The sequence below is a fragment of the Ostrea edulis genome, chromosome 8 (genome assembly GCF_947568905.1).
Source record: "Ostrea edulis chromosome 8, xbOstEdul1.1, whole genome shotgun sequence".
In the NCBI taxonomy this organism is placed as follows: domain Eukaryota; kingdom Metazoa; phylum Mollusca; class Bivalvia; order Ostreida; family Ostreidae; genus Ostrea; species Ostrea edulis.
The window spans coordinates 3,307,511-3,379,599 of record NC_079171.1 but is presented as its reverse complement, the minus strand read 5'-3'; the positions used below and the strand labels follow the sequence as shown (position 1 = coordinate 3,379,599).

The 72,089-nt window shown below is 33.8% G+C and overlaps 2 protein-coding genes across 8 annotated transcripts in view; one reads left to right on the top strand and one right to left on the bottom strand.

The window, feature by feature from the left end:
• LOC125660952 (uncharacterized) overlaps positions 1-4,831 on the top strand; it is a 10,815-nt gene extending 5,984 nt beyond the window's left edge. Inside the window, exon 3 of the mRNA XM_056147834.1 lies at positions 1,706-4,831. Coding sequence (XP_056003809.1) covers positions 1,706-3,537 — 1,832 coding nt within the window. The 3' untranslated portion in view covers positions 3,538-4,831. The remainder of the gene's footprint in view (positions 1-1,705) is intronic.
• A 13,431-nt stretch (positions 4,832-18,262) lies between these two features.
• LOC125667154 (uncharacterized) lies at positions 18,263-66,889 on the bottom strand. Of its 7 annotated transcripts, none has more exons than XM_056147868.1 (11): positions 61,265-61,573; positions 44,443-44,502; positions 43,280-43,348; positions 42,864-42,921; positions 41,068-41,116; positions 35,329-35,389; positions 31,257-31,411; positions 29,175-29,283; positions 25,783-27,472; positions 20,332-20,429; positions 18,263-19,123 (listed from the first exon to the last, which is right to left on the bottom strand). In XM_056147868.1, the coding sequence occupies exons 9-10, from the start codon at positions 27,437-27,439 to the stop codon at positions 20,359-20,361; spliced, it is 1,728 nt and encodes a 575-aa protein (XP_056003843.1). In that variant the 5' UTR covers positions 27,440-27,472; positions 29,175-29,283; positions 31,257-31,411; positions 35,329-35,389; positions 41,068-41,116; positions 42,864-42,921; positions 43,280-43,348; positions 44,443-44,502; positions 61,265-61,573; the 3' UTR covers positions 18,263-19,123; positions 20,332-20,358. The 7 variants fall into 7 exon arrangements, with proteins under 7 accessions (XP_056003843.1, XP_056003842.1, XP_056003847.1 ...); XM_056147867.1 differs by lacking the exon at positions 61,265-61,573 and adding an exon at positions 52,127-52,271; XM_056147872.1 differs by lacking the exon at positions 61,265-61,573 and adding an exon at positions 66,664-66,889 and having other exon boundaries at positions 43,280-44,502.
• Positions 66,890-72,089: the final 5,200 nt, after the last annotated feature.

Below are 72,089 nucleotides of genomic sequence, written 5' to 3'. Positions count from 1 at the left end.
CTGTGTTGTAATATTCAGTAAGTATGTCTGTGTTGTAATATTCAGTAAGTGTGTTTGTGTTGTAAAATTCAGTAAGTGTGTCTGTGTTGTAATATTCAGTAAGTGTGTCTGTGTTGTAATATTCAGTAAGTATGACTGTGTTGTAATATTCAGTAAGTGTGTCTGTGTTGTAATATTCAGTAAGTATGTCTGTGTTGTAATATTCAGTAAGTGTGTTTGTGTTGTAAAATTCAGTAAGTGTGTCTGTGTTGTAATATTCAGTAAGTGTGTCTGTGTTGTAAAATTCAGTAAGTATGACTGTGTTGTAATATTCAGTAAGTGTGTCTGTGTTGTAATATTCAGTAAGTATGTCTGTGTTGTAATATTCAGTAAGTATGTCTGTGTTGTAATATTCAGTAAGTGTGTTTGTGTTGTAAAATTCAGTAAGTGTGTCTGTGTTGTAATATTCAGTAAGTATGACTGTGTTGTAATATTCAGTAAGTGTGTCTGTGTTGTAATATTCAGTAAGTGTGTCTGTGTTGTAATATTCAGTAAGTGTGACTGTGTTGTAATATTCAGTAAGTGTGACTGTGTTGTTGTAATATTCAGTAAGTGTGTCTGTGTTGTAATATTCAGTAAGTGTGACTGTGTTGTAATATTCAGTAAGTGTGTCTGTGTTGTAATATTCAGTAAGTGTGTCTGTGTTGTTGTAATATTCGGTAAGTGTGACTGTGTTGTAATATTCAGTGTGTCTGTGTTGTTGTAACATTCACTAAGTGTGACTGTGTTTTAAAATTCAGTGTGTGTGTGTTGTAATCTTCAATGTGTCTGTTTTGTAATATTCAGTAAGTGTGTCTGTGTTGTTGCAATACTCACTAAGTGTGACTGTGTTGTGATATTCAGTAAATGTGTCTGTATTGTAATATTCAGGAAGTGTGTCTGTGTTGTAATATTCAGTAAGTGTGACTGTGTTGTAATATTCAGTAAGTGTGACTGTGTTGTTGTAATATTCAGTAAGTGTGTCTGTGTTGTAATATTCAGTGTGTCTGTGTTGTTGTAACATTCACTAAGTGTGACTGTGTTTTAAAATTCAGTGTGTTTGTGTTGTAATATTCAGTGTGTCTGTGTTGTAATATTCATTAAGTGTGTCTGTGTTGTTGCAATACTCACTAACTGTGACTGTGTTGTGATATTCAGTAAGTGTGTCTGTGTTGTAATATTAAGTGTGTCTGTGTTGTAAAATTCAGTAAGTGTGTCTGTGGTGTTATAATATTCAGTAAGTGTGTCTGTGGTGTTGTAATATTCAGTAAGTGTGACTGTGTTGTAATATTCAGTAAGTGTGTCTGTGTTGTTGTAATATTCAGTATGTGTGTCTGTGTTGTTGTAATATTCAGTAAGTGTGTCTGTGTTGTAAAATTCAGTAAGTGTGTCTGTGTTGTTGTAAAATTCACTAAGTGTGACTGTGTTGTAATATTCAGTAAGTGTGACTGTGCTGTTGTAATATTCAGTAAGTGTGTCTGTGTTGTAATATTCAGTGTGTCTGTGTTGTAATATTCAGTGTGTCTGTGTTGTAATATTCAGTGTGTTTGTGTTGTAATATTCAGTAAGTGTGACAGTGATAACTTACTTATAAACAACATGAATGCGTGTCGCTAACTTACTAGTAAACAACATGAATCTATATCAATAGTGTAAAATGAATTCCAATTTTGTTTACCTCTTCCAGACAATCCTGGTATTTCATTTCACCAGAATGCCGGCAGAAACGTAACTTTCCTTGACAAAGAGCGAAGATCAGCCAAGCTAGAGGTAGAATATCCAGCGGTCACGTGTTGTCTTTGGCGGAAGCTGCACATGAACGAGTACGTGACCTTCAGTGTTCTTCCACTCAAGGACAAAGAAAAGGATTTGTCAACATATCACGTGGTACTTGGTGTCAGCCAATTAGCGCCAGCACAGCTCCGAGGACGGGACCCGGAAAGTTTCAAGGCGGATTCCCGCGCACCTCTACCGTATCGTTGGAGAGTAATCAATCGATTTGACAAAGACGTGTGTTATGGAGAACTCCGTGTCGGGGTGAGCCCAAAGGGCCGGGTTCGTGCATTCCATTCAGGTGGATTTGAAACAGAAATGGATTTGGATACGGAAATGAGATCTTCGCAATATCTATTTGTTCTTAGTTTGTTTCGAACAGAGGTTAGAATAAAAGACTTGGTGGTGGAGGAGACGCATTATGACTACGCAGTACAGTCCTTTCGGAAGGCCTCTAAGAGGTACAACACTGATGCACTTTATGTAGACGTGATTGATGATGATGCCCCTGTTAACGGTGATCAACAGAACAAACAAGATTTAAGGCGAATGAAGAGCAGAAGTTTTCCAATGGCGCTTCCAACGCAAATGGAGAGGGATGATAGAAGTTCTTTGGCTCTTAATCAACCAGCCGAAAATTACTATGATGACATCGCATTAGGCAGTCCTCTGCACTCAAAGAGCATCGACTTCCCAAACGTTACACCGCATATTAACGCAGTGTATTGTGACGTCATAGGAGATGGCGTTGCAGAGAGTAGCGAATTTAATAGAGACACGACGTCAGAAAAAGCTGACTGTCATTACGACGAAGTAGATTTTGAGAAAAATGCAAATTCAAAGCAAACGAAAAAGAATAACAAATCACCTCACATGATTAAAAAACCTGTCTCAAAGCTTCTGGGTAAAGTGCAAGGAATTAAGAATGTATTTGTGAAGAGAGCAGAACATCCGTATGATGAGATCGGTGATGACGAAATCAAAAATCGTAAAACTAAGAACAACTTTGGAAATACGCTCATATCAGTTCTCTCCAAGGACGAGGACGTCGTTGAAAACACGTATTGGGAAGTGAAAGAGATACCAAGAAGCGAGAAAGAAAACCAAGCGGAAGTAACATCATCCTCTGAAAAAAATGTTATTGGATCTATAAAATCAACCTCAAATTCCAGTGAAAGTGCCGTACCGTTCATAAAAGTATCAGATATGGAGCAAATAACCGCCTCAGGAATTACTAGAATACGCGAGCAACTGGGGACACACCAAAAACAGGGAACTCAACAATGCACTGGTAAAAGTGAAAGTGAAACCAAACTTAAAAGTGATGATTCATCCATGAAAGAAGAGCATTCGGGAAACAAAGTAAATGTTAAGCTATTGATTCAAAAATTTGCGGGAAACGAAAATGAGGCTGGGAAAATCCACAGCTGTGCAATACGTGAGAAAAAGACGAGAGCCCCATTACTTCACATCAGTCCATCAGCACCACTTCTCGTCATGAGATCAAAATCTGACGAGAGTCTCGGACTTTCTCGCTCTATCTCGGATAATCCTGCTGTACTTCAAAACCAAAATGACGCCCAGTTAGCAAAAAAACCAAACAGTGAGAGTACTTCAGATATACCGCATGCCAAGGAGGAATCGGGAGTGCTGAACGAAACTTTTGACTCAATAAATCTGTTGTTGAATATAGGGAAGGAAAAAAAACCAGGGAAGAAAAATAAAACAAAGGAAAAGAAAAAGTGATCGAGCTCGAAGTTCAATTAATTGATTATACTTTGATGCCAGTGCCATATGAATGCAATATTACAAGTAACTTCTTTACTCCATTCTGTCCATGGATCTAGTTCCTGAATGAGATGATATGATGACATTATATTTACGATTCGATTGTTTGTTAATTCTCATCACAATTCTATGGAGCGCCAAATTAACATAAACTCAAATAATTGAAGATATCTTCAATTATTTGAAGATATCATCAATTCAATTATTGCTCTCTTTAATTGAATTAATGCGCGCATTAAATCCATTATTGCTCTCATCAAATGAATTAACGCGCGCTTCAATTCAATTATTGCTCTCATCAATTGAATTAATGCGCGCATCAATTGAATTAATGAGAGCAATAATTGATTTAATGCGCGCATTAATTCAATTATTGCTCTCTTCAATTCAATTGATGCGCGCATTAATTCAATTAATGAGAGCAATAATAGATTTGATGCGCGCATTAATTCAATTATTGCTCTCTTCAATTCATTTGATGAGAGCATCAATTTAGTAGAAATATTGCTCGCAATAATTAATTTAGAGCTCGGTTTAGATAATTTGATGATCTCTTTAATTCCGTTGAAGATATCTTCAAATCATTTACAATGCTTTTGTATAAGGAATTAATGCGCGCATCAATTCTTTTAAAAAGAGCAACAATTCAATTAAAGATATCATTAATTCAATTGTGGATATGTTGAATTGAAGATATCTTTAATTATATAGTTGCTCTCTCTTAAAGAATTATTGCTCTCTTCAAATGAATTAAAGATATCATTAATTCAATTGAAGAGAGCAATAATTTAATTAATGCGCGCATTAAATCAATTATTGCTCTCATCAAATGAATGAATGCGTGCATCAATTCAATTATTGCTCTCATCAATTGATTTAATGCGCGCATTATATCAATTATTGCTCTCTTCAATTGAATTGTAGTGCGCATCAATTCAATTGTTGATATCATTAATTCATTTGAAGAGATCATCAATTGAATTTAAGCGCTCATCAATTCAGTTGAAGAATTAATGCTGTCATCAATTCAATTAATGCGCGCAATAACTCAGAATTGAAGATATAATTAATTATTTGAAGAGATCTTTAATTCAAATTGTTGCGCGATTCAAATGAATTGATGATATCTTCAAATAATTGAAGATATCTTCAATTATTTGAGTTTATGTTAATTTGGCGCGCCATACAATTCTCATCACTATTATCTTTTCCTACTGTTGGTGTTTTATCAATAAATAGGTCTACTCTACAATTCTTCTTCCTTTAACAATCTCAAGGTTCCATAGATATAAGAGGGGTTTCTAATGTGTCTTTCCTGCAGTGACACATAGCGGGTACAGAGAATTGTTTCCTACCCCAGCACTGAAATTGGAACTCACGATTTACGATCATCAAATCCCACCAAGTCTCAAATTCGAAACCCATTTCTTAAGAAGTGACAAGGATCAGAGATCATTATCAACTTCTTTCTGCTAAGTTAACGCTGTTCTCAGAAATCAAGATCCCTGTGTCCTGACGCTCACCTGAATCCATTATGTCATTCACTGTAGGAAAATGAATTCTTAACCCTAAGAGCCGTGTTTGGGATGTTCAGACATAGTCGGGTACACAGGTAGAATTACACATCCCACTGCACCGCCCGCTTGTAGAATTAAACTCAAGATAAAGGTATGGTCACAGGCCTCAGTAGGTGTCTCAAATTTGTAGATACATTTATGTGCCATCAATGACTACTCAGGTGAACGTTTGGTGTACCTCAAGATCATCAGTTGAAAGAGACTGAAGTCAAAATTTCGATTACATATATCTTTTAAAGATTAATCTATCACAGATTTTTTTTAATGATAAAAAAAGTCAATTACAAACATATGCTTAAAATTTTAGTTATTAAAACGCAATTACCTCATGTATAGCTCTTATCCTTAGACGAATTTGACTTCACTTTTTGGCACTCTTTTCCCCCCTAAAATAGCTCTTACAAGTTTATTGTTTCCCCTAAAACAGCTCTTAAAGTTTATTGTTTTACCTAAAATAGCTCTTACAAGTTTATTGTTTTACCTAAAATAGCTCTTACAGGTTTATTGTTTTACCTAAAATAGCTCTTACAAGTTTATTGTTTTACCTAAAATAGCTCTTACAAGTTTATTGTTTTACCTAAAATAGCTCTTACAGATTTATTGTTTTCCCCTAAAACAGCTCTTAAAGTTTATTGTTTTACCTAAAATAGCTCTTACAAGTTTATTGTTTTACCTAAAATAGCTCTTACAGGTTTATTGTTTTACCTAAAATAGCTTACAAGTTTATTGTTTTACCTAAAATAGCTCTTACAAGTTTAATGTTTTACCTAAAATAGCTCTTACAAGTTTATTGTTTTACCTAAAATAGCTCTTACAGGTTTATTGTTTTACCTAAAATAGCTCTTACAGGTTTATTGTTTTACCTAAAATAGCTCTTACAAGTTTGTTGTTTTACCTAGAATAGCTCTTACAGGTTTATTGTTTTACCTAAAATAGCTTACAAGTTTATTGTTTTACCTAAAATAGCTCTTACAAGTTTATTGTTTTACCTAAAATAGCTCTTACAAGTTCATTGTTTTACCTAAAATAGCTCTTACAAGTTTATTGTTTTACCTAAAATAGCTCTTACAGGTTTATTGTTTTACCTAAAATAGCTTACAAGTTTATTGTTTTACCTAAAATAGCTCTTACAAGTTTATTGTTTTACCTAAAATAGCTCTTACAAGTTTATCGTTTTACCTAAAATAGCTCTTACAAGTTTGTTGTTTTACCTAAAATAGCTCTTACAGGTTTATTGTTTTACCTAAAATAGCTTACAAGTTTATTGTTTTACCTAAAATAGCTTACAAGTTTGTTGTTTTACCTAAAATAGCTCATACAGGTTTATTGTTTTACCTAAAATAGCTTACAAGTTTATTGTTTTACCTAAAATAGCTCTTACAAGTTTATTGTTTTACCTAAAATAGCTCTTACAAGTTTATTGTTTTACCTAAAATAGCTCTTACAGGTTTATTGTTTTACCTAAAATAGCTCTTACAAGTTTATTGTTTTACCTAAAATAGCTCTTACAAGTTTATTGTTTTACCTAAAATAGCTCTTACAGATTTATTGTTTTCCCCTAAAACAGCTCTTAAAGTTTATTGTTTTACCTAAAATAGCTCTTACAAGTTTATTGTTTTACCTAAAATAGCTCTTACAGGTTTATTGTTTTACCTAAAATAGCTCTTACAAGTTTATTGTTTTACCTAAAATAGCTCTTACAAGTTTATTGTTTTACCTAAAATAGCTCTTACAGGTTTATTGTTTTACCTAAAATAGCTTACAAGTTTATTGTTTTACCTAAAATAGCTCTTACAAGTTTATTGTTTTACCTAAAATAGCTCTTACAAGTTTATTGTTTTACCTAAAATAGCTCTTACAGGTTTATTGTTTTACCTAAAATAGCTCTTACAGGTTTATTGTTTTACCTAAAATAGCTCTTACAAGTTTGTTGTTTTACCTAGAATAGCTCTTACAGGTTTATTGTTTTACCTAAAATAGCTTACAAGTTTATTGTTTTACCTAAAATAGCTCTTACAAGTTTATTGTTTTACCTAAAATAGCTCTTACAAGTTTATTGTTTTACCTAAAATAGCTCTTACAAGTTTATTGTTTTACCTAAAATAGCTCTTACAGGTTTATTGTTTTACCTAAAATAGCTTACAAGTTTATTGTTTTACCTAAAATAGCTCTTACAAGTTTATTGTTTTACCTAAAATAGCTCTTACAAGTTTATCGTTTTACCTAAAATAGCTCTTACAAGTTTGTTGTTTTACCTAAAATAGCTCTTACAGGTTTATTGTTTTACCTAAAATAGCTTACAAGTTTATTGTTTTACCTAAAATAGCTTACAAGTTTGTTGTTTTACCTAAAATAGCTCATACAGGTTTATTGTTTTACCTAAAATAGCTTACAAGTTTATTGTTTTACCTAAAATAGCTCTTACAAGTTTATTGTTTTACCTAAAATAGCTCTTACAAGTTTATTGTTTTACCTAAAATAGCTCTTACAGGTTTATTGTTTTACCTAAAATAGCTCTTACAAGTTTATTGTTTTACCTAAAATAGCTCTTACAAGTTTATTGTTTTACCTAAAATAGCTCTTACAGATTTATTGTTTTCCCCTAAAACAGCTCTTAAAGTTTATTGTTTTACCTAAAATAGCTCTTACAAGTTTATTGTTTTACCTAAAATAGCTCTTACAGGTTTATTGTTTTACCTAAAATAGCTCTTACAAGTTTATTGTTTTACCTAAAATAGCTCTTACAAGTTTATTGTTTTACCTAAAATAGCTCTTACAGGTTTATTGTTTTACCTAAAATAGCTTACAAGTTTATTGTTTTACCTAAAATAGCTCTTACAAGTTTATTGTTTTACCTAAAATAGCTCTTACAAGTTTATTGTTTTACCTAAAATAGCTCTTACAGGTTTATTGTTTTACCTAAAATAGCTTACAAGTTTATTGTTTTACCTAAAATAGCTCATACAAGTTTATTGTTTTACCTAAAATAGCTCTTACAAGTTTATTGTTTTACCTAAAATAGCTCTTACAAGTTTATTGTTTTACCTAAAATAGCTCTTACAAGTTTATTGTTTTACCTAAAACAGCTCTTAAAGTTTATTGTTTTACCTAAAATAGCTCTTACAAGTTTATTGTTTTACCTAAAATAGCTCTTACAGGTTTATTGTTTTACCTAAAATAGCTTACAAGTTTATTGTTTTACCTAAAATAGCTCTTACAAGTTTATTGTTTTACCTAAAACAGCTCTTACAAGTTTATTGTTTTACCTAAAATAGCTCTTACAAGTTTATTGTTTTACCTAAAACAGCTCTTAAAGTTTATTGTTTTACCTAAAATAGCTCTTACAAGTTTATTGTTTTACCTAAAATAGCTCTTACAAGTTTATTGTTTTACCTAAAATAGCTCTTACAAGTTTGTTGTTTTACCTAAAATAGCTCTTACAGGTTTATTGTTTTACCTAAAATAGCTTACAAGTTTATTGTTTTACCTAAAATAACTCTTACAAGTTTATTGTTTTACCTAAAATAGCTCTTACAAGTTTATTGTTTTACCTAAAATAGCTCTTACAGGTTTATTGTTTTACCTAAAATAGCTCTTACAGGTTTATTGTTTTACCTAAAATAGCTCTTACAAGTTTGTTGTTTTACCTAAAATAGCTCTTACAGGTTTATTGTTTTACCTAAAATAGCTTACAAGTTTATTGTTTTACCTAAAATAGCTCTTACAAGTTTATTGTTTTACCTAAAATAGCTCTTACAAGTTTATTGTTTTACCTAAAATAGCTCTTACAAGTTTATTGTTTTACCTAAAACAGCTCTTAAAGTTTATTGTTTTACCTAAAATAGCTCTTACAAGTTTATTGTTTTACCTAGAATAGCTCTTACAGGTTTATTGTTTTACCTAAAATAGCTTACAAGTTTATTGTTTTACCTAAAATAGCTCTTACAAGTTTATTGTTTTACCTAAAATAGCTCTTACAGGTTTATTGTTTTACCTAAAATAGCTTACAAGTTTATTGTTTTACCTAAAATAGCTCTTACAAGTTTATTGTTTTACCTAAAATAGCTCTTACAAGTTTATCGTTTTACCTAAAATAGCTCTTACAAGTTTGTTGTTTTACCTAAAATAGCTCTTACAGGTTTATTGTTTTACCTAAAATAGCTTACAAGTTTATTGTTTTACCTAAAATAGCTCTTACAAGTTTATTGTTTTACCTAAAATAGCTCTTACAAGTTTATTGTTTTACCTAAAATAGCTCTTACAGGTTTATTGTTTTACCTAAAATAGCTTACAAGTTTATTGTTTTACCTAAAATAGCTCTTACAAGTTTATTGTTTTACCTAAAATAGCTCTTACAAGTTTATTGTTTTACCTAAAATAGCTCTTACAAGTTTATTGTTTTACCTAAAATAGCTCTTACAAGTTTATTATTTTACCTAAAACAGCTCTTAAAGTTTATTGTTTTACCTAAAATAGCTCTTACAAGTTTATTGTTTTACCTAAAATAGCTCTTACAGGTTTATTGTTTTACCTAAAATAGCTTACAAGTTTATTGTTTTACCTAAAATAGCTCTTACAAGTTTATTGTTTTACCTAAAACAGCTCTTACAAGTTTATTGTTTTACCTAAAATAGCTCTTACAAGTTTATTGTTTTACCTAAAACAGCTCTTAAAGTTTATTGTTTTACCTAAAATAGCTCTTACAAGTTTATTGTTTTACCTAGAATAGCTCTTACAGGTTTATTGTTTTACCTAAAATAGCTTACAAGTTTATTGTTTTACCTAAAATAGCTCTTACAAGTTTATTGTTTTACCTAAAATAGCTCTTACAAGTTTATTGTTTTACCTAAAATAGCTCTTACAAGTTTATTGTTTTACCTAAAATAGCTCTTACAGGTTTATTGTTTTACCTAAAATAGCTTACAAGTTTATTGTTTTACCTAAAATAGCTCTTACAAGTTTATTGTTTTACCTAAAATAGCTCTTACAAGTTTATTGTTTTACCTAAAATAGCTCTTACAGGTTTATTGTTTTACCTAAAATAGCTTACAAGTTTATTGTTTTACCTAAAATAGCTCTTACCAGTTTATTATTTTACCTAAAATAGCTCTTACAAGTTTATTGTTTTACCTAAAATAGCTCTTACAAGTTTGTTGTTTTACCTAAAATAGCTCTTACAGGTTTATTGTTTTACCTAAAATAGCTTACAAGTTTATTGTTTTACCTAAAATAGCTCTTACCAGTTTATTGTTTTACCTAAAATAGCTCTTACAAGTTTATTGTTTTACCTAAAATAGCTCTTACAAGTTTATTGTTTTACCTAAAATAGCTCTTACAAGTTTATTGTTTTACCTAAAATAGCTCTTACAGGTTTATTGTTTTACCTAAAATAGCTTACAAGTTTATTGTTTTACCTAAAATAGCTCTTACAAGTTTATTGTTTTACCTAAAATAGCTCTTACAAGTTTATTGTTTTACCTAAAATAGCTCTTACAAGTTTATTGTTTTACCTAAAATAGCTCTTACAGGTTTATTGTTTTACTTAAAATAGCTTACAAGTTTATTGTTTTACCTAAAATAGCTCTTACAAGTTTATTGTTTTACCTAAAATAGCTCTTACAAGTTTATTGTTTTACCTAAAATAGCTCTTACAAGTTTGATGTTTTACCTAAGATAGCTCTTACAGGTTTATTGTTTTACCTAAAATAGCTTACAAGTTTATTGTTTTACCTAAAATAGCTCTTACAAGTTTATTGTTTTACCTAAAATAGCTCTTACAAGTTTATTGTTTTACCTAAAATAGCTCTTACAAGTTTATTGTTTTACCTAAAATAGCTCTTACAAGTTTATTGTTTTACCTAAAATAGCTCTTACAGGTTTATTGTTTTACCTAAAATAGCTTACAAGTTTATTGTTTTACCTAAAATAGCTCTTACAAGTTTATTGTTTTACCTAAAATAGCTCTTACAGGTTTATTGTTTTACTTAAAATAGCTTACAAGTTTATTGTTTTACCTAAAATAGCTCTTACAAGTTTATTGTTTTACCTAAAATAGCTCTTACAAGTTTATTGTTTTACCTAAAATAGCTCTTACAAGTTTATTGTTTTACCTAAAATAGCTCTTACAAGTTTATTGTTTTACCTAAAATAGCTCTTACAAGTTTATTGTTTTACCTAAAATAGCTCTTACAAGTTTATTGTTTTACCTAAAATAGCTCTTACAGGTTTATTGTTTTACCTAAAATAGCTTACAAGTTTATTGTTTTACCTAAAATAGCTCTTACAAGTTTATTGTTTTACCTAAAATAGCTCTTACAAGTTTATTGTTTTACCTAAAATAGCTCTTACAAGTTTGTTGTTTTACCTAAAATAGCTCTTACAGGTTTATTGTTTTACCTAAAATAGCTTACAAGTTTATTGTTTTACCTAAAATAGCTCTTACAAGTTTATTGTTTTACCTAAAATAGCTCTTACAAGTTTATTGTTTTACCTAAAATAGCTCTTACAAGTTTATTGTTTTACCTAAAACAGCTCTTAAAGTTTATTGTTTTACCTAAAATAGCTCTTACAAGTTTATTGTTTAAACCTAGAATAGCTCTTACAGGTTTATTGTTTTACCTAAAATAGCTTACAAGTTTATTGTTTTACCTAAAATAGCTCTTACAAGTTTATTGTTTTACCTAAAATAGCTCTTACAAGTTTATTGTTTTACCTAAAATAGCTCTTACAAGTTTATTGTTTTACCTAAAATAGCTCTTACAAGTTTATTGTTTTACCTAAAATAGCTCTTACAAGTTTATTGTTTTACCTAAAATAGCTCTTACAAGTTTATTGTTTTACCTAAAATAGCTCTTACAAGTTTATTGTTTTAATTAAAATAGCTCTTACAAGTTTGTTGTTTTACCTAGAATAGCTCTTACAAGTTTATTGTTTTACCTAAAATAGCTTACAAGTTTATTGTTTTACCTAAAATAGCTCTTACAAGTTTATTGTTTTACCTAAAACAGCTCTTAAAGTTTATTGTTTTACCTAAAATAGCTCTTACAAGTTTATTGTTTTACCTAAAATAGCTCTTACAGGTTTATTGTTTTACCTAAAATAGCTTACAAGTTTATTGTTTTACCTAAAATAGCTCTTACAAGTTTATTGTTTTACCTAAAACAGCTCTTACAAGTTTATTGTTTTACCTAAAATAGCTCTTACAAGTTTATTGTTTTACCTAAAACAGCTCTTAAAGTTTATTGTTTTACCTAAAATAGCTCTTACAAGTTTATTGTTTTACCTAGAATAGCTCTTACAGGTTTATTGTTTTACCTAAAATAGCTTACAAGTTTATTGTTTTACCTAAAATAGCTCTTACAAGTTTATTGTTTTACCTAAAATAGCTCTTACAAGTTTATTGTTTTACCTAAAATAGCTCTTACAAGTTTATTGTTTTACCTAAAATAGCTCTTACAGGTTTATTGTTTTACCTAAAATAGCTTACAAGTTTATTGTTTTACCTAAAATAGCTCTTACAAGTTTATTGTTTTACCTAAAATAGCTCTTACAAGTTTATTGTTTTACCTAAAATAGCTCTTACAAGTTTGTTGTTTTACCTAAAATAGCTCTTACAAGTTTATTGTTTTACCTAAAATAGTTCTTACAAGTTTATTGTTTTACCTAAAATAGCTCTTACAAGTTTATTGTTTTACCTAAAACAGCTCTTAAAGTTTATTGTTTTACCTAAAATAGCTCTTACAAGTTTATTGTTTTACCTAGAATAGCTCTTACAGGTTTATTGTTTTACCTAAAATAGCTTACAAGTTTATTGTTTTACCTAAAATAGCTCTTACAAGTTTATCGTTTTACCTAAAATAGCTCTTACAAGTTTATTGTTTTACCTAAAATAGCTCTTACAAGTTTATTGTTTTACCTAAAATAGCTCTTACAGGTTTATTGTTTTACCTAAAATAGCTTACAAGTTTATTGTTTTACCTAAAATAGCTCTTACAAGTTTATTATTTTACCTAAAATAGCTCTTACAAGTTTATTGTTTTACCTAAAATAGCTCTTACAAGTTTGTTGTTTTACCTAAAATAGCTCTTACAGGTTTATTGTTTTACCTAAAATAGCTTACAAGTTTATTGTTTTACCTAAAATAGCTCTTACAAGTTTATTGTTTTACCTAAAATAGCTCTTACAAGTTTATTGTTTTACCTAAAATAGCTCTTACAAGTTTATTGTTTTACCTAAAATAGCTCTTACAAGTTTATTGTTTTACCTAAAATAGCTCTTACAAGTTTATTGTTTTACCTAAAATAGCTTACAAGTTTATTGTTTTACCTAAAATAGCTCTTACAAGTTTATTGTTTTACCTAAAATAGCTCTTACAAGTTTATTGTTTTACCTAAAATAGCTCTTACAAGTTTATTGTTTTACCTAAAATAGCTCTTACAGGTTTATTGTTTTACTTAAAATAGCTTACAAGTTTATTGTTTTACCTAAAATAGCTCTTACAAGTTTATTGTTTTACCTAAAATAGCTCTTACAAGTTTATTATTTTACCTAAAATAGCTCTTACAAGTTTGTTGTTTTACCTAAAATAGCTCTTACAGGTTTATTGTTTTACCTAAAATAGCTTACAAGTTTATTGTTTTACCTAAAATAGCTCTTACAAGTTTATTGTTTTACCTAAAATAGCTCTTACAAGTTTATTGTTTTACCTAAAATAGCTCTTACAAGTTTATTGTTTTACCTAAAATAGCTCTTACAAGTTTATTGTTTTACCTAAAATAGCTCTTACAGGTTTATTGTTTTACCTAAAATAGCTTACAAGTTTATTGTTTTACCTAAAATAGCTCTTACAAGTTTATTGTTTTACCTAAAATAGCTCTTACAAGTTTATTGTTTTACCTAAAATAGCTCTTACAAGTTTGTTGTTTTACCTAAAATAGCTCTTACAGGTTTATTGTTTTACCTAAAATAGCTTACAAGTTTATTGTTTTACCTAAAATAGCTCTTACAAGTTTATTGTTTTACCTAAAATAGCTCTTACAAGTTTATTGTTTTACCTAAAATAGCTCTTACAAGTTTATTGTTTTACCTAAAACATCTCTTAAAGTTTATTGTTTTACCTAAAATAGCTCTTACAAGTTTATTGTTTTACCTAGAATAGCTCTTACAGGTTTATTGTTTTACCTAAAATAGCTTACAAGTTTATTGTTTTACCTAAAATAGCTCTTACAAGTTTATTGTTTTACCTAAAATAGCTCTTACAAGTTTATTGTTTTACCTAAAATAGCTCTTACAAGTTTATTGTTTTACCTAAAATAGCTCTTACAGGTTTATTGTTTTACCTAAAATAGCTCTTACAAGTTTATTGTTTTACCTAAAATAGCTCTTACAAGTTTATTGTTTTACCTAAAATAGCTCTTACAAGTTTATTGTTTTACCTAAAATAGCTCTTACAAGTTTGTTGTTTTACCTAGAATAGCTCTTACAAGTTTATTGTTTTACCTAAAATAGCTCTTACAAGTTTATTGTTTTACCTAAAATAGCTCTTACAAGTTTATTGTTTTACCTAAAATAGCTCTTACAAGTTTGTTGTTTTACCTAGAATAGCTCTTACAAGTTTATTGTTTTACCTAAAATAGCTTACAAGTTTATTGTTTTACCTAAAATAGCTCTTACAAGTTTATTGTTTTACCTAAAATAGCTCTTACAGGTTTATTGTTTTACCTAAAATAGCTCTTACAAGTTTATTGTTTTACCTAAAATAGCTCTTACAAGTTTATTGTTTTACCTAAAATAGCTCTTACAAGTTTATTGTTTTACCTAAAATAGCTCTTACAAGTTTATTGTTTTACCTAAAATAGCTCTTACAAGTTTATTGTTTTACCTAAAATAGCTTACAAGTTTATTGTTTTACCTAAAATAGCTCTTACAAGTTTATTGTTTTACCTAAAATAGCTCTTACAAGTTTATTGTTTTACCTAAAATAGCTCTTACAAGTTTATTGTTTTACCTAAAATAGCTCTTACAAATTTATTGTTTTACCTAAAATAGCTCTTACACGTTTATTGTTATTTCGGATTTCAAAAATGTCGGTTGGGCATCACTGAAGAGATATTATTTGTCGAAGTGCATCAAAATTGCTACTGTATAAGTTTTACATTATGATCCTTGGGTCGAGGTCTCTGCTGGTGGACTGTTACTCCCCGAGGGTCTTTACAGCCCAGTAGTTAAGTACTACGTTACTAGCTTGAAAATACGGATATATTTGATTGCTGTGATAACATTTAGAACTTCATTTCAAAATTAAGGATTATCTCCCCCATGCATAACTCTTATCCTTAGACGAATTTGACTCCACCTTTTTGGCATTCTGTTTTTCCGTAAAATAGCTCTTACAAATTTATTGTTTTACCTAAAATAGCTCTTACAAGTTTATTGTTTTATCTAAAATAGCTCTTACAAGTTTATTGTTTTACCTAAAATAGCTCTTACAAGTTTATTGTTTTACCTAAAATAGCTCTTATAAGTTTATTGTTTTACCTAAAATAGCTCTTACAGGTTTATTGTTTTACTTAAAATAGCTTACAAGTTTATTGTTTTACCTAAAATAGCTCTTACAAGTTTATTGTTTTACCTAAAATAGCTCTTACAGGTTTATTGTTTTACCTAAAATAGCTCTTACAAGTTTATTGTTTTACCTAAAATAGCTCTTACAAGTTTATTGTTTTACCTAAAATAGCTCTTACAAGTTTATTGTTTTACCTAAAATAGCTCTTACAAATTTATTGTTTTACCTAAAATAGCTCTTACACGTTTATTGTTATTTCGGATTTCAAAAATGTCGGTTGGGCATCACTGAAGAGATATTATTTGTCGAAGTGCATCAAAATTGCTACTGTATAAGTTTTACATTATGATCCCTGGGTCGAGGCCTCTGCTGGTGGACTGTTACTCCCCGAGGGTCTCTACAGCCCAGTAGTTAAGTACTACGTTACTAGCTTGAAAATACGGATATATTTGATTGCTGTGATAACATTTAGAACTTCATTTCAAAATTAAGGATTATCTCCCCCATGCATAACTCTTATCCTTAGACGAATTTGACTCCACCTTTTTGGCATTCTGTTTTTCCGTAAAACAGCTCTTACAAATTTATTGTTTTACCTAAAATAGCTCTTACAAGTTTATTGTTTTACCTAAAAGAGCTCTTAGGGGTCATCCATAATTGTCAACCATTTTCCAAAGTGTGCAAAAAGCACGCTGGGGGAGGGGGGGGGGGGGTAAAAAATCGACAATTTTACCGTACGCTCTTTTTTCTTTTCAGGATTTATTTCGTATCCGCGGAGTTTCATCTTGAAAAAACGACTAGATACAACAGAGACATCTTTATTTTTTTTCTATAAAAACAAAAATCTATTACGTACACAAGATTTGCACATTTATAAAACATTATATCATTTATATATAACATGAAATAGGGGTACCAATATTAAAGAACTCATTGTTTGAACTAAATTGCTCATAAACTTGATTGTCGATCTTCTTGTTGGGAATTTGAAAATGGTTGATGTACACTTTTTGAGGGGGGTGGGTCTCGAAAAGTGTGCTTTTTGCACACTTTGGAAAATGGTTGACAATTATGGATGACCCCTTAGAAGTTTATTGTTATTTGGGATTTCAAAAATGTCGGTTGAGCATCACCGAAGAGACATTATTTGTCGAAATGCGCATCTGGTGCATCAACATTGGTACCGTATAAGTTTTACATTTCATAGGTTAGCTGGATTCGAAATATAAGCTTAAGACTATTCTCAGTTTATGGTCTGACGGCCGGGTCTCTCTATTTATGGTCTGAATGTATCTTATACAAAATTGAGAGTATATGGTAAAAAAGAAAGACCCTTGAAAGATCAGAGGACAAGGTACCAGGGAGGGATAAGCATCCCTTGATACCCGGTTACATCCGCTGTGATTCATATCTTGATCAGGTAAACGGAGTAACCCTAGTTAAATTCAGTCTCTAAAGAATGCCTTAACAATTGAAGTAAAACATGTCATGATTTTAACAAACTTGAATGTGCATTATGTCAGGAAGCTTTCATGTAAATCTCAGCTTTTCTGGCTCAGTGGTTCTTGAAAACTTTTTAAAAATTTCCTATATATTTGTATGTAAAATTTTGATCCCCTATTGTGGCCCCATTCAACCCCCGGTGGGCATGATTTGAACAAACTTGAATCTGCACTATGTCAGGAAGCTTTCATGTAAATTTCAGCTTTTCTGGCCCAGTGTTACTTGAGAAGCTTTTTAAATGACCTCACCCTTTTTTGCAATTATCTCCCCTTTGAAAGAGATATGGCTCTTCATTTGAACAAACTTGAAAACCACCTAAGGATGCTTTTGGCCAAGTTTTGTTTAAATTGACCCAGTGGTTCTGGAGAAGAAGTCGAAAATGTAAAAAGTTTACAGACAGACGACTGACAATAGGCGATCAGAATAGCTCACTTTAGGTTTCAGCCCAGGTGAGCTAAAAATCAATTGAAGATGGGCTCATGCAAGGTGAAAATAACGAACAGTGATCAATCTCATAACTCCTATAAGCAATACAAAATAGATAGTTGGGCAAACACGGACCCCTGGACACACCAGAGGTGGGATCAGGTGCCAGGAGGAGTAAGCATCCCCTGTTGACCGGTCACACCCGCCGTGAGCCCTATATCTTGATCAGGTAAACGGAGTTCAAAATATAAAATACCTGTCTGCCTTATCAAAATGAGAAACTAGTTATTAATTTGTTTTGGCCTTTCGTAAAATAAACATTTGGTTTCATTACCCCAAACGCTATCATTGTAAATCTGTTGTAGAACTATATAAAGACCATAGAACAATATCTTTACTTGAAAGATTTTATGGTCATTATTATAAAGTATTCTTAATGGAAAAGTATGGTTGCGTTTATGATACTTTCCGGTCAAAATGTCTTTACAAATTAACAACCACATCTAACACTTAAAGTATTTGTTAAAGACTCTTTACAATAATATATACAGGGTTTGATAGCAGAGACGCATTATGTTTCTGCCAGCAGTGACAAAATAACATCAAACAAATCTGATTTTTATGTGAAAATATTATATTCTGGTGCAACATTCTTTAAACAATGCAATGTCAATAACAGATATACATGAAACTGGAGATCTAAGTTTATCAAAACTTCTGATGTAAACATTGAACTAAATCTAGTAATATACAAAATTTCTGATACAATCATCAAACTAATTGTAGTAATATTCAAAACTCCTGATGCAATCTTCTAGCTAAATGTAGTAATATTTAAAACATAGGTTTACTAACATCAAACTACACATAAAACTTAATATACAAAATTTCAGCTACAAATATCAAACGAAATGAAGTAATATACAAAATTTCCGATACAAATATATATTTTTTTCATGACAAGCATGTTGCACACATAAAACCAACTGTCTAGACAAATTCTGATACAAACATAAAACTGTTTTCACAACACATGTATTGCACACTGGGGTCAATGTTTTCCTTGTTCTCATCAACAGACACCAAAGACAATTACGTTTGTGGAATCTGATCCACGTCCTCAAAAGGATTCACTCAACTTAAAATTAAATTCCAAACAGAAAGCTGCTGCCTGCCTGTACTATATTGCAATGTCAAAGTACAAAGCTTTTCTCTTTTCAGTTAATGATAGATTGCTTTATTTTAAGGTTTATCAGGGATTCTATCTGGGGACACAATTGGAGAGTGAAAGATGATGTGGTGGTGAGGTGTTGGTGGCCTGTTAACATCACTGTCTCAGGTGGAGGGTGGAAGATGATGTGGTGACGAGGTGTTGATGACCTGTTATCATAAATATCTCAGGTGGAGGGTGGAAGATGATGTGGTGATGAAATGCCCTGTTAAGTCACAGCAATCTCCCCATTCATGCTGACATCTACAAAACATGGACAAATTACCATATATCTGTTTTGTTTAAAGAAAGAAGCATCCTCTCCCATGGGCCACATCGCTCACCAGAGTCACCTTTCCAATATATTTGCATGTAAAACTTTGGTCCCTATTGTGCCTCAAACATACGGGGGGGGGGGGGGGGGGGGGGGGGGGGGCATCATTTGAACAAACCTGAATCTGCACTAGGTCAGGAAGTGTTCATGTAAATTTCAGGTTTCCTAGCCCAATGGTTCATACTATTTTCAGAGATTTCACCTACATATTTGTATGTAAAACTTTGATCTACTATTGTGGTCACATCCTACCACCAGGGGCCATGATTTTAATGAACTTTAATCTGGATTATGTCAGGAAGCTTCCATTTAAATGTAAAGTTCTTTGGACCACTGGTTTTTGAGAAGATTTTTAAAGATTTTATCTATATATTAGTATGTGAAACTTCAATCCCTCATTGCGTCCCCATCCTACCCCTTGGGCCAGGATTTTGACAAACTTAATTCTGCACCAAGTCATGATGCTTTCATGTAAATTTCTACTTTCCAGGGCAAGTGGGTCTTGTGAAGAAAGTTTTAAAAGGTTTTCCCTATACATTTGTAGGAAAAATTTTGATCCCCTATTGTGGCTCTATCCCACTCCAGGTGGGATGGGGGCATGGCATATGATTTTTACAAACTTAAATCTGTACTACGTCAGGATGATTTCATGGAAATTTCAGTTCCCCTGGTCCTGTAGTTCAATATTTTTTAAATGATCCACCCTATTTTTGCATTTTTGTAATTATCTCCCCTTTGAAGGAGACATGGACTCTCATTTGAAGAAACTTGAAAGACTTTCACCCAAGGATGATTTATCCAAAGTTTGGTTGAAATTGGCCCAGTTGTTCTGGAGAAGTTGAAAATGTAAATAGAGTATGCTGACACCTACACCACTGACAGACAGCAGACAAATTTTGATCAGGAAAGCTCACGAGCCTTCGGCTAAGGTGAGCTAAATGAACATGTTGAGGAAAACTTAATTATGCAAAATGTTAAACAAGATATGCAATTCTAGTGTTAGGTTCTGACTATTTCAATTTGAAAATTACTAGATATCAGTGAAAACAAATTATGCTTGATTTTCAGGGCCAGAAATAGCACTTATTGGACCTAGTCCTTTCCTTCAGACAGATCTCTATTATCTTAATGTAATTACCCAGACATTTCTTATTCATCTTCATTATCACGATCCTGATTCCTGAACCCCCTCATCACTTGAAGCTTCCGTGATCCGCTCGTCTCTGTCTGGATTATCTGAAGTTTTAATAGAACAAGTAGAGTGATCAATCAATTAAGATCAGATGTAGACATTGAAGCATTTTGTTTAGTGTATGGAGAAGTTTGAAGCAAGTTAATTCTCTAGAAGTGGGCCTAGTCTACCACACATAGAAACATTAGTTCTATATACGCGCGACATTAATTGTGTCATGCGCAAATGTGCAGTTGTTGAGAAGGGTTTTGCATAGGGGTCAATATGTGGTAGTTTCTTAAATTTTATTTAACCCCTATAGCCCTAGAAGTGCAGAGTTCCTAAAATTTACAATACATGTCCCCTTGTCCCAAAGATGCTTAAAACTACACGAGACAATAGATGTTTGTAAAACATATATGCCCCAAATGGTGCTAAAATTAACAAGAGGCCCATGGGCCACATCGCTCACCTGAGTTTCCTATATATTCGCATGTAAAACTTTGATCCCTATTGTGACCCCAACCTACTACCGGGAGCGATGATTTCTTTCAAAATTGAATCTGGATTATGTCAGGAAGTTTTCATGTGAAAGTCAACTTTTCTGGCCCAATGATTTTTTAGAAGATTTTTAATGATTTTACCTTTATACTTGAATTTAAAAATTGATCCAGTATTGCCCAGAGGGCAAGATTTTAACAAACTGGAATCTGCACTATGTCAGGAAGCTGTCAAGTAAAGTTCAACTTTCCTAACCCAGTAGAAGATTTTCCCTATATATTTGTATGTAAAACTTTGACACCCTGTTGTGGCCCCATCCCATTCTCGAGGGCCATGCTTTTAACAAACTTCAATTTGCACTATGTTAGAAAGCTTTCATGTAAATTTCCATTTTCTTAGTACAGATGATTTTTAGAAGTAGATTTGTAGAGATTTCCCTATATATTTCTATGTAAAACTTTGATCCCCATTGTGGCCCCATCCTACCCCCGGGGGCCATTATTTTTACAAACTACAATCTGCATTATCTTAGAAAGCTTTCATGTAAATTTCCACTTTCCCGGGCCAGTAAATTTTGAGAAGATGATTTTTAAAGATTTTCCCTATACATTTGTATGCAAAATTTGACACCCCCCCCCCTCTGTACCCCATCCAACCCCCAGGGGCCATGTAAATTTCAGTTTTTCTGACTCAGCGGTTCTTGAGAAGATTTTTTCAAGATTTTCCCTATATATATATTTCTATCGAAAACTTTGACTCCATATTGTAGCCCTATCCAACCCCCAGGGGCCATGATTTTGACAAACTTGAATCTGCACTATGTCAGGAAGCTTTCTTGTAAATTTCAGCTCTTCTGGCCCAGTGGTTCTTGAGAAGAAGATTTTTAAATGACCCAACCCTATTTTTGTGATTACCCCCCCCCCCCCCCTGTTTGAAACAAACATGGCCCTTCATTTGAACAAACTTGAAAGCCCTTCACCTAAGGATGCTTTTGGCCAAGTGGTTCCGGAAAAGAAGTAGAAAGTGTAAAAAGTTTAGAGACAGTCGGACAGATGACTGACAACAGGCGATCAGAAAGGCTCATTTGACAGTAGTATTACCAATTCGAAATATTGTGCAGACAATATCTTCCAATGTTAGGAATGGTTCGACCATGTGACCTAAAATCAACAGCGGTCATCTACTCCTTATGCTGTACCAGTATACCAAGTTTGATGTCAAACAAGCAAATAATTCTTAAAATATAGGAGACAATAGATTACTATGTCCAGTTTAACCCTTGACCTTTGACCAGATGACCTCAAAATCAATAAGGGTAATATTCTCCTGAAGATGTACTAGTGTACCAAGTTTGATGTCTGTCAAACAAAGGGTTCTAAAAATATTGAGTGGACAGTATATTCCTTTGTCCAGTTTGACCCTTGACTTTTGACTATATTACCTCAAGATCATTAGGGGTCATCTTCTCCTAAATATGTACCAGTGTACCAAGTTTGATGTCTGTCAAGCAAAGGATTCTCAAGATATTAAGCAGAAAGTATATTTTTATGTCCAGTGTAAATTGACCCTTGACCTTCTGACCTGAACACAATAAAGGTACGTTTTTCTTCATAACCAACCTACATAAGAAATGTCAATACGATCAAGTGAATGGTTCTCAAGATATTGAGCAGACAACATTACTGACCAACAGGTACAAAGCAATATGCCTCCCTTCTTTGAAAGGGGGGGGGGGCATAAAAATAATTCAAATGGTAGAACTTTATATCAAAAAGTTGAAATTAAAATGTTCAGTTGTTCACAAATAGCGGCCGACAATGCATACTGACCAATTGCAATAGGTCACCTGAGGTAACTTAATGAAATTACGATAAATGTCACATATATGATATATATAAAATCAGTTGTAATTCATTAATTTCATTTAATAAACATGGAGTGTCGATCTCTTATTGAAATAATTCCATTCTAACTACATTTGTATTTGTTTCTGCCTAATTTACATGACTCAACTCAGAGTGTTATCAGAACTTTAATTTTAAAAACAAAGCAGATCAACATTCATCATTTATTTAGTTTCAAGGGGGTGGGGTGTTAATTGTTTTGTTTTTCTCAGACCTTGACTTTTGATACAGACCCTTAAGTTCATGACAGCTATTCCACACAGAGACTGGTGTAATGTACATACTCAGTGTCAAACCAGTACACAATGTAGATTTTGTCCACACCTGCTACAGAAACATACAACATCACACCATCACAGAAACATACAACATCCCACAAACCAAAGCTGTGTCAATATCACTGATATTTACAAAGTAGGATAGTTAAGTAGAAGAAATAGATTATAAACATGTCAAGTTTTAAACTGGCAATGATCAATGTTCTACAAATCTCAACAAGATAATAATTGTAACAGAATGCTGTTAATAAAATCTCCCCATTGAACACCTATTGAATCCCAACCCAAAATAATAAAACCATTACTCCTCATCTAATCATTGCCCTCATTGTAATTAAAATTAATCACTTAATCTAATTATAACCCACAACATTAAACCTACACACTAACCTTGTCACCCACATTTTAATAACAACCTAACTCCTCGTCTAATTATAGCCCATGTTGTAATTAAAATTAATCACTAGTTGTAATTAAATCCAACATTGTAGTCAAAATTAAATATTACCTCTAATCATAACCCACATTGCAATAGAAACATAACTCCTCCTCTAATTATAACCCATTTGTAATTAAAATTCCTAGCTCTAATGATAACTCACATTGTAATCAGAATTAATCCCTAGCTCTAATTATAACTCACATTGTAACTAGTACTTATTGTAACGGGGACCGTTACAGATGTTCCCCAAACATTCCCCCATTTAGTAAGTGGTGACATTTATTTCAGTACAAGTTGTTTTGACTATTGCAAACTGTGTAGCATGTGAATATATAATTATCTTATAACGTTCAGTCCATTTCATACTAGTTCAAATTAGTTATAAAGATCTGAGAGTTTTTTGCACGTGCACGTACGTGCATGCACGTGCATATAAATAATTCGACCATCTCGTAACATTACAAGTCTTACTATATGAGTACAAGAGAAGTTTCACAACTGTTCAATGAAAAACGAGAAATTAATGGCAACTCAAAACTACAAAGACCGAAATCAATGCACGTGCATACACGTGCGAGTGAGTACCACACAGCAATTTTGTTGATGCTATTCCATAGACATTTGCACAATATACTTACTATATGAATTTGGTATGGATTGCTCCACTCATAAGAAAGTTATTGGGATTTCAAAATCGTCCTATCAGAATTAAGCGCAGGTGCATGCGCGTGCAGGGAAGTGATTTTGAGACTATTAATGAATTGAGAGGCCCAAAACATACCTGCAACCTAATTTTCAAACCTATTCATTGCAATCTCAAAATGTTATAGACCAATACTTAAATTTAGACGTCAAAAATTACAATGCACGCGCATTCACGCACACACGATTTTGATAATGGAAAATTTGTTGACACCATTTCATAGACATTCATATCATAGATCCTCAGGGTAAATTTAAATTCATTTCAGTTTTTAATTCAATAGCTATAACCATTTTAGTACCCGAAAAATGAAAGAAAAGATATGCACGTGCATACACGGGCACGTGAGTATGACTCAGCATCAATGTTGATGTCATTCAATAGACATTTGATAGATATACTTACAGTATAAATTTCATATTGTTTCCATCATGTATAAGAAAGTTATGGCGATTTGAAAATCGTCCAATCAGAATTTAGCACACGTGCATGCACGTGCCGGATGGTAATTATGACTGTACACTTTTGTTAAGAATATCAAGATACATATACAAGACAAGTTTGAAAAGATTTTGACAAAAAACAAAAAAGTTATGGTCATTGAAAAAATTGAACGTTCAAATGTCAATGCGCGTGCGTGCACATGCGCGTTTTCAATTTTTTTAACATAGATCTGTAGATATTTATAATCTTTATCTATCCTGTAAATATCATCAAATTGTCTTAATTTACATTAAAGTTATAAATGGTTTTGTATTATCCAATCAAATTGAAGCACACGTGCATGCGCGTGCAGAATTGAAATTTTAACGATGCCAAACGGTTAAAGGTCTCAAGTTATAGCTGCAATATAAATATCAAACGATTTCATTGAAAAATAAAAAAGTTAGACGCATTCCAAAATTTGTAAACAAAAATTCCAATACACGTGCATGCAGATGCATGCATTTTCAGACAAAATGACGTTCGTTCCGCACATCTACAAAGAGTATTCTATCATCCTAAACAGGTTTCGTCTTGATCCCTTCAGTAGTTTCTGAGAACACTCGTGGACAAAAAAGGGTGACAAGAATAAAGAAAGAATAATAATAATAATAATAATAATAAGAAACAGAGTAAAACCAATATGTTCCCAAACTTTGTTTGGGGAACATAATTAGAATAAATCTCTACCTCTAATTATAACTCACATTGTAATTACAATTAATCACTATCTCTAATTACAACACACATTATACGTGCTGTAATGAAAACTAAACATTACCTATAATTATAACCAACTTGTAATGAAAAATTAACTCCTCCCCTAGATATAACCCATATTGTAATTAAAATTAATCACTAGTTCTAATTATTATGATTATAGCCCACCTTGTAATTAAAACTAATCAACACCTCTAATTATAGCCACAGTGTAATTAAAATTAGATATGACCTCTAATCATAACCTACACTGTACATTTTTTAAAACATCACTATCATAACAATGTCATAGCATAACAATAATTTATAATGGATTCCTGTGTAGAATTTGATGTTATTTATACTGACTGATATAGTACAATAAACTACAGTACTACTAGTACTTACCAGTCAGAGAGTACCTCCTCTGTAGATATCTATATACAGACACTGTGTTGGTGTCGTGTGATCCGACCCAGAGAAGGTGAGTTTTATCATCATAGTTCAGGCTGTGTGGTTGGTTTATCCCGTGTTGTTGTGTCAGTAACAGAGACAGGAAGTGACCGTCCTTGTCAATCATCTGTACTGTGTGGGTGTTAACATCACACACCAGGATGTGTGACAGCGCGTCTGTACAGATTCCTAGTGCATATAGTGATGATCCTGATGGAGGTCCTGTGTAGGAGAATCGATGTCTCCCCCCGCGCTCTGTCACCACTACAGCATCACGTGACACGTCAGACACAATAATATCACCGTTAGTGTTCTCTGTGATATAATAAGGATAACTATACATCGTGTGACGTTTGTTGTCGTGTTGTATGGTCAGGATGTGTTGACCACTACTGTTGTACCGGGTTACCTTGCCTGTCTCTGTATTATAGTTACACATCCCGACCATCAGATCTCCAGTGGACGGGGAGCAGTACACACACCGTGGTGACCATGGTGATGTATACTCTATCTGTGTGGTGACTGTGTGATTGTTCACAGACAGTTTGTTGATGTTATGTTTACTGTCTATATAAATCAGTTCACCAGAACTGTTCACTGTGTGTAGTCCTCTATACCATGGTGTTATATCTGTCACACGGTGTATAGTGTCTCCTGTTGTGTCTGTCAAGATAAGATTGGTATAATCAGAGACCCAGACCCGGTCTGACATCACACGAGATATGTGTAACACACAACTAACACCTGTCACACAGACAGACGTGTGTAATACAGGTGTGGACATCAGTTTCACACACTCGTCTATTCCTACTTGTCGTTTTCCTGTTGTCATTTGGATTTCTGGGATTCCCCTCAATAACTGACTGACATCCTCCATGTTGAATCCCTCAGTCAGGGACAGCAGCAGGTGTTGTGGAAGATTAGGGGTGTCCTTTATCTGGGGGACACGACTGGTCTTTATAAACAAGAGGAATTGTACCGCTCTGTTTGCTGATTGTTCATATCTGTCTTCATAGTTCTGTATGTGGGTGAGGTGTCTGTTCATTTTTCTCTTCTGTTGTTGTATTCTATCAATCAATAAACCTCGGTATCTTGTTTTAACATCACATACCGCAGTGTCAATCAGATCCTTCAGTCTCTGGGCTTTTGTTGACATCTGTGATTGACGGTGACAGATTTGTGGGGGACAAGTTTGGATATCAGTTTGGATTCCTGCCAGGAGAACACGACAGTTATAGAGAGTCTCACTTCTGATGGTGTCAATGATTTCTCGGTGTTGTTGTCGCTTTGTTTGATAGGCTGTTCTAATGTCCAGTATTTGGTGTTTTCGGTGCTCTAAACATCGGAAACAGACAGAAAGTTCACACGACTGACAGAACATTTCATAGAACCTGTCTGGATGTCTGACACAGATCTCTTGTCTGGGGATGTAGTTAAACTTCTCACGGTAAATCACAACATCATGGTGTTTGGTATGTAGATCAATGACATGTTTCTCTTTACACTGTAAACACAGATCACGTTTACATGTGTTACAGTAAAACTCAGTGTCCCCCTGACATTGAGAACATTGTCGTACTTTTAGCTGAGTGCTGAGTCCCAGTGTGTCCATGATGTGGAGGGTCTGGTTCTTTAGGAACACAATCTACAATAATTAAACTGACATGTAAATATCAACCTATTCACAATATACATTTATTTCACACATTCAAGTGATCTACATATTTCACACACTGATTGCAATTGACCTGTTTTTTCACATGTACATTTCTTGAATGCTAAGGCCAAAAATATAAATGGTTGTGTTTCCACTAATATTCAAGTCAAAATTAGAGTAACTTGGTAGTAAATGAATTATGTTTGTTACATTTAAATCCAAGACAAGAAGATGTTCTGAATTCTGATTACAATTTCCATTCAATTAGCAGATCTATTGACATACTGAAAACAAGGGGCTCATTTTTCATTATAGATATAGTTGTTGAATATGCTTTCATATTATAAGTCATATTCTAAACTATATAATGACCTGGGTCATTTCCATTTTTTTTAAATAATAATTTTTTAGAAAACATTAAAAAAAAATTCTAGGATAGGGTTATAATTTAGAGTCGGTTGTATTAGTGGAAACAAAGCAATGATTACTTTCGGCCTAATCAAACACATGTAGTTCCATGCTCATGGTCCACAACGCTCACCTGAGTCACCTTGCTGATACAGAGATGTGACTGATCAGCTTAGAACACTGATAGTGGGACAACAATGATCCAAGACCTGTCCCTAGACAACTGTATACACTAAATGTCTTAAGATGATTGTATAATCTGTAAAATGATTTCATTTGTTACTAGTACTTTGTTGTTATCATAGATATCTAATCTACAGTCGGACCTAATTATTCGTATGTTTGAAGTAGCAGGACTCTTGTTGACCTTTGACCTAGAGATATGATATCTATGTGTTTTTCCTATTCTGCATATCTAAGCTCAATTCTAATACTCAGCAGCAGTGTAAAACATGATGTGTTCTTAATACACAAATGTCCCTGTAAGTACTAATAATGACGGAAGCCTTTACATGTTACATTTAACATTACATGACTGATTGGGACCCGGCTATGAGTCAGAACCCGGGGGTTGTGAAATTCACAAGTTTGGTACATCCCTTTTTGCTTTTTCTAAATTTGCATTTAGTTTTTATACAGCATCAGCAAAATTAAACGCAATCCCATAATCGACATATGGAACTAAAACCCATATCCCTGAGATCATGAAATTTACAATTTGGGTAAAGGGCTCCTTCTTAATACTTTAATATTTAGTTTCAATGTAGTATCAGTAACCTTAAGATGTGCTATTTAAATGCCTTACACATAAACATTATATGCCAAGTAGAGCCCCAACCTGGAGTCAAAAACTTTACTCAAGAAATGTACAATTTTGGTACAGGCCTTCCTGCTTTACATTACTGTGCATTTAGATTTCATTACAGTTGTGCAGTTGTAGAGGAGAAAATTTGTCAAAATTGGTCAATTTCTATCAGTTTTAATTTGAAAAGAATTGGAATGGAATTTATTCATAAGTTAAAAACTACGCAATTGCTAACGCACGACGATGGACGCAGATCTTCAACAATAGGTCACTTGAGGACTCAGGTGACTTAAAATGCCCTTTGGACAACAGCAGTTTAGTTTGATCTTTGAACAATATGTTGCCTACAGCTTCAGACAACACATCATATTCCATTCTTGAATCAAACAAAACAGATGTTGTTCTCAGACCCAGTCAATAAATGTATAATTGTAAGTCTTCTTGACTGCTAAGAAATCTACAACATAATATACAAACCTATACAGTAACTTGTTGATGGTCCAATCCTCCGTCAAAACAGGAAGTCAGATTTTGATTAATGTTGAGTCCCCCTACTTAAGGATACTCTGTGTGGTCAAAACTGATGCTGAAGGAAGAAATATGAAAAAGTTACAAAGGAGTTGAAACATTGAGAAGTTAAATACAGCATTTTCTTTTTACAAGAAGAACAAGTTAAATGTGTTTGACAGACAAGCTTTGAATAAAATATTTTCATATGAATTTTTAACTCAAGGAGTAGAAAAAACTGAATTAAATCATAGAATTATTTTTTCCCCACAAGAACAACAAGTTTAATGTGTTTTTGAAACTCTATGCCCCCAAGTATGGCTACGTTCAATATTTGCAAATTTGACTGTGATCTTCATTAATGACCTTGACCTTAATAATACACATCAACTTTCCTGGTTTCATTGTGAAATTTATAGTTTTTGAAGTGTATCTCTAAATTATCGATATGCACATAAAATCTCAAGGTGCACAATTTCTTCACATCTTTTAATGTTAGACGCAATGACCATTATATATATAACTGATATTTTCATTTCACTGATCGTAAGAGTATGGATAGGATAAGTAATGACCCGGTGTACATTGACTTGGGTAGATTAACACAGATAAGATACGTAATGACCCGGTGTACATTGACTCGGGTAGATTACACAGATAGGATAAGTAATGCCCCGGTGTACATTGACTCGGGTAGATTAACACAGATAGGATACTGTAAATGTATTACATTTGGCTGTGTATTCTATTTAGCGACTTTGGCGGAACGCAGCTTCCGCTAAATCAAGTACATCGCTAAATGCCATCCGTAAATCTAGATGTTTAAAGTAATTCAGGAATGCGCTAAATCAAATTTACGCTAACTTGTTGAAAAAACAATTTCCGCCAAATGTCGTGCACGCCAAATATAATACGTTTACAGTAAGTAATGACCCGGTGTACATTGACTCGGGTAGATTAACACAGATTATTTAAAGTTGATCGATCCTCATGTGATATCATGGGTTTTTGCAAAACCTTTATCAAATTAAACTTTGCACAAAAATTGGTAAACTATTGATACTGAAAAAGTGATATTTTCCATAGATAAACAATAATTTATAATCTAAAACAAGAAGCCCATGAGCCACATCGCTCACCTGAGTCACCTTGGCTCATATTTAAAGCTTTTTCCTATATATTCACATGTAAAATTTAAATCCTTAATGAGGCCCCAACCTACTCCCGGGGGCCATGAATTTTACAAACGTGAATCTGCACTTTGTCAGAAAGCTTTCATGTAAATGTAAACTTTTATGGCCCAGTGATTCTGCAGAAGAATTCCCCTATATATTTGTATGTAAAACTTTGATCCCCTACTGTGGCCCCATCTTACCCCCGGAGACCATGGATTTTACAAACTTGAATTTGCACTATGTCAGGAAGTTTTCATGTAAATGTAAACTTGTTTGTCCTATTGGTTCTTAAAAAGTATTTTTAAAAAGATAATTTTCCTATATATTTGTATACAAATCCAGTGCTCCAAGTCACATTTGCTATCAGGTCGCAAAATGATGACCTAGAAATATTTCTGGTCGCCATTTTCAAATTTCTAGTCGCCATGTTCAAAATTTCTACTTGCCATGGTAAAAGATTTTGTAAATAAGACCTACAAGTTTTTATTTTAATTTGAATATCTTTCAAGAAAAAAATCTACACCCATGTATGCGTTTTGTTTTATTCTTAAACTGAATAGAAATGTGCTGTGAAACATGCTGGATGCAAACAAGTCAAGTATTTACTCTGGCAAAAGTTGTATTGCATTGGGCCATCCTGTATATTTTACAGTACGCTTCTGGGGAAGAAAACCCAGCGTTCCACACAAAGGTTTGCTTTAAAGTCCTCAATAAGTGGGTCTTCAATGCTTATGCGATTAAGAGCTTATACTTTTGTTGGATCTTTTGCTGAACAATAAGTACCAGCATCAACAATGATCAATAAGAACACTATATCCCGAGTTTGTAATTGTCTGTGAAAATCAACAGCAACAGCTAGTTGCCCCGCTCGACTTACTGTTAATAATGCAGTCACAGACAAAGACGTGTCTCTCACTGTTACCGTGAATTGTCACACTGCCACATTTGAAAGATGTACACCTGGTCGTGGTGAAATCTGACAATGGATGTCCAGAAATGGTGGACGTTGCTGGCTAATTGGCCTCACAAATTCTGCAAAACATTTTGCAATATCTGTATATCAACCATGAAAATTCCTTCAGCCATTAGGACTGGGGTTCTTCGTTTACTTTTGCAGTTTCCTTTAGACACATCTACGTCACCTTTAAATGCAGAACTTTCTCCGTGTGATTCTTGAATTTCTTCGTTGCATGTACTAGGCCGAGGCTTCTACTTTTTACTACTGATAAATTCAAAGTGTTTTAACCCTCATTTTACCACCATCTTGATTGCTTTCAAATGCTGTTCTGACCGAGACTGAAAAATATTTATTCAAACTTCCGATCCCGATTACAAAATTTTTTACAGGATGCCCAATTTTTTTCCACTCACCAAAATGCGACTTAATTATAATCTATAGTCGCAAAATCGATTTTCTAGTCGCAAATGCGACCGTTTTACTCACAACTTGGAGCACTGAAATATTTTAACCCTATTGTGGCCCCATCCTACTGCTGGGTGGGTGGGTGGGTGGGGGGTGGCATGATTTTAACAAACATAAATCTGCATTATGTCAGGAAGCTTTCATGTAAATTTCCACTTTTCTGGCCCAGTAGTTCTTGAGAAGAAGATTTTTAAAGATTTCCCCTTAAGTTATATTTATGTGTAAAACTTTGATCCCCTATTGTGGTCCCATCCTACCCCCAGGCCCATGGTTTTGTTAACCTTGAATCTGCACTATGTCAGGAAGCTTTCACGTAAATCTCAGCTTTTCTGGCCAAGTGGTTATTGAGAAAATCTTTAAAGATTATCCCTATATATTTGTATGCAAAATTTTGATACCCTATTGTGGTCCCATCCTACCCCCGGGGAGCCATCATTTTAACAAACCTGAATCTGCACTATGTCAGGAAGATGTCATGTAAATCTGTACTTTTCTATCCTAGTGGTTCTGGAGAAGATTTTCAAAGATTTTACCTATATATTTGTATGTAAAACTTTGATCCCCTATTATGGCCCCATCCTACCACCAGTAGCCATGATTTTATCAAACTTTAATCTGTACTATGTCATGAAGCTTTCATGTAAATTGCAGCTCTTCTGGCCCCGTGGTATTTGAGAAGAAGATTTTTAAGTGACCCCCATCCTATTTTTGCATTTATGTGATTATCTCCGATTTGAATTGGGCGAGACCCTTCAATTGACCAAAGTTGAAAGTCCTTCAACCAAGGATACTTTTGGCCAAGTTTGGTTATAATTGGTCCTGTGGTTCTGGAGAAGAAGTGGAAAATGTAAAACTTTTACAAACAGACGGACAAACAGACAATGGACTACAGGTGATCAGATTAATTGATTGAATATTGTTTAACGTTCCTCTCGAAAATATTTCACTCATATAAAGATGTCACCACTGCTGGTGAAGGGCTGCAAAATTTTAGGCCTATGCTTGGCGCTAATGGTCTTTGAGCAGGGAGGGATCTTTATTGTGTCACATTTGCTGTGACACGAGACCTCAGTTTTTGTGGTCTTATCCGAAGGGCTTCCCTATTTAGTCGCCTCTTACGACAAGCAAGTGGGTGCCAAGGACCTATTCTAACCTGGATCACCACGGGATTCAGGTGATCAGAAAAGCTCACTTGGCAATCAGAAAAACTCACTTGAGCTTTGATCTCATGCGAGCTAAAACTATTGTCAAGGGCAGTAACTCCTATCCTGGTATTTCTTTTACTGCATGCCTATTATACAAGGTTTCCCCATTATCCACAATTAATTTTTACATATTTATTAATTAGCAGTTTGTTTTTTAAACTGTTGACATTTAAAATTTGTCATTTTCACAAGTTTTTATCTATTTTGATTATTCTGTATAACAAAAAAGTGTGATTTTCTTGTGTTAACATATATTTCTGTTTTAGTATCTGACATCTTTAAAACGGTGGCAGCATGAACATTTTCTTTGATTATTAAATAAATTTGAATACATGTATATTGAGTGGAAATAAATACATTTTTTCCTAATTTCAACCATTAATATTGATAAGTCACATGAGGATCGACCCTCGTTAACATTTGTATTCTTTTGTTATTTTTTTTAGCAGTCTGACCAGCTGATTGGTAAAACAAGAGGCCCATGGACCACATCTCTCACCTGAGTCACCTTGGCCCTACCGCTTTTCAGGTGTTGGAATTTTTAAAAGATATTTTAATCAATGTTTATTCCGATGAAAATTTTTTGACCCCCCCCCCCCCCTATCTATAGTATCTATATACTAAAGTATGAAAGCCCTAGCTTAAATAGTTCAAGAAATATTTCTAAAGATTTTTCCATCTACAGAGCTGCCAACATTATGAAATAGAAAATAATAAGGCGGGGGTCAGGGGGCAGCTTGGGCTCCCTTCTGCTGGAGATCTTTTATGAATAAATATGTAACCTGAGCAATTTTAGGCATACTTCAAATCCAAATTTAATGAATTTAGACTGTATACTAATTGTTATGCATTTTACAAATGCAAAAGATTAAATACATCTTTTATTGATTTTACTTTCTAAACCTTGACGTATAAAAAATATTGTTACATTAGTATATTATGTAATTTTACAGTTACTGTGTCAGTTATTCTGGCAAGTGTTTTAATGTCATTTTCCCCGTCGTGAGAAATGTTGAAGTTTATCAAACAGATTGTACGCTTATCATACAAACTCCCCCTTTCTGACTTTGAAACGAATAGATGTTTACAGAGTACTTGTTTTCTTTGAATTTTTGGCTCTTCTTTGGGGGAGTACTGCTGTTATTTCCATCAACACATGTCTTACGTTTAGTAGCAGCTGCCATAATGTTTATTTCAAAGCATTAAAATGATCGAGATTCTGTATATATATATATAGACTATGCAAACAAACGTAGTAATGACTATGGCTTGTTTATTATAAAAGTAAAAACTAATGACAGACAGCTCTAAAACTTTCGAAATGTGAAATAGGCGAAAATCGAAAGATATATAGTGAAATCGCAAGACGCATTTTCGGTCCTAAAATCGTAAGCCTTACACCAAAATCGTGAGGGTTGGCAGCTCTGTATCTAACAGCATGTAAAACTTTGATGCCCTATTTTGGCCTCACCCTACCCCTGGAGCCTATGAATTGCACAAACTTGGACCTACTCTATGTAAAGAAGCTGTCATGTAAATTTCCACTTTTCTGGCCCTAGGGATTTTGAAAAGAAGCTTTTTAAAGAGTGTCCCTTTTTCACTCGTACATAAAACTTTGATCCCCTATCGTGCCCCCCCACCCCCCTAAAAAAATTGAATCTACCATGTCTGAAAGCTTTCATGTAAATTTGAATTTTGTCCCATTAATCCTTAAGAAATAAGGAAAAGGTCAGAAGATTTTTAAAGATTTTCCCCAAATATTCCCATGTAAAACTTTGACCCTATTGTGGACCCAACCTATACCCGGGTGCGGTGGAGTGGTAGGGGGGGGGGGGGGGGGGGGCATGATTTTAACAAACTTAAATCTACATGATGTCAGAAAGCAGCAATATCAATTTGAACTTTCCTGGCTCAGTGGATCTTGAGAAGGAAATTTTTAAATAACACCACCCTATTTTGCATTTTTTAAAGGTTATACATGGCCCTTCATTTGAATAAACTTAAATCCCCTTCATCCATGAATGATTTGTACCAAGTTTTATTGAAATTGGTCCAGTGGTTCTGGAAAAGAAGATGAAAATGGGAAACGTTTACGGACAGACCGACCGACAGACAATAAGTGATCAGAATAGCTCAGGTGAGCTAAAAATAAGTTCACTTATTCAATTATTTCTCAAAGTGAAAATGATGTAATCTACTGCATAATCCGTTATTTCAAGGTAACAATGAGTTGCAGACAGACAGACAGAAAACAGTTTCATTGACATCAAAATACACAGACACAATTCTGTGTAGATGTATGTGTATATAGGAACCATTACCTTTTTAACATCACCTTTCTTTCCTCAGTAATGCAGGACCTCATGGGAGTCCAGTGTGAACCTAAAAACATCAAGTGGTAACATTTATTTGAATATCACCATGGTGATCAATTCACTTTGATCTGAAACATTTTCTCAGAAAACAAAACCTTGACCAACCCCACTGCTAATCATGTACTCCATTGAAATTCAAACTTCAAATTAACAAGAGGACCATGGGCATTAACAGTAACCTGAGTATCACACATGTATAACAGGGCTCGAAATACTCGCAAAATGCGAGTACAATTGAAAAATAGCGAGTAAAAATAGTGGACACTCGAAAATCTTAGATAGTGGTGATTTACAAACCATGATCGTATCATATCCGTTTTATACGAGGATGAGCTATTTGCTTTTATTAAACTTGCCCTCAGAATCATACAAACGCTTACAGGAACGACGGATTTCAACAATCGTTTCTATCCGGATTTTTCTTTTATGATTTTTTAAGAAACTCAGAGTCAAACAAATGCTTTAGAGGTCGGACATCGCATTGTGATGAAAAGATAGACATGTGCCACGAGTCCTGTTCACTTATAGGTGTGATTAAATTGAATTCCAACTATGAATTTCTTGTTATTCATTTATCAAAAAAATCGGAGTTTATGTTTTATCAAGTCTTCCGTTGGTCATTTTTATCAGAATATCCTATCTACAATAATTTATTGTCATATTGAGGTCGGGTTGTAGTGATGACACGAGTGCACTGCTCACCGCATAGACGATTAGGGCTGTTCCAGAAATGATCAAATGGGGGGGTCGGGCGGCAACTGATATTTTTTTGTGTGAGTGGTCGTATTTTTTCAGATTTTATTTGGTCCGTGGTTGGACTGTTAAAAAAATATTTATTATGGGTAGTGGGTAGTTTCTATTGTTTTATTTTGTACCACGTGGGTGTTGAGTTTTCAGAATGTTTTTATTGTCGCTCTTGTCGTGTTGGTTACAAAACGTCGGAGGGAAAATTGAAAACGTGCTTTCGAAATGCTGCTTGCAGCTTTCGAAATCGGAAGTAACATAGAACTATTCGAGTTGTCGCTCTTTGCAGCGCATAACTTTCCATTACGGCACTCTTCAAATTAGAGGCGCGTTTAGTAGGGTCCCTTGGGACGTGATCGCGGCGAACTCTGTTCTGTAGATTATTAGTTTACAGTACATCGATTTTGGGAATATTTTGAAACCAATAGGTAATCCGTTTTCTAATAAAAATAGGTAAATCTTAGTTGATTTATACGAGGGTACCGATGCGTTATATTTATCAGTCAGTGTGATGGTGATATAGAGGCCTCCGGGCGCGGGCTCCATTAGAAGACGAACGATTCGTGGAAAAACATATCCATACCCATTTCATGATAATAGCATCGCTTGGACTCCCAATCTTTCCAACATTCCTGCCATAGATGCCTTTGATTGTTGATGTGACATCGTTTCTTCAGAACTACTGTGATACAATGTCGCACAGGCATTACCGCGTCATTGACTAATATGTTGACGGTGCTACCGTTTGAGCGAGGGCAGATTCATATATGTACATATTTTGTAATGTTCATGCTTTGATCAGGTTCAATTTAAACAATATCTATTTGCAAAATACTCATTACATGAATATTCTCCCAGGGTTTTATATTAAAAATCATTAAAACATGTATACATGAATGTGATTTAAATATTTTTATGCTATATATATACATTTTATTTCTGCTGCCTTCACTGTGACTTGCTTAAACTTTGATGCACGACCTGTTTTGAACTGTATGTTCTCAGCCTCTACTTCCTTTTTTCTACTCTCAATCTTTTCAAGTTACTAATTGTATAATAAAGCTTTTCAAGTTTGTAAAACTATGTTTAAACTGTCTTTGAACACTAAACGCATTTCAATATGTCATGAAAATTTTAAAATAAATCGATAAATTCGACTATTTGGCATGTATATGCCCCCCACCCCCTTGCGAACCTATCTAATTAGAAAAATAAAAAGAGAAAATTAGAACAAGAGTTTTATAATATTGTACATAATCCTAGTTGTAACACAATGAAGAAATATTTCAGCATTCACATATAGTCATTGAATAAAATTGCAACATCTTTGATTTCAGCCCCTCTCCTGGAATGCTGTTGTAGTGATGATACATTAATTAAGATCAATTTACAAAACTAGAATTAAGGATTTTTCAGTCGTTAATTTATTTAGCAAGTGGCCTGGGGTTGGTTATCATGAGGGGGGGGGGGGGGGGGGGGGGGGGGGAGTTCATCGTGGTTTGCATTACCGGACATGTTAAAAGGAAATGGATTGAAGCACTTGTTATTTTTAGTCGCGGGAAAAAAAACTCAAAGATTTAAAAAAAATGTCTTCAATCCGATCGATTTTTTGTAATTTTTTAAATAGCACTAATTCAGTACCTGTGATCCCTCACATATTCTAACAATTTTTAAGAAGTTAGTCCCCCCCCCCCCCTTTTTTTTGTTCTTGTTAGAATAATAAATTCCTATTGAGAATTTAGTACTTTAATCGATTACATATGCCTAATGTTCACGTAATAATAATGTCCCGGTAGTATGACTTTTAACAAGTACGTATTTAGATCCGCCACTGTCTGCCTTATTATGACATACGTCAAAACGTAGACATGACGTCACACATCATCTTAGCCTGCCTTTCATAAACATTGCACTCCGTTAAACATTTCGCCTAATGGTGCACTAAATTTTGGAGCTAGGAGGTCACAAGATTAGGATGATATTCCGCTTAAGTTCACAATCGTATTCCAAGGTGTAACTTGGCGAGATCTCAGCCATTTTTGACAAGGGACTTCTGGGATTGGCATAAAAAAATATTCCTTTTTAGAGGTTGAGATTTAGCTCAGATTATTTCCCACGCTTTAGTCATTAGAGCTCGCAGTACGAGTCTGCGCTTGCTACTAGAATGTTTGTCCCGAAAACATCACGAGATTTGTACTATTTTCATTTTTAAAAATAATTTTGTAGTGGGTCTGGTTAGGTTTTTTTTTTTTTAATTAGATGGGTCATTGTAAAATGAGTTATATTAATTTGATGGGTCATGGGGCAATTTTTTATTTTTTTGATGGGTGCTTGGTATATACAAAAGGTGCTTATTTTAGCTTGTAATTTTTCATTTTAGCCTGTAGATTTTTTACCCACAAAATTAGCCTGTGGTAGAAAACGTTAATTTCGACCCCTGGTATATAGGAAAGTGTTGTCTGTTGATGAGTGATTCTTTTAAACACGAAGAACCGAATCAGTTTCAGATTTTGTGATCAATTATTACATATATCTGTTTGTACGCAATTTTTGTCACAAGTATGATTTTTTATTCTCTTCTTATTGCAAAGTTGTCCACTAGATACAAAGTGGGAGGGACGGACAGAAGATAGATGTGTAGACAGACAGACACGGTGATTCTTACATCTAAACCTAATCTACAGGGGCTAATTCTGTGAACTTTATTTTTTTATTATATATTCAGAGGTAAAAAACAGATTTTCAAGAATACAACGTGTTGTTTTCACTACCATTGTTTGCTTTCTAGGTTTTATTGTACAAGAACTTTATGGAAGAAGTGAGAGGAGTTGACATAAAATAACGTAAACAAGTTAACTTAAAATAAGGGTATCATGCGGTATCATTAAAAATAACCTGTTTGAGTTATTAACAGTGTCACACCGTATTTGATGAAGAACAGGAGCAAAGAGAGGTAACTCATTGTGACAAAAAGATAACTTGCATGCATTATTTTTTTACCTTCTAATAACGTGTTTGCATTATGGCCATGACTGTTTGTCAAATACTCTTGAGAAGTAAGAGTTACTGGTTTTTCAGATATGACCTTAAAAATGGAGGTTCCATGTCAAGACAGACATTGACATGTTAAATAACCCTTATTGCCACAGTCCTGAGCACTAAGTATAGGTCTAGACATGTTAAATAACCCTCACTGCCACAGTCCTGAGCACTAAGTATAGGTCTAGACATGTTAAATAACCCTCACTGCCACAGTCCTGAGCACTAAGTATAGATGTAGACATGTTAAATAACCCTCACTGCCATAGTCCTGAGGACTAAGTATAGGTCTAGACATGTTAAATAACCCTCACTGCCATAGTCCTGAGCACTAAGTATAGGTCTAGACATGTTAAATAACTCTCACTGCCACAGTCCTGAGAACTAAGTATATGTCTAGACATGTTAAATAACCCTCACTGCCACAGTCCTGAGCACCAAGTATAGGTCTAGACATGTTAAATAACCCTCACTGCCACAGTTCTGAGCACTAAGTATAGGTCTAGACATGTTAAATAACCCTCACTGCCACAGTCCTGAGCACTAAGTATAGATGTAGACATGTTAAATAACCCTCACTGCCATAGTCCTGAGGACTAAGTATAGGTCTAGACATGTTAAATAACCCTCACTGCCATAGTCCTGAGCACTAAGTATAGGTCTAGACATGTTAAATAACTCTCACTGCCACAGTCCTGAGAACTAAGTATATGTCTAGACATGTTAAATAACCCTCACTGCCACAGTCCTGAGCACCAAGTATAGGTCTAGACATGTTAAATAACCCTCACTGCCACAGTTCTGAGCACTAAGTATAGGTCTAGACATGTTAAAGAACCCTCACTGCCACAGTCCTGAGAACTAAGTATAGGTCTAGACATGTTAAATAACCCTCACTGCCACAGTCCTGAGCACTAAGTATATGTCTAGACATGTTAAAGAACCCTCACTGCCACAGTCCTGAGAACTAAGTATAGGTCTAGACATGTTAAATAACCCTCACTGCCACAGTCCTGAGAACTAAGTATAGGTCTAAATTTGTGGTCCTTCATTTACAGCTGATGATGACTTAGTATGAATGAGAATTTCTTGAAGCGATCTAAAGCAAACAAACAAAACAAAACAGTATCATTATCTGACAAGTTTGATTGTTTGATCCTTTTAATGAAATAATGCATCACAGGGGTGCAGGAGTCCTGAAATTTACAATGTCTGCCCCCCCCCCCCCCCCCCCCGTCCCAAGAATGCTTCATACAAACTTTGGAATTTTTGACAGATGACACACGACGATACACGGAGAACAATAGCAATAGGTCACCCGAGTGACTCAGGTGACCTAAAATAGCCAATATTATCAAGTTGTGAATAGACATCGATATCCTTCTTTAAACACTCCATGTCATTCATATCCAGAGTTAAGGCCAATTCCACTTAATTGATAGATTATCATCCCCGCCCGCCCCTCTAAAATTGGCCTGCCCCGATTTTTTTAATTTTGCAAAACTTGCGATTTCCTGAAAATTTTTATGTCCAACTCAGGTATTTACACTTCTTCTTTACATTTTTGGTATAGCAACGTGAAAAGCAACATGAAGAATATGGTTTCTTGCATTCTTACAGGCGTAAATCTTGAAGTTTGGTATCTTATTGTGTTTTGAATTAAGCTTAACCTGGAATTCGTCTGTGAAATAAGCATAGATTGATATCCATCTGGCATTAAATGAAGCAATTCTGTTGACAAAAACTCGTTTGTCATTAATATTTTTCTCAGAAAATAAAAAATTAAATCCTCCCACCCTCCCCATACTTTTTGGTGACCCTGGATGATAATCTACTAATTAAGTTGAATTGGCCTAAAAATACAGGTAAATTATCCATGTAATAAAGAAACTCTTATAATACCACTCTGCTTTTATCTTCCTTTTCTCTTTCACACAGCTGTCCTGGGATTCTGTCAAAAGTAATCTAAGTTGTTAATAATTCTATGATTCTACTATAGATTGTACAATTATAACTTCAGATAAATTTGAATTATTGTGAGTATACATACAATGTTTGTTTGAGTCAATGTGGAGTGCTATACAATGAAATTTCCTAATGCCAAGGGACATGACTCTACCAAAATATTTTTACTTGACCTAAATATTTAACAAACTTGACCTGTGTCATTTTGTGATACATTGATATCCTGACCATTAATTCAAAATGGCCGCGTATGACTGAGACAACCAAAGACTGAAGAGTCTAACAAGAGAGGTTACAGATAGCGACTGTTTTTTCACCAAACATCCACAATTAGAGGTAATTTGGGTAGGATCTTAAAACGGAGGTCATGGTAGGCGTTAGTACGATAAAGAACCCTCACTACTATGACCTTAAAACGGAGGTCAAGGTAGGCGTTAGTACGATAAAGAACCCTCACTATCATGACCTTAAATTGATGAGGTTTCAATAGGAGAAAAACATTCTTGAATGGGGACACAAAATAATCTATGATCTTAAATATCTCATCTTATTTTCATTATTTCCAACTTATCTAACCTCTTTAAGAGGATAGGGAGTATTGAACAAATTTCCCTTAACACCATAATCTTTCCATGAGGGAAGATTAAAAATATCATTTTGAATTTTTAACTGATATTGGCCTTGTGATTAGTAAACAAATTAGAAGATGGGAATAGTTAACAGAAGACAGGTAGGACAAAATTTGATCAGGAAAACTCGGATGTAAGCTTAAACCTATACTGAGATCATAACAAGAGGACCACAGGCCTTATCCGTCACCTGAGTAATAGTGAAAAAGTATCACTACTCCAAAACCTATGAAATCTAGACAAACAAATTGACTGTTCTGAATATCTGCGCTAAGTTCTAATGGTCAGCAACAGTATAAAACAAGAAGTGAAAAATTACCATTTTTGTACATCCTTTTCTGCTATTCCTATGTATGCATTTAGATTTTATACAGTATCAGCAAACTTACTGATAAATACTGTATACTAAGTTTGGCCCCACCCTGGGGTCAGAACATCTACCCTGGGAATCATGATATCTACAATTTTTGGTAAAGGACTACCTGCTCTTTCTAAATATCCATTTAGTCTCAAGTTAGTATCAATAACACTAAAGAAGATGTTATTTAAGCGTTTTACACATAAACACTACATAGTAAGTTTGGCCCCACCCTGAGGTCAAAATGACTACGATGCTCTGGGGACTATGAAGTTACCATTTTGGTAAAGGCCTTCCTGCTCTACATCACTATGCATTTAGTTTTTCTTACACGTGTGCGGTTGTAGAGAAGAAGATTTTTGAGAATTGGTCAATTTTGGGCAGATTTTGCCCTGCCCCTAGGGCCCTGGAGTCCTGAAATTTACAATTTATGCCTCCCCCCTGTCCCAAAGATGCTTCATGCCAAATATGAAAAGAATTGGACCGGTATTTATCAAGAAGAAGTTAAATATGTCCAATTGTTCATGTACGACCGACGAAAAGCAATTGCAATAGGTCACCTGAGTTGACCTAAAAACTCAGCTATGAGTTTAAACATATTAAACCTGTTCTGAGATCATAAAAACTCAGCTGTGAGGTTAAATATGTTGAACCTTTCTTAGATCATAAAAACTCAGCTGTGAGTTTAAACAAGATGAACCTGTTCTGAGTTCATAATAATTTGATATCAATGTTACAACTGTTACCAGTGCCTGTTTTCTGTTCTTCTGTCTTTGTGATGCTGATATATCTAGCTGTTATCACCTGTGGAAACAAAAAATACACAGTTCATCATATACTAGCATGTGATACAGTTACTGTATTGAAATGTATTCAAGAGAAAGAGTTACAGTGCAACAGCAGTCTTTGAAAAGTCTCAGGAGTCTGATGCCCGGGGCCTGGTAAAGTTAGGAGCACGGATGTGAAACTTGCAAATTCATAAGTCCAGGCAGATAATTACTTTCATTAAACTTTTTTCTGTGATGTTTCTATTTTTGTCCGATACAATCAATTCAAATGAAAGATGGATACACCTGCCTGAAGTGCATGTGTTAAAACAATGTAAAGACTGCAATGGTTGACTGGGAAGAAAGCAAGAGGCCTGTGAGCCACAATCACTCACCTGAGTTACCTTGGCCCTGCTCTTGTTCAGCTGTTCTTTGTTTTTCTTGCCCCAAATGTTACAACATAACTGAAATACAAGGTTAAAGATCAACAATCATGGTATGAAACATAAGGTCTTGCCATAGTGACCATGCAATTGTTGAGAATATTTTCCTATATATATAATCTTATGCAAAACTTTGATCCCTATTGTGAATCCTAACTATCCACAGTGGCATGACTTTCGGGGTACTGATTTGATCAAACTTAAGTCTATACTACCTGGGTATCCTTGCATATCAACAAGGCAGTACTGCTTAAAGCCCTGTTGTTCTTGAGAAGAACGTTTTCAAAGATCTTTGTTATACATGCTCAAGTAAAACTCCTATCCCCTAAAATACCCCACCCTGCCCTTGGAGCATTTCTATTCAGTTAGAAAATAAAAGAAACAAAACGCATGCATGGATGTTGATTTTTTTCTTGACAGATATCCCGTGTGGATCGGGGTTAGAATAGGTCCTAAGTACCTCCATGCTTGTCGTAAGAGGTGACTAAATGGGTCGCTCCATCAGATGAGACCGCAAAAAACTGAGGTCCCGTGTTGCAGAAGGTGTGGCACGATAAAGAACCCTCCCTGCTCAATGGCTATAAGCGCCGAGCATAGGCCTAAATTTTGCAGCCCTTCACCAGCAGTGGTGACGTCTCCATATGAGTGAAATATTCTCAAGTGGGACGTTAAACAATATTCAATCAATCAATCAATCGAAAAACTTGATGGTACCTTTGTCAGGAAGCCTTTATGTAAGTTTCAACTTTTCTGGCCCAGTGGTTCTTGAAAAGATTTTTAAATGACTCCACCCTATTTTTCGATTTTCTTGATTATCTTCACTTTGAAGGGATCATGACTCTTCCTTTGCACAACCTGATTCCCCAAGGATCATTTACATTTGTAGCAAGTTTGTGTACAGACGTACAGACAGACAGTGCACAAAAAGTGATCAGAATATCTCACTTGAGTTTCCAGCTCAGGTGAGCTAAAAACGTAAAACATTGATTTACAGATACACAGTTTGCTGATGACAAATAATAAAAACTCACTTAAGTCATCAGCTCTGCTGAGCTTTAAATTTTTCTAAAATCATAAATATAAGAATTTTAAAATGATACAGCTGTTTATACTACCACATGTAAATCCTTTCTTCTCCCTTTATGACGCCATGCACTACATCTAAGTATTATCACCTGTAGAAAAAACAAGAAATGATATAGAGAATTCATTGTCACCTGTAGAAAAAACAAGAAATGACATAGAAAATTCATCTTGCATACCAATCTATTTTGAATTGGTCGTATTCTCATGGTTCTTGTTCTGACAAAAAAATATACAGTCAACTCTCAATAAACCATCACATCTTGTTCGTTTGAATTTATGGCGTTATAACAAATTTAGCAATGAATTTACCTCCCACTTCCCTGGGGAGAAATCTAGAGTTACTGTTCTTGTATACGGAAGATAAATCTGTTTTGAATACAAGTTACAATACTTATGTTATCATGGTTATTATGAAAATGTAAAAATATCTGGTAATTTTGCTTTTTCAAATTGTCTAACATGATTAAAATAGTTTTATCAATAATATGGCTTGCTATAACAAATACAAAGTCTCGTGCTATTGGGGACAGCATTACTGAAAACATCACTGTAACTAATTGAGAAAATCATCTAACTTTATCACTAGTGATCAGAATCGGTGAGAATTCCCACAATCAATGATTGCTTTACTGATATAATCGGACATAGAGAAATTCTATAATAAACATGATCATGTCATCTAACTACTTAAAAGTGTAAATAAATATTTTCCACGTTTATATTTGTAATTTCTACTGGTGAGAGAGTGTAAATGAATATTTTCCTTGTGGATTTGTTATTCTTTTACTATCTTATAATAACCTGTAATTCCATATATATAATTCAATGCTATTTTTTGAAGGGTTTTAACATGCCAAAAACAGATATAATCGTTTGCTTCAGTTATACCCCATTATATAGTGAAACAGACATTAACTTAATGAAGAGAAATAGATCTTTTCACCCTACAATAACAGACTAGGGGCGTAACATTAGGCGAAGTTTCGATACATATGTTTGATTCAAATGACCAATGTTTTATTTCAATAAAAAAAGTGTAACCGCGGTAACTAATCAGTTTTTATTCAGTAACTCAATAGAATATCCAAGTATCCTATCAATTCTGTAAATTGTATAACCGATAATAAAATACAAAGTATTGGCGATGCTGGTGTCACGCTGCATGAATTCCTGACACATTGTGCTAATCATACTACTGTTAATGTTAATTAAACCTAAAAATTAGGATTGTCATGCTGCCTGAATCTAAAGTTGTTGTTTTTTTTCAATTCGGATTTACTTTTATTGAAATATTTTTAATGATGCTACCAAATATAAACACAACCAAATATACATGTATGAATAGAATACAAATTAATTTAAAAAAACAACACATAGGCCTAGTGATGACATGACAGAATAGTCAACTTAATGACGTAGGACATTGACTAGTGGAAGTAGACAGATTGTAAACACGAGTTCCCGGTATGTATTGTCTGCTTTACCAGTTCCATAACATGACAGAACAAGCAGCGACCTTTGATCTGCGAGATATTAATGAAATTAAACTGCGTTAAATGGGGCTCAGTCAATGAGGGCAATTTAGATGAAGAGGTATTGAGGTTTTTACTTGATGTTGAAATGGAGCCCAGTCGCATTCCTCCGTTACTACGATACAACCAGTGTTCAACGTCTTCTCGAACGCAATGCAACATACATCTAGTTACAACTTGTTCTCTTCCTTAATATCTAATTCAGCTTTTAACCATCGAACCTTTAAAGGGACTGGTTCACGTTTTTCGAAAGTAATAGTTTTCATTTATCATGTTAAAAATTAAAAATATAGCTCATTTAATGTTGACAACCAAAATTTGGCACGTCTGAATGCAAGGATAAGAGCAATAATTTAGCTTTGATTCTGTGTTATGTAAACAAAGACTCGAGTCTTTTATGTAAACAAACAAACCAGTGAAACATTAATTTTGTAATTCAAAGCATCTTCATTTTGTACAATTACAAATTTTAACTTTTAAATGAAACATTTTACCTAAAGCATACTTTAAGATGTGATATATATAATAAACTTGGATCAGTATCCATTTATTTTCAAAACTCGTAAACAATAACACACCTCAATCTTTGTTTTCAAAACAAATAATAAACTCTCTATAATGAGCTTCTGTCATGATGAATAACTTTAATTTTTGGTGAAACCATCTAAAACATATTAGACTATAGATTTTGCTTACTTAAAGTGAAATACAAAATTTGGAGGAAAATCGTGAATCAGTCCCATTAATTTGGCCACCAAATTTTGGCGTACAATCCATTTAATTCTGCACAGTAACTCTACTTGACCTGAACGCACAGCCAATGTTGTTGTTGTTTTGATTGTTACGTATAGGTATCCTATGCGCCATTTCAAAAACGTAAATTAAAGCTTTCTGATGAGAGAAACTAAAATTGTTTTTCTATTTTAAAAACATAATTAAATGATAAGAAATACAATTTTCTATTATACAGGTTGGGAACACTTTCCCCATAGCAAGATATTCTCGCTAAAATGCGATTATCTCTTTTTAACGAGAGAGTAAACATTACCATAAACAGGTGTTTTTGGCATCTTTATTGAAAATGATGGCAAATCCCGTGAAACGCTGAATAAGTGCGATACACATTCAACAGGATGCGAATTGTTTCTACAAAATTGACAACATAGTCAAGAAATTGCATATCAAAGTTGCTGCGTAGGAGGGAAGCAGTCTGAAATCCAATACACATCGTGCGTGTTTTTGTTTTGATTAATATATATTTGCAAAAGAATCAAATTTTAGCACTTTTCTTCTTTTCACGTAAAACATGAAGAGATGTACTCCACGGGTGTTTTTCTTGGTTGTACGGGATATCTCGCTAGAGAGGGATAATCACGTTTTAGCGAAAATATTTCCAACCTGTTATAATCGATGATTGAAACACCACTACTACAAAACCTTATTATAGTGATCATAGCGAGCCAGCGTACTGCGAGCTCCAATGACTAGAGCGCTGTAAATAATTCGAGCTAAATCTAAACCTCTGAAATGGAAAATTTTTTGACGCAAATTCCAGAAGTCCCTTGTCAAAAATGGCCAAGATCTCGCAAAGTCACACCTTGGAATATGATTGTGAACTTTCGTGGATTATCATCCTAATCTTGTGGCCTCCTAGCTCCAAAATTCAGTGCACCACTAGGCAAAATGTTTAATGAACTGCAACGTTTATGAAAGGCAGGCTAAGATGATGTGTGACGTCATGTCTACGTTTTGACGTACGTCATAATAAGACTGACAGTGGCAGATCTAAATACGCACTTTTTATTTCCATTTGTAAAAGTCATACTACCGGGACAATATTGAATATACGTAAACATTAGGCATACGTAATATGGTATCGAATTCAAATTGTATATAATCGACTGCAAACCACAAATCTTATTAAAATACTAAATGCTCAATAGGAATTTATTATTCTATGTGTGAGGGAGCACAGGTACTGAATTAGTGCTATTTAAAAAAAACTACAAAAAATCGATGGAATTTGGTCGGATTGAAAACATGTTTTAAAATTCATTTTTTTTTGTTTTGTTTCTGTTGTTGTTTTTTTTGGGGGGGGGTGGGGGGTGGGTGGTGGTGTTGCGACTGAAAATAATGAGTGCTTGAATCAATTTCCTTTTTTTGAATTAAAAAAATGTAAATTTTGTATTAGTCTAAAAGAAAGATTTTTGTTTTCTCATTTTAATCGAACATAGTTTATATGTACACCTTTTGGGTCCCTGTTGCACGTGTTCTTAAAACAACACATGGGGGAGAATACCCTGTGTGTATATGTTCAACGCGTCGAATACAGGATGTCAAAATGGTAATGTCTCTACTCCAGGGCATGCGATCTGCTTATCAGCTTACAATTACCTATACCCAACAAATTTTACCAGTAATTAAACTAGGGTGTTTGTTTTTAATTCCTTCACGTGCTGGTTTCCTCGCTTACAACTTAATTACTAATTCCTTTTATTACGGTACATATGAATGTCAGTATCATCAAAATTACTCTCTAATTGCATGTTAAATCAAAATTTAATATACGCTGTAGAGGAAGGCCACACATATACGACAGGGGTGGCGTATACCCCAAAACTGTGTTTTACTTGTTATCTACTTTTTGGTATTATATTACCCTCCTTTAAAATATGCATTACGGTTTTTTTCCCTCTCTCTCTCTCAGATGTCCAAAGCCCCAAAAATGTAATTAAAATTTGAGAAGTTGGATCCAATTAATATTTCATTTTAATTAGATTGATGCTTTATTTGTATTGATTACCACGCGGTGTTTGTGTGGCTAGTCTAATGTTGTCTTAGCAATTTCACGGGTAGAGCGTGCGCTGATCAAGGTCTGGGGCGTTGAAGCAGACAGGAAGTGTTATGTAACAGATATACACATACCCGAGATGTTCTCTACACAATGAAACTTGTTAAGTTAGGACGTCTTAACAATGTCTAGAAGAGAAAATGTACTGTGTTAGGTATAGCTATAGGGACACCTATATAATACTCTCTTTCGAATTGGGGAAAAAATGGTTTGGAGAGAATATTAATTAGAACATATCCTCAAACCACTTGTCCCCTCTAATCTAACATTTTGTATCGACATCTTTCGTATGCTGCAGGTCACGTTTATGGAGATGTAACTTGGGCAGATTTTTGTCAAATGGTTAAAAATTGTCCTCACTTTACACGTTTTATCCCCCTCTCAAATTTTATATAGAGTTTGATGATAATAGGCTTTCCTTTTCCTACTTTAACATTTGCATGATACATGTTTTTTTAAATATATATTTGTACAAATACATGTATAGACTTACATGTATATTCCTGAAAAATAATTTATGAAACCACCAATCTGTGATTGATACTAACAGGGATATTCAGTTTTTGTGAAGTTACTTTTGCTGTTTCACGGGTAAATCGTGTGCCAATCGATGTCTGGGGCGTTGGAGCAGACGGCATTCGGAGCAGACAGGGCGTGTTATGTAACAGATATACACATACCAGCGATTTTTTTCTACCCACTGGTACCGGTACCCATTCAATTGGGAAAAATAGCGTCAAAATCGAACAAATTGGGAATTTTCTACCAATGTATCGGCAAATAATTTCAACTAAAAGAAAAGAAAAAAAGAGAACAAAACAAGAAGTAGTCATCCCTTTATAAACCTTTTTACGGTAATATTTGCTATTGTGATACATAAGGAATCGTCGTAGCTTCATTTTAGAATCGTCGTAGCTCTACAAAACACGCGCACTGCCATGATCTGTACTTTCGATTAACACTGGAAGTGAACATTTTAGTTAACTTGTACAGCGTTTTAGACTAAGAAAATTACGATGTCAGCGGTCTATTTTTAGGCAAGTAAACTGGGAATTTTTAGTCTCAAAATTGGGAAAAATCAATGTTTTTTTTGCATTGGGAATGGTACCGTTTATCGGTACCAGTTATATAAGGAAAAAAATCGCTGCATACCCATGACCGTTTCTTCACAGTCCAGTCAGCTATGTTAAATAGTACTCTCTCTCTCTCTCAAATTTTATAAAGATTAGAATTTGCTGATGCAAGGTTTTCCGTTCCCTACTTGATATAAATTTATGTTATTAAATATTTGTACAAATACATTGTATAGAATTAAATTCCTGAAAAACAATTAATATGTGATTGATACTGACAGGGATAATCAGTTTTCGTGAAGTTACCTTTGCCGTTTTACGGATAAAGCGTATATATATGCACTTGTATATGGTCATCTTCCGACATTGGTATATGGTAATCAACCCTTATATTGAATGTGTGGTTCAATAAAGGTAACATGAGAAGTTTTTGTAAAATGTGTTTTACAAGTGATGCATGCACATGTATATGGCAATTTAATGATTTATTTATAGTATTGCTGAACAAACGATCTGTTTTCAGTTTATGATCAGTATATATTTTTTTTACGTTAACGGGAGATAACTCGCGTTTGTTGATGGCATTAATCATTTACAGGTGAGGTTGCGCCGAAGACAGCGGGAACGCGGGATATGCAGGGTTACCTAAGATATACCGTGGTAGCTTAATCCCACGGGGGGAGCGCGGAAAATACGGGATCCGCGATGGCCGTACTGTAGATGTAGTAGATAAAATTTGTTTGATTTCTTAAGACAGCTATACACCCCCTCCGATATAATGCCACCCTCGTTAATATGTTTTACGGCGTGACCGTTTTTGAGGGCGAAGCAAAAAAGTTTTGGCATTAGTATCTATATCCAAAACAGGACAAAAATAACCCGAAGTTAGCACGAGGACATAGCTGTATCAAAGCATCCTAATTTTGGACATTTGATCCGCCTATATATTGAACGTGGGAAATATAACGCAATCGATGTAAACAGTACTTTGTGACGTCATATTCAGCGTCGTTATTTAGCAAATTTCCAAACATAGCGTTTGAACCACAACAAAAAACATGGCGTTAATCGTGGAGTGATTATATATGGTTAAGAAAATAAGATTTACAGGTTTTTACGGATTTTATGTAACATCTCAGAACGACGTGAACTAGGGTAGACGAGATTCAAAATGGAGGAATACACGTCCACGCGCTAATATTCGAATCGACGCCATTGGTACCAAACTTTTCAAGTTCCATAGGTATGGTTTAATTTTTCATTATTTTCCTATATATTTTCCTTTTAAACATGTATATACGTGTTACCTGTAGGGAGAGCTCCGCTCTCACGGCCCTTTGGGCTGTGAGAGGGCTTCGCCCTCTATAATGACAAAATTGCCGAGGTACAAATGTTGGCATTATAACGGGGCATCACTCTATATAGCAGTAAAATATTTCAATCACATTCACGGTATACACGTTTTTATGATTTTTAAAATAAAACCCTGGGAGAAAATTCATGTCATGAGTATTCAGCAAATATATATTGTTTAAACTGAACCTGATCAAAGCATGAACATTACGAAATATGTACATATTTGAAGCTGTGCTCGCTCAAACGGTAGCACCGTCAACATATAATTTGTAAATCTATTAAGATAATAGTACGTGACACGGGCCAGTGATCTGTGGACTACATTTATCCTGTAACTATTGTTTTACAGACCTCACATACATGTATAATTCCAATGTTATTTATTACAATTGTTTTTATTGGACAAAAATAAAGCAGAACAAGAGTTTATACATCAATAAACCCGAAAATGCGATGTATTCATACGTGTACGCCTAAAAACAAATAACATAGTGCGGGGAAACTATTCAAATTTTCGCAATTGTTAATAAAGTGAATGAATTGGAATTATAAGAATCAAAAATTCTTTTTGAAGAATTTATCGATGTGTAAACTCCGGACTTTTATTCAGTTTGTGAGTAAAATGTCCGGAGTTTACACATCGATAAATTCTTCAAAAAGAATGTTTAATCCTATAACAGCTAGCAAAGTCAACTTGATCTTGATAGTGTTACGGTGATACATCTCTCGATGTTGTTACACCGCGCGAGTGTCAAGTAGCAAATAATTTACATGGAGCCACTCTTCACTATGTCAGCGAAAGTGACTACTGTTCTTCTAAAGTGATATTCCGGTTCAGAGGAAATTCCGGACAACAGTACCTACTACAGTTTGTTAAAGAAGACCGTGACATGATTCTTACTTCAGAATTTGTGTGCACCTCCTTCTTTTCCTTTCATATACTCAGAATATAAAAATAACCTGGTTGTACAAACTTCTTTTGCCTCTCGCGCGCTCTCAAAATCTCGGCTGCTGGTTGGGTTAGTGTAAAACTAGTTCTTATAAAGTTCTTGCGCAATCGGATGCGCAGGTGGGTCCTACTAAATAACTATAAAGAACCCTGGGGATTTATAATTATTACAAGTATGTAGACTGTTTTGACTACATTGGTTATTGGTGAAAGTGGAAATATAACTCAAATTAACGAATTTCCATCCACCTGTAGCTCGTTTTATTCATTTTATTGGAGAGAAAAAAATAGTCTTCATTTCCGCTCGTTAATTTCTGTCGTCTCGATCCCGATCAAATTAAAGAACTCAAAGCTCTCTGATAATTCATATCTTCCAAAATTATTTGTCAAATTTGTTTATTTTGGACATATTAACATTTATTTCCTGACAAATTGCAATGTTTGATAGATCACGGTAATATATTATTATAATTTACACTATCATCAATGCTTGAATTAGTTAAGGAGTCTACATATTTGTAATAATTAAAAATCGTTAGAGTTCTCAAAGGTTCCCTGTTTAGTAAGACCGTGCACGGGTCTTATCAATTTAAATGTATCTATCTGAATTCAATTTAACATCACATATGTATTCTAAGCCCCATCCTCTAAATTGTCAAATTTATATCAACTTGTAAATATGAACCACTATATAACAAGTTTACATTCACCATAAGAGTTTTTAGTTCTTTATTGGGGGGGGGGGGGGGGGGGGGGGGGGGGGGGGGGGGGGGGGGCATTGAGATCACGCTGCGTGTTAGCTATAGACTAGTCAATCTCTCAAAATTTAAGCCAAACCTCAAACACTGATATTGGTACAAAGCTAACTACCACTTAAAATAACTGTAATCATTTAAGTAACATATTAAAACTATATACAAAATTATAATTTAAAGGAAAATTTCATTTTGATTCAAATATTGGGCTTTCATTAAGAGGTACATTATCATGTAACAGGAAGGGGGGATATACAACATACTAGACCGGGGTCGAGGCCGAGTCCCCTGAATCTCTAGTCATGTGACCTACCAGTTTCCAACTGAGCTATCTGACCACCGGTGATCGAACCCGGCTGACCGCTGCTATAATGCCGGTCCTATTAAACAGAGAACACTAGACATGTGTAGCCTAATTATTACGGATATGTGAACTTTTTTACTGAATGGGTTATTGATAATAATGCATACATGAATTAAAGTAACAAATCCTCATACATTTACAAACTGTTTTATTCACTTCATTCAAGTAAAATGATTTCCCCTTGCAGCTCTTTACTTTGTGTAATCTCGTATAATGAAGTAAAAGGGTTTACACACTGTTTAGTAGCACACTTTTCCGTGCCAAAAATAAGAACTGTTCAAATTTACTGACCAGTTGCAATTCCTTTGCACGTCCGGTAATGCAATCCACGACCCCCCCCCCCCCCCCCCCCCCCTCCCCGGATAACCAACCATGTCACTTACTATTCACGACTGAAAATTTCAATGATCAATTCTAGGCTTGTGAATAACTCTCAGTGTAGTCCTTGCAAAAACTGGAGGGGGGGGGGGGGGTCAAATATGTTGCAATTTATTTAATGATTGAATGCGAATGCTGAAATATTTCATCATTGTGTTAAAACTAGGATTCTGTAAAATAGTATACACATTGTTAAAATTTCCTCATTTGAAACGTGTGATTGCTGCAAGGGGGTTATTATATGAATTTTATCTTTTTAATTACTAGTAGCTAGATAGGTGTGTATGTGGAGGGAGGGTAAAGACAAACATTTAAGAACCTCGCATCTATGCGCAGTATACGTAGTGTCAAGTTTAATTAGATGGAAAACTGTGCAATGATGAAGGTTTACTTCCAGTGTTTCCTTTGATATCTGCATCGAGAAAAGAATTATAAGTTTTATTTCTTTATTCCAGAAAAAAGTAGAAAAGATGTTCCGCGTGTTTAGTGCAGATGAATTTTCAGACGAAGATATTTTATATTCTGAAATGAAACGATTTTTTTTTATCCAATCAGCATCGTTGTTAAGTCATCACTTTAGAAGTTATTAAATTATAAAATATTATAGCATTTTGCTTCATATCAAATTTTGTATATCGATTTCATACAAAGGATTATAGCATTTCACTCCTAATCAAATTCTGTATAATGGTTTCATACATGTATTATATATATTTCTGAATTCAACCAGTAAAGTACTTTTGTAAATACTGTTTGTAGTACAGATCTGAAAGAGCTACTTGTACAGAATTAATGGCGTTGAATAATTACCTTCTGAGAGGAACCTTTTTACACAAACGGGTGATAGAATTACATTATTGTGTTGTTTACCACAATATCATGACGTCATACAGTTTTACAAACATACTTATATTTATTATTTGAATAGTCTATACAGGTGTACATTTCATACTCAGTGATATCCATTATGACTAGATATTTTAAAGTTATTAATGCAAAGGGAAATAACTCATATTTCTCAGACTATCTAGATATTTCATGACAAGAGTTGTCCTTCTTCACTAAAGATTTTAAACTTCGCACAATCGTGTTTACTTTGAGATGTATCACGGAAGAGACATTATATGTCGAAATGCGCATCTGGTGCAACAAAATTGGTACCGTACAAGTTTTACATTATGACCCCTGGGTCGAGGCCTCTACTGGTAGATTGTTAGTCCCCGAGGGTCTTTACAGCCCAGTAGATACGTACTTCTACATTTACAGCCCAGTAGATACGTACTTCTACATTTACAGCCCAGTAGATACGTACTTCTACATTTACAGCCCAATAGATACGTACTTCTACATTTACAGCCCAGTAGATACGTACTTCTACATTTACAGCTCAGTAGATACGTACTTCTACATTTACAGCCCAGTAGATACGTACTTCTACATTTACAGCTCAGTAGATACGTACTTCTACATTTACAGCCCAGTAGATACGTACTTCTACATTTACAGCTCAGTAGATACGTACTTCTACATTTACAGCCCAGTAGATACGTACTTCTACATTTACAGCCCAATAGATACGTACTTCTACATTTACAGCCCAGTAGATACGTACTTCTACATTTACAGCTCAGTAGATACGTACTTCTACATTTACAGCCCAGTAGATACGTACTTCTACATTTACAGCTCAGTAGATACGTACTTCTACATTTACAGCCCAGTAGATACGTACTTCTACATTTACAGCTCAGTAGATACGTACTTCTACATTTACAGCCCAGTAGATACGTACTTCTACATTTACAGCCCAATAGATACGTACTTCTACATTTACAGCCCAGTAGATACGTACTTCTACATTTACAGCCCAGTAGATACCTACTTCGCTACTAGCTTGAAAATACGGATGTATACTTAATTGCTGGAATAAAATTTTGCATTCTGTACATCCCCTCAGGACAAAGAGTTTATTGTGATGTCATACTTTAAGATATTTTCATTGCTGTATAATGTGCAAAATAAATAGAAACAAGTTTATGCAAAAGGATAACGATTTTAACATGTGTTTATATACAGATTTTTTATTTCTCTGCACTCGGCTCCCCTGAATAGATAAATGATATTGATTTATTACATAGAGATGCTGGGTACCTCTAATAAAAAAATGATTTATTGATTTATTACATAGAAATATTGATTACCCGTCATAGATAAATGGTATTGATTTATTACATGGAAATGTTGGGTACCTGTCATAAATAAATGGTATTGATTTATTACATAGAGATATTAATTACCCGTCATCAATAAATGGTATTGATTTATTATATAGAAATGTTGGGTACCTGTCATAAATAAATGGTATTGATTTATTACATAGAGATATTAATTACCCGTCATCAATAAATGGTATTGATTTATTACATAGAGATATTAATTACCCGTCATCAATAAATGGTATTGATTTATTATATAGAGATGTTGGGTACCTGTCATAAATAAATGGTATTGATTTATTATATAGAGATGTTGGGTACCTGTCATAAATAAATGGTATTGATTTATTATATAGAGATGTTGGGTACCTGTCATAAATAAATGGTATTGATTTATTATATAGAGATGTTGGGTACCTGTCATAAATAAATGGTATTGATTTATTACATGGAAATGTTGGGTACCTGTAAAGTACGAAACGAAATCTACCGAAACGAAGCGCAACCAACCGAAACGAAACCTAACGACACGAAACAGATTATTTTAACCATGATAATTAGAACTGGTAGCCCAGGTCCCTCCCATACATATGTATACACATACACAACACATACGTACACACATATATAATTCTTTAAAATATTTCAAACATTTATGGAGAGTATACCTCAAGCATCTCTTGCTTCGCCTTTGGGCAAAAATACATCTTTATATGTTTTAGTGTTTTTGCTTTAAAGTATTTGTATACATGGGGTATTGTTGGTTTTATAAGATAAACAAGTGTTGTTAAAGCGCGGAACGGAAAATGGGGAGAGGATTTTGATAATTAGAATAATTATAATGTAGCAAAGTCAACACAAAAAATCAGACAAATGTGTTTTATTTTGATTAAAATCAAGTTTTTGTAACTTTTCATAAGCGGGTAAACAATTTTATTTTAAACTTCTCTGCCATAAATTGAGTATGCTAAGTTGAGTATTTGTGAAAAAAAGTTCCCAAAGCTCTTTACAAGAATCTTAATTTAACATTGACAGATGTTTGGTGTTAGCAAGCAGAGGGTAGACAATGGGAAGAGCACACAGGGTTTAATACCTAGCCCCGCCCTCATGGCAAAACATCTTTAACGCACATGTATTTACACATAAAACAGGTATACTTACATTCTTCACGAATATAATTTATATGTGATGATTGTCACAGGGATTGAAATACTATTTCTCTATCAGATTAGTTAAACAGCTCGGTTATACAATCTTTTCATGATAGATTATGTTGTGCAGGTCTAAGGATTGAAACAAAGAAAATATTCGTGAATACGGAGCGCTGTATGAATGTTGTACATGTCTATAAAAAATGATCAATTCTATCTGTGAATACAAAGCGTTGTATCAATGTTGTACAGGTGTAGGAATTTATAAATTCTATCTGTGAATACAAAGCGTTGTATCAATGTTGTACAGGTGTAGGAATTTATAAATTATATCTGTGACTACAAAGCGTTGTATCAATGTTGCACAGGTGTAGGAATTTATAAATTCTATCTGTGAATACAAAGCGTTGTATCAATGTTGTACAGGTGTAGGAATTTATAAATTCTATCTGTGAATGCAGAGCGTTGTATCAATGTTGTACAGGTGTAGGAATTTATAAATTCTATCTGTGAATACAAAGCGTTGTATCAATGTTGTACAGGTCTACGAATTTATAAATTATACCTATGAATACAAAGCGTTGTATCAATGTTGTACAGGTCTACGAATTTATAAATTCTACCTATGAATACAAAACGTTTTATCAATGTTGTACAGGTCTAGGAATTTATAAATTATACCTATGAATACAAAACGTTGTATCAATGTTGTACAGGTGTAGGAATTTATAAATTATATCTGTGACTACAAAGCGTTGTATCAATGTTGTACAGGTGTAGGAATTTATAAATTATATCTGTGACTACAAAGCGTTGTATCAATGTTGTACAGGTCTAGGAATTTATAAATTATACCTATGAATACAAAACGTTGTATCAATGTTGTACAGGTCTAGGAATTTATAAATTATACCTATGAATACAAAACGTTGTATCAATGTTGTACAGGTGTAGGAATTTATAAATTATATCTGTGACTACAAAGCGTTGTATCAATGTTGTACAGGTCTAGGAATTTATAAATTATACCTATGAATACAAAACGTTGTATCAATGTTGTACAGGTCTACGAATTTATAAATTATATCTGTGAATACAAAACGTTGTATCAATGTTGTAAAGGTCTAGGAATTTATAAATTATATCTGTGAATGCAGAGCTGTAAAGGTCTAGGAATTTATAAATTATACCTATGAATACAAAACGTTGTATCAATGTTGTACAGGTCTAGGAATTTATAAATTATACCTATGAATACAAAACGTTGTATCAATGTTGTACAGGTCTAGGAATTTATAAATTATATCTGTGACTACAAAGCGTTGTATCAATGTTGTATAGGTCTGGGAATTTATAAATTATATCTGTAAATACAAAGCGTTGTATCAATGTTGTAAAGGTCTAGGAATTTATAAATTATATCTGTGAATGCAGAGCTGTAAAGGTCTAGGAATTTATCAATTATATCTGTGAATGCAGAGCGTTGTATCAATGTTGTACAGGTCTAGGAATTTATAAATTATATCTGTAAATAAAAAGCGTTGTATCAATGTAGTAAAGGTCTAGGAATTTATAAACTATACCTATGAATACAAAGCGTTGTATCAATGTTGTACAGGTCTAGGAATTTATTAATTATATCTGTGACTACAAAGCGTTGTATCAATGTTGTATAGGTCTGGGAATTTATAAATTATATCTGTAAATACAAAGCGTTGTATCAATGTTGTAAAGGTCTAGGAATTTATAAATTATATCTGTGAATGCAGAGCTGTAAAGGTCTAGGAATTTATCAATTATATCTGTGAATGCAGAACGTTGTATCAATGTTGTACAGGTCTAGGAATTTATAAATTATATCTGTGAATGCAGAGCGTTGTATCAATGTTGTACAGGTCTAGGAATTTATAAATTATATCTGTGACTACAAAGCGTTGTATCAATGTTGTACAGGTCTAGGAATTTATAAATTATACCTATGAATACAAAACGTTGTATCAATGTTGTACAGGTCTACGAATTTATAAATTATATCTGTGAATACAAAACGTTGTATCAATGTTGTAAAGGTCTAGGAATTTATAAATTATATCTGTGAATGCAGAGCTGTAAAGGTCTAGGAATTTATAAATTATACCTATGAATACAAAACGTTGTATCAATGTTGTACAGGTCTAGGAATTTATAAATTATACCTATGAATACAAAACGTTGTATCAATGTTGTACAGGTCTAGGAATTTATAAATTATATCTGTGACTACAAAGCGTTGTATCAATGTTGTATAGGTCTGGGAATTTATAAATTATATCTGTAAATACAAAGCGTTGTATCAATGTTGTAAAGGTCTAGGAATTTATAAATTATATCTGTGAATGCAGAGCTGTAAAGGTCTAGGAATTTATCAATTACATCTGTGAATGCAGAGCGTTGTATCAATGTTGTACAGGTCTAGGAATTTATAAATTATATCTGTAAATAAAAAGCGTTGTATCAATGTAGTAAAGGTCTAGGAATTTATAAACTATACCTATGAATACAAAGCGTTGTATCAATGTTGTACAGGTCTAGGAATTTATTAATTATATCTGTGACTACAAAGCGTTGTATCAATGTTGTATAGGTCTGGGAATTTATAAATTATATCTGTAAATACAAAGCGTTGTATCAATGTTGTAAAGGTCTAGGAATTTATAAATTATATCTGTGAATGCAGAGCTGTAAAGGTCTAGGAATTTATCAATTATATCTGTGAATGCAGAACGTTGTATCAATGTTGTACAGGTCTAGGAATTTATAAATTATATCTGTGAATGCAGAGCGTTGTATCAATGTTGTACAGGTCTAGGAATTTATAAATTATATCTGTGAATACAAAACGTTGTATCAATGTTGTACAGGTCTACGAATTTATAAATTATACCTATGAATACAAGACGTTGTATCAATGTTGTACAGGTGTAGGAATTTATAAATTCTATCTGTGACTACAAAGCGTTTATCAATGTTGTATAGGTCTAGGAATTTATAAATTATACCTATGAATACAAAATGTTGTATCAATGTTGTACAGGTCTAGGAATTTATAAATTATACCTATATGAATACAAAACGTTGTATCAATGTTGTACAGGTCTAGGAATTTATAAATTATACCTATGAATACAAAACGTTGTATCAATGTTGTACAGGTCTAGGAATTTATAAATTATACCTATGAAAACAAAACGTTGTATCAATGTTGTACAGGTCTAGGAATTTATAAATTATACCTATGAATACAAAACGTTGTATCAATGTTGTATAGATCTAGGAATTTATAAATTATACCTGTGACTACAAAGCGTTGTATCAATGTTGTACAGGTCTAGGAATTTATAAATTATATCTGTGAATACAAAACGTTGTGTCAATGTTGTACAGATCTAGGAATTTATAAATTATACCTATGAATACAAAACGTTGTATCAATGTTGTACAGATCTAGGAATTTATAAATTATACCTATGAATACAAAACGTTGTATCAATGTTGTACAGGTCTAGGAATTTATAAATTATACCTATGAATACAAAACGTTGTATCAATGTTGTGCAGGTCTATAAGGATTGCTAAATTCTCTCTGTGAATCCAAAGCGTTGTATGAATGTTGTGCAGGTCTCTAGGGATTGCTAAATTCTATCTGTGAATACAAAGCGTTGTGTGAATGTTGTGCAGGTCTATAAGGATTGCTAAATTCTATCTGTGAATCCAAAGCGTTGTATAAATGTTGTGCAGGTCTATAGGGATTGCTAAATTCTCTCTGTGAATACAAAGCGTTGTGTGAATGTTGTGCAGGTCTATAAGGATTGCTAAATTCTATCTGTGAATACAAAGCGTTGTATAAATGTTGTGCAGGTCCATAGGGATTGCTAAATTCTCTCTGTGAATACAAAGCGTTGTGTGAATGTTGTGCAGGTCTATAAGGATTGCTAAATTCTATCTGTGAATACAAAGCGTTGTATGAATGTTGTGCAGGTCTATAGGGATTGCTAAATTCTATCAAATATATTTTTTGAAAATCTTCTCTGGACCAATTTCAATAAAACGTGTTACACAACATGTGAAGGATATGACCGAGATGCCTAGATGCCTCGGTTGTTCAGGTTGTTAAATCATCGTATTGACCTCAGTCAGTAATCATACAACTGTATTAGTGGAGTGATGAAGTTTGAACAATAACTTACCTTAATTAGTGACACACTGTGCTCCAGTTCCTTAGTATTTCAATGTCATTGTATTAGAATATGGCTTATTCCGATCGCATCAAATATTGATTGCCCTTTAGAATGATTTAAATTAAACAACACTTTTTTCCTGCATATGCAGTTATATCTAGTCAATAAACAGTCACAACTCAGTCTGATGAGGTTCACCCTTGTCTCAAATGAACCGATCGTTTGGAGAGGTTCTTAAACAATGATTGATATCCTGAGAAAAGACGACATTTAATATCTCATAATGACAAGGATCAAGTCAAACAGCGGTCTATGTAATCAATATAGAGTGACAAATCAGTTTTTCAAAGTTCGTCATCACTCCTATTAAATTAAACCTATTGTGTAGTGACGTTTTGAAATAACGTTTAAATACCATAATATGATCAGAAGAAAGAATCGATGCATCCCTTACAATGGAGATATTTAAGTTAACAGTAAAGATTCTCCCCAGGCGCGCTAAGATGACACTTTAAATGATCTTATCTTTCTGGGCTGTCGTGTGATTCCTATTGTGTTATGTTTATGCTATGTATTTGGGAACCGCCCGTGAAGTACACACACAGAGAATAACACCCCTACAGTGGAAAATGAATGCCTAACACTAAAATATATTCCATCTGAAATGTACACAACAGACCATAGTTTATAATATAAGATAGCGTGTTTAATTCATTTTTTTTTATTTTTTAATTTTCACTTTATTTGAATGTTTAAAAACCTCTTTCACTCTTCAATATGTGTTCTCTCATTCCAAAGGTTTTATACAAATTCAAATATGATATATGTTCCAATAATTTTTATTAGAATTCTTAGATCTGTAGAAAAGTCGTGCGGACGAAATATTCCATAATAGAATTACCGTTGTAGTAATTTACTTTGTTGAGACGCGTCAGAGATTTGTATTGTATTGGAGTAATTATCGTACGACTTTTTTCTCCCCTAGGAAAGCGATGGATTTGGTCAGTTTAGTTGTGCATCATATGTATTCCCTTTTGCATGTTCCAGATTCCAACGTACTCTCTCATCTATACAATTGTTATGGTCAAGGTCAAAGATTTTGTGGACAGTCAGACGGACAAATCGAAAACTATGTATTACCAAAATGGAACCTAATTCCCAATCACTGGATATAGAAACATAGCTAAATAAAGGCATGGACAGTGAATAAAATTACGATTTTGTTTTTGGCATAATTTTATATACAAATGTTGAACGCGAACAATATTAACGCATGGTCTAAGAACACGGAAGTTAACAAAAGTGGCATGACGCATAAAGCTGCACGTGAAGACGGGTACTGACAAGTAACTTTCTCACAATGTTAAAAATACACATCCTGCACTGAAAAAAAAAAGGATAACACATGAAGAATAATGGACATTTTGAAATATTGTCAACAGTAAATGAATTCAGGTGTCAATGTCCTCGAAACAAGAAAACGAAAGAAAGAAAATATCACCCAATATTACAATACTACGGCGAATAGTTTCGTAATGTTACATGCAAGCTTCAAAATATCACACCGGTAAATGTTCAATCAAAATAAACTCATTCAATTGTATATCCATACATTTAAACGATTTTTATGCGCGATTTTTCTCATTTCCCCTTATTTGTTATTTTTCAATTGTTGTACCTCTGATAAGGTAATATGTTGCAATTTTTAGAAATAATAAATTGTTTACAAACGAGCTGTTTGATGTTGAATTTATCTGAATATTGAAGCAATTGATATGGGTCGGAACACCGTTCTATATTTGCATATCATACGTAATCGGAATGACTATTTTATGTTTTTAAACCATATGCATTTGGGGCGCCGAGTTATACTTTAATATTGTACGCAATCGGAACACCATTTTATATTTCCTTCTTATAAGCAATCGAAATGCAGTTTTATAGTTGCAACGTAAATGGTTGAGTTGTCTATATCGTTTAGGTATGTAAAACTTACACGGTACCAATTTTGATGCACCAGATGCGCATTTCGACAAATAATGTCTCTTCAGTGATGCTCAACCGAAATGTTTGACATCCAAAATAACAATGAAGTTTTAGAGCTATTATAGGAAAAAACAGTGTGCCACAAAAAAAGTGGAGTCAAATTCCTCGAAGGATAAGAGCTATGCGTGAGGGAGATAATCCTTAATTTTGAAATGAATTTGTAAATTTTATAACAGCAATTAAATATACATCCGTATTTTCAAGCTAGTAACAAAGTACTTAGCTACTGGGCTGTAGAGGTATCCAATACATTGTGTAAGTATCTAACACATTATATTGACCTCAACGTGTTAGTAATTGTATGATACATATGAAGGATGAAGTTTGAACAATAACTTACTTTAATTAGTGACATACCTTGCTCCAGTTCCTTAACGTTTCATTGTCGTTGTATGAAAACTACATTTCTTATTCTGATATCATCAAATAATGATTACATTTTAAAATAATTTAAATGAAACAACACTTTTTCTCCTGTTTACTCATATTCAGATCTCGTCAATAAACAGCCACAAATCTATCTTCTGAGATTCACATTTCTTTCAAATGAACATATCGTTTTCAGAGGTTTCTAAATAATGATTAACATCTTCTGAAAAGACTTTATTTAATATCTTACAATTAAAGGATCAATTAAAAAACCGATCTATGTAATCAATATAGAGTGACAAATCAGGTTCTTTAAAGCTTCACATTACTTCTACCAAATCAAAGCTTATGTGTATTGGAGTTTTGAAATAACGTTTAAATACCATGATATGATCAGAAGAAAAAACCGATGCATGCCTTACATTGAATATGTTGACAGTAATGATTCTCCCCAGGCGCGCTAAGATGGTATGTGGAATGATGCTATCTTTATGGGCTGTAGTATGATTGTTATTGTGCTAGATTTAGTCTGTCTATTTAGGAACCGACCGTGAATTACATATGCAAAAAAATAACACCCCTACAATGCAAAATGAGTATCTTCCACTAAAACATATTTCGTTTGAAATATACACAACAGAAGGTAGATTGTGATATAACATAGCGTGTTCATTTATTTCTTCTTCTTTTTTTTTCATTTTTACTTTACTTGAATAGTTAGAAATGCGATCTCACTCCTTAATATGTTTTGTCTCATTTAAGATGTCCTATGACAATTCAAATATTGCCGTTGCAGTATTTTATTTGTTAAGAATCGTCAGAGTTGGTATTGTATTAGAGCAATTATCGTGCGACTTTCTATCTAAGTTTTAAAATAAAGTGTTAACACCATGATACCATCTGAGAAAGAACTGATGCTCGTTGTACAATGGAGATGTTTACATTAACAATTATTGATTCTCCTCAGCGGCGTTAAGATGATGTTTTGAATGATGCTATCTGTCTGAGGCTGTATTGTTATTCCTATTGTGCTATGTTTAGCCTATGCATTTGGGAATTGTCCATGAAGTACACATACAAGGAATAATGCCCCTACAATACAAATTAAAGATCTTGCATTGAAATATATTTCATTTGAAATAAACACAACAGTACATAGACTACGATATAAGGTAGCGTGTTCCGTTCATTATTTTCATTTTCACTTCATTATAATGTTTAAAAAGCTCCTTCACTCTTCAATCTATTTTATCTCATTTTAAAGACCCTATGAGAATTCAAAGAAAAAAATCAATAACATTCCAATACTTTTCACTGTGGTTTTTAGTTGTATAGAAAGGTTGTGAATCGTGTGTCCTCTTTTTCGCTGGTTCCGTCTTACAACATTCTCCTTCATCTATTGTAGTGTTATGATCAAGGTTAGAGATTTAGCAAAGACACAGACAGCCAAATAAAACATTACATGTCCACGAAATGGACCCTAATCCCTGATCACTGGACATAAAGCCAAATAAAAACATGAACTGTAAATAAAAAAAATATACATATCACTGTTGAAAATATGCACCCTACACTAAAAATAAAAAAGAGAGGATAGATATGAAGAGAGATGGACATTTCAACAGATTATCAACAGTAAATGAATTCAAGTGTCAAAGTTCTCAAAACAAGGACACAGAAGAAAACAAAGGAAAGAAACTTAACTACTACGGAAAATACTGTCGTCATCAATACATGCAAGTTTCAACTATTAATCAGGTAAATGTCCTATCAAGATAAACTCAATCAATCGTATATCCATATATTTGAAAGATTTTTATGCGCTGTTTTCTCATTCTCCTTATTCTCTTTTTAATTGTTGTGCATCTGATTAGGTAATATTCTGAATTTTTTTTTTACAAACGAAATGTTTACAAATCTGGGACTACTTCATAAGGTGCATCTCAGGCTGTTTACACACATGAAAGACACTTCTATTTCAGGGTAGTCTTGTTTGATAGTTAAACATAGAAATTGTCATTTAGAGCTCTGTTTTTTTTCAGAGGTCGACAGACGAGACAAGTAACGTAAAGCATTTCCAAGTGCGTTATTTGGTATCAATTTAAAAAAAACGATTTTTAATTATTTTTATCTATAGTAATATAAAGAGAATAAATATCGGTGCAATACCACCTTTTTATTACTCTTTAAAATTCTAAAGAAATTCTAGATTTTGTTAATGACTTCGTCGTTTCTCCTATGTCTACGGTGAATATATCTGAAAATTAGAATCAATCGACATGGGTCGGAACACCGTTTTATATCTGTGTATTATACGCAATCGGAATTATGTTTAATACTTAGACATCATATGATATTGGGACGCCTAATTATGCTTGTATATTATAAGCAGTCGAAACACAGTATTATACTTGACTATTATGAGGTATCGAAACACCATTTCATAATTCATTGTTATAAGCAATGGAACGCGGTTTTATATTTACACAGTAAATGGCTGAATTGTCTCTATTGTTTAAGTATCTAACACATTGTATTGACCTCAACGTGTTAGTAATTGTATGATAAAATATAGAAATTCATTTCAAAATTAAGGATTATCTCCCTCATGCATAGCTCTTATCCTTGGACGAATTTGGCTCCACTTTTTCGGCACGCTGTTTTTGGCTATATTTAGATCTAAAACTTCATAGCTTGAAAACACGGATGTATATGTAATTGCTGTTATAAAATTTAGAAATTCATTTCAAAATCAAGGATGATCTCCCTCACCCATAGCTCTCATCCTTAGACGAATTTGACTCCACTTTTTGGCACACTGTTTTTTCATATAATAGCTCTAAATTTCCATTGTTATTTCGGATTTCAAACATTTCGGTTGAGCATCACTGAAGAGACATTATTTGTCGAAATGCGCATCTGGTGCATCAAAATTGGTACCGTATAAGTTTTGCATTATACATATGAATGGTGAAGTTTGAACAATAACTTACCTTAATTAGTGACACACCTTGCTCCAGTTCCTTAACGTTTCGCTGTCGTTGTATGAAAACTACATTTCTTATTCTGATATCATCAAATAATGATTACCCTTTAAAATAATTTAAATGAAGCAACACTTTTTCTTCTGTTGATTTCTATTCAATAAACAGTCACAAATCACTCTTTTGAGATTCACATTTCTTTCAATGAACCTATCGTTTTCAGAGGTTTCTCAATAATGATTTAAATCTTCAGAAAAGAAGTCAATGAATATCTCGCAATGAAAAGGATCAAGTCAAAAACTGGTCCATGTAATTATTATAGAGTGACAAATCAGGTTTGTTTTTAAGTTCCTCATTACTTCTACCAAATTAAAGCTATTGTGTATTAAAGTTTTTAGATAAAGTTTAAATACCATGATATGATCAGAAGAAAGAATTGATGCCTCTGTTGCAATGGTGATGTTTAAATTAACAGTAATTGTTCTCCCCAGGCGCGCTAAGATGGTATGTGGAATGATGCTATCTTTCTGGACTGCAGTGTGATTGTTATTGTGCTATGTTTAATCTATGTATAAAATGGTATGTATTTGTGAATTGTTCGTGAAGTACACATACAGAGAATAATGTCCCTAAAATGCAAAATGAATGTCTTACACTAAAATATATTTCAGTTGAAACGGAACACAGTTGAAATATACCAAAAATATAAGATAATGTGTTCGATCCAGTTCCATTTTCCATTTTTTGTTTAAATTTGAATGATTTAAAACCTCCCTCATCCTTCAATATGTTTTTTCCCATTTAAGATGTACTATGAAAATTCAAATGCTGTATAATGACTGAAGTCTTGCCCAATACGGAGTAAAACTATAATAAATCAATCAACAATTTTCATTGGAATTTTTAGTTCTATAGAAAAGTCATCAGGATCAAATACTCCATAGTAAAATTGCCGTTGCTGTACTTTACTTAGCTAAGACTCGTCACAGACTTGTATTGTATTGGGGCAATTATCGTGCGATTTATCCCCTAGTATAGCGATGAAAATTTGGTAGAACTAAACACTTACCCATTTCTCTAAAAGGATCTGGTTGCAATACTTTACTTTGTTACGAGTCGTGCGAGTTTTGTATTGTATTAGAGCAATTACCGTGCGATATTTTCGTCCGTAGAATGATGATGGCAATTTGTTAGAATTAGACACCCACCCTTTTCTCTACAAGAATTTGGTGAGTTTGATTGTGCACCTTATATATTCTCTTTTGCAGGTACTGAAATCCAGCACTCCCACTTATCTATGCAATTCTTTTGGTCAAGGTTAAAGACTTTGCGGACAGACGGAGAAATAAAAACGATATATCCACGAAATGGACAAGTGGAGCCAAATAAAGAAAGCGAACAGAATCATGTTTTTGTTTTCTCATAACCGTGTGCAAATGTTGAATGCAAACAAGTTCTTGAGAGACATTTATTCGAACGCATTGTGTAAGAATACAGAAGTTAACGAAAGTGGCATGTCGGAGACAGATGTAAGTGGAGACGGGTGCAGACAAGTAACTTTCTCACGCTGTTAACATACGCATCCTAAACTAAAAATAAAACAAGAGCAGAAGAAATATGGACGTTTTAAAACATCATCAATGTATACTTAGCATTGTGTTCAAGAACAAAAACTGTAACTGTTAATGTTAATAATGTTTTATTTTGATAATTTTATAGATGTAAGATTTTATGTCATACTGTCTTTTATTTTCATTTAATTGTTTTATCTTATTGTTGCATTCCTCACCGCTACCCTTGTGTAGAGTAATCCGTTTGATATAAGTCGCTATATGAATTATATTTATTACTATCAAATGAATTCAGGTGTCAAAGTCCTTAAAACAAGAAACAAAAGAAAGGAAAATTCACAATACTACATAGAAAACTTTCGTTATCGTTACATGCGAGCTTCGAAATATCAATCCGGTAAATGTCGAATCAAAACTCAACCAGTCATATAGCCATGTATTCAATAGAGGTTTAGGTGCTGTGTTTTTCATGTTCCCTATTTTGTTTCTCTTATAATGTCTGTACCCCTGATTAGGATTTTTTCTGCTATTTGTAGAAATGATCAATTGCAATTGTTTAGAAATGTAAACACCATATGCAGGATAATGTAATATTGCTACGTAAATATGAGAAGTTGACAATGGAGAAGTTAAAATCATCCTGTCTGTTATATAGTTGTTAGTTTGCCTTTAATATCTAGCTTCAACAAAGTATCTAAGTATGAATGTGGATAACTCCGTTTACTTGATCAGGATATAGGGCTCACGGCGGGTGTTACCGGTCGACAGGGGATGCTTACTCCTCCTAGGCACCTGATCCCACCTCTGGTATGTCCAGTGGTCCGTGTTTGCCCCACTATCTATTTTGTATTGCTTGTAGAAGCTATGAGATTGATCACTGTTCGTTATCTTCACCTTTCATGAAGCAGAAGTGGACGACTCTGTGATTTTTTTTTATTTCGAGGTCACTGGGAAATATTGAATCGCCATATGTATCATACGCTAAAAATAAAGAGAGAACAAAACATGAAGAGATATGAATATTTTAAAAGAGTATAAACTGTGAATGTATTCAGGTGTCAAAGTCCTTAAAATCTTCAAGCTATCGTCCAGTAATTGTTTATTCGAAACAAACTTCATCAATCGTATATCCATGACTTTGCCCCCTTACAAAAATATTAACATCTGTGAAGGAGAAACTTCAAACGTACTGTATGACTACATGTGCCAGAAGTGGTGTAAATCAAAATTCTTAAGAACATTTAGCAAACCTGAATTCGCAAAACTTTTCTCAAATCAACAACATCAAAATGTATGACTTTTCAACACTTTACACGACAATTCCTCACGATGAATCAAAGTTTTTAACATCATAGACAGTTGCTTCTTCAACAAAAATAGAAAACACAAACTTTCCCATTTAGTAACCAAAACATTACTTTGTTAAACGCAGAAGTACTCTGAAGTTGAAATTTAAAAAAATATGCTGGAGTTCCCCATTGCCAATATCTTCGTTGTCTTTGGTGTCCAAGTCTTTCATCAGTCTGTTGGAATCCCCAGGTGCATGAATTGTTTTCCTTTGTTAGCTGACCTGTTTTCCCATTACTTCAAGGCAGAATTTATTCCAAAACTTCTACGTGAGAAGAAAATATATCTTGCTGTGGGCTTCAATTTGACTTGAAATATATTGACGAAGTATCTATTAACAATGATATTTTTGATGATAACTTACTTGATCAGGATATAGGGTTCACGGCAGATGTGACCGGTTGACAGGGGATACTTACTCCTCCTAGGAATCTGATCCCACCTCTGGTGTGTCGAGGTCTGTGTTTACTCAGTTATCTATTTTGTATTGCTTAAAGGGGTTATTAGATTGATCACTGTTCGCTATCTTCACCTTTCATTTGCGAATTCGTTTTACCCGGTTGGCCACATAGGTGAATATGCGTTTAGTTTCATTTCTAATATAGCCCAAGAATATCTTACTGTCTGTAAAACATCGAATCGAGTCAAAAATAGTATCAATCTCTGAGGAAATAAGTTCATACAGTTTCGCTGCCAATACGGCCCCACACAATTCATTCCAATCTTGGCACAGTATGTCCATGTTTAGTTGCCAGTTTAGATTTACCAATAACGAAACCAAGTTTCTGATTCCCTGTGTCTGAAATAAGTTTGAGAAATGCAACAGCTGCAATTGCCATGGTTGAATCATCTGAGAATATCAGTGATTCTGTAAAACTTGCCTTACTGCCAGACATCTCACCAAATAGATGTACGAGGGATCTGCAAACTTTCTAAGACTTTCAAGGTTGAAGAAATCAGGTGCCAAAGGTTCATCCCAGTTTAATCCACTTGTCATAGCTTCACGTAGAATACTGTTTCCTGCAATTGTCACAGGTGCAACAAATCCGAGTAGATCAAACAAACTGTTGACAGAAGAGAGGACGCCACGTCTAGTAAATGGTTTCTCCTCCAGGTTTACTTTGAACATGAAATTGTCATATTTAAGGTTCCCACAGATGTCTATGCTCCTATGTGTCGGTAGATCATCTGCCCACAGTTCTGTGTCTTACAAATCTTTAGCCAGGTCCTGAGAATCGAAGGCAGATAAAACTTCACTAGACTTGGATCCTATCTTATTTAGCCACAAACAGACATGTTCTATCAATGCCTTCTTAGTACGCCTAAGTATTGCCGATGAATGAGAAGAGCATCATCCACATACAATCCTTTGGGAATCCGGGTTATAATAGGTCGTCAGTACCCCTTGCTTGTCGACTAAATGGGGCGGTCCTTCGGATGAGACTAAGACAACCGAGGCCCCGTGTCACAGCGGGTGTGGCACGATAAAGATCCCTCCCTGTTCAATGGCCATAAGCGCTGAACATAGGTGTAAATTACGATGCCCGAAGATTTTCATATCTGAACCATAATGTGGCTCTGTGACATCAGCTGCACGACGTAGTCCATAAATCGCCAGGGGAGAGACTATTACCGAAGACGTGTACTTTCAATTTGTAGTCCACCAGAGGTTGTTCAAAGCAATTGTCCTTATGACAAATTAATTTCAAGTGAAGTCTATGTTGAATATCCACTAGGAACCTGTAAAACATCTGTTCTATGTATGTAACTACTGCTACAAGTTCTCTTCTGAATCTTGGTAATGCACCCACTAACTTAATTAAATCTGATCCGCTCATTAGGGCATCGTTGAGTGATGGTCCGCCGCATTTTGCAGACGAGTAAAAAACTCCAAGGATTTTCTCTTTCTTCTGGGGATAATACACACCAAAGAGAGGTCAGTACCAACATACTGTGTTTGGCGGAAGTTGTGGTGCCAATTTAATGTGACCAGCTTCAAACAAGTTCCTCATAAATTCAAGAAAATGAGTTTTCTGGGTTGAGTTCTTCATTAAACTTCTGTCAATTGCTTGCTGTCGATTGTTTGGTTAATATATTGTATCCTTTTAAAGGGTAAGGAAACAATGCAATGCCCCGACGAGTCTTTTTTCATATCACTGTCCATCTGAGCCAATACTTCTCAATCTTTAAAAGACATTGACGGTTGGTTGTCTCTACTGGTTCTCCTCAATGTAAAACTTATACGGTACCAATTTTGTAAAATACTGTTTGTTTTTCAATACAGTGAAACTCCTCCAAACTGGCCCCTCAGAAAACCCTGAATATTGGCCGATTTTCAAAGTCCTGGAAGAAATCTTAACATTTCCTTACAAAGAAAGTCTTACAAAACCGGCCACCCCTGAAAACCGGACATCGGCCACTTTTTAAAGTTAACAAACACGTGTAACACTTGGCTAATCCTTCTAAATTCTGTACGAAGTGTAAACAACAGTTAGGAACATATTGAATGAATAAGTA

Coding starts and splice junctions, on each gene's coding strand:
- LOC125667154 (XM_056147872.1), bottom strand. CDS start 27,439: ATGGACACACTGGGACTCAGCACTCAGCTAAAAGTACGACAATGTTCT. Junction 20,430..25,782: donor GAGGAGGTACTCTCTGACTG/GTAAGTACTAGT, acceptor TTAAAACTTCAG/ATAATCCAGACAGAGACGAG.